Source organism: Mytilus galloprovincialis, chromosome 7, assembly GCF_965363235.1.
Source record: "Mytilus galloprovincialis chromosome 7, xbMytGall1.hap1.1, whole genome shotgun sequence".
Taxonomy (NCBI): Eukaryota; Metazoa; Mollusca; class Bivalvia; order Mytilida; family Mytilidae; genus Mytilus; species Mytilus galloprovincialis.
In genome coordinates this window covers 61386580-61458668 of record NC_134844.1, presented here as the reverse complement: position 1 = coordinate 61458668, position 72089 = coordinate 61386580, and the positions used below count along the sequence as shown (strand labels likewise).

Below are 72089 nucleotides of genomic sequence, written 5' to 3'. Positions count from 1 at the left end.
TATTAATAATTCATTTTAAAGCAGAAAGATCATTTTGTCTATTTGACTCGGAGGTTTCACAATTGTATGACATTATTTTTGATCTTTCAATTTAAATATGACTATATACTAAACTATATCTATTTTCTTGTTAAATTATATACTTTTCTGATGCACAAATCAGTCTTAATTTATGTATAATTGCACTTCAAGTATTCCATTATTCCTATGCATATTTATTATAATGATTTGGCCTTGTATGTATGTTTCTTTTTTTATCTACTAGTAAATCACATTCGAAATGAATGACAGACAAACATATATACAAAACTTCAAGTCAAGAAATCAAGATATTTGCGTTATATCGCAAAGGTTTGCGTTATAACTCAAAGGTTTGCGTTTAACGCAAAGGTACAGGTTTGCGTTATAATGCAAAGGTTTGCGTTTAACGCAAACATAGGAAGAAAAATTAAAAAAAAATGTGTGGCGCTAATACGCTTCCGTAATAAATACAATAAAAGAATATCAAAATGATTTTTTTTCAGAAAACCAAAAATAAACCAAAAATAAAAAGTATATACGTAAAAATAAATAATTAATAAACACGGAGCCACCAAAAGTAGGAATAGGAGGAAAGCTATGCCAAGCAAACAGCAGTGAGCGGCAGCAACGGTTGTACTGGTACACCAGCAGCCAAGTAAAGAGCGGATAATTTTGATATGCCAAATTGTGTATGTGAATTTAGTTGCCAAATATTTGTGTAAACCGAAATATGCCTAAATTTCCAAATGAATGACAGACAAACATATATACAAAACTTCAAGTCAAGAAATCAAGATATTTGCGTTATATCGCAAAGGTTTGCGTTATAACTCAAAGGTTTGCGTTTAACGCAAAGGTACAGCTTTGCATTATAACGCAAACTTGTACCTTTGCGTTAAACGCAAACCTTTGAGTTATAACGCAAACCTTTGCATTATAACGCAAACCTGTACCTTTGCGTTAAACGCAAACCTTTGAGTAATAACGCAAACCTTTGCGATATAACGCAAATATCTTGATTTCTTGACTTGAAGTTTTGTATATATGTTTGTCTGTCATTCATTTCGAAATTTTGGCATATTTCGGTTTACACAAATATTTGGCAACTAAATTCACATACACAATTTGGCATATCAAAATTATCCGCTCTTGACTTGTATGTGGATTTTGCAAAAATAATTAGAAAAATGTTTTGTATGATTAAGAAAAAGAGAAGTAATAAAATAAATAAAAAACTTAAGGGTGTATGTATAATTTTGACTGCTTTGTGCTAGTCTACCGTAGTTGCAGGACTTTATTGTGCTAGTATACTGGAACGCTATCCGCAAGAAGACAACGTTCCACGCTAATTATAGCTGGGCTACATGTAGTACAAACCAGATCTTGCGAAGTACCATTTTTTAAGTCTTAAATTTGACTTGCGGCTTAATGATAGGAAAAATTTATATAAGGACCAAAAATTAAACCATTTTGATAGACACCTTACCCTTTTTTCTTATGATTTCCTTCCTATTAACAACGGATATTTTCTCAATTAGCCTTTAAATTGAAATTGATCGCTTGTTATAGTTAAGTTTTTTGTGTTTTGGTCTGTATTTCATATACTGTATGCAATAGGTCAACTAGATTTGTTGTATAGAAGGATTGTAAGCTGTACATATCTGCCTGGCATGGTTTATCTGACCTTGACCTCATTTTCATGGTTCATTGGCGGATCCAGGGGAGGGGGGTTCCGGGGTTGGAACCCCCCTTTTTTGGCCGACCAATCACGGTATTTGAATGGAGACATAAAGTTTGAACCCCCCTTTTTTCCTGGGTTGGGACCCCCCTTTTAAAATGGCTGGATCCGCCCCTGTGGTTCATTGGTCAATGTTTAGTTTTCTTGGTTAAGTCTGTTTCTTAGAAACAATAAGCAATAGGTCAACTATATTTCAATTTCTCTTCAGTGATTCTCAGGAGGCCCAAATGGAATTGAAAATCCAAAGCTTATTGAAAGGATGAAGAGCTATAAACCAAAAAGAACAAAAAAGTATGCCAAAGCCGGCAAGGAATCAGAGCTTTGCATGAGGGGGATAGATTCCTTAATTTCAAATAAGCAAATTTGAATAAAACAAAATCTGTATTTTCATGCCAGTATCGAAGTATTGGCTGCGGCGACAGTGATACCCTCGGGGACTATCAGTCCACCAGCAGAGGCATCAGACCAATGGTTGTAATAAAATAAACGGTACCAATTTGTCTGCACCAATCAATGTCTGTTCAGTGATGCTCGAGGCCAAAATAATTGAAAATCCAAAGCTTATTAAAAAACCTATAAACCAAAAAGGACAAGAAGAAAGACAAAGTCGGGCAAGGAATCAGAGCTTTGCACGAGGGAGATACGTACATTCCTTAATTTCAAATTATTTCAAACATTACGTATATTCTTTAATTTCAAATTATTTCAAAAATTTTGTAACAGCTTATTTTAAAGAAAAACACAAAATCCGTATTTTCATGCCTGTACCGAAGTATTGGCTATTGGGATAGTGATACCCTCGGGGACTATCAGTCCACCAGCAAAGGCATCACCCAGTGAAAAATCTTTAAGGGAACAACCATTTAACAATTTAATTCATTTCTTCAACGCTATCAATCAAATTATTCAACTATAAGGTATGGGGAAATTAGGATTCAACATAATATATATTTTTGTTCTCTGGTAACTTTTTTTTATCAGCTCGGGAATCAGAATATTATTTTATAAAAAAACAAAATACCCCCCCCCCCCCCCACCCCCCTCATTCGTTCACTTAGTAAAGTAAAATTCTCGAAAAAAAAAGTCAATTTCATTTTCCAGGTGACCTGTTGTCCTATTTGTAATTACTGTGTTAAAATACGTGAGAGAAACTTCGCGCCTTTATTATTAGTGCCTTTACCCTTTATTTGTGATTTACTACACATTTTAGATTAGAAAGTTTAAATGTTATCCATCTGCTGTAAGTATTAACCGAATTTCTTTCTGTATCAGAGGGGGTTGTCAGAATGTTCTGACCTCATAAATTATACATTTCTTGAGACATCGACCTTGTCATTTCTCCATCACTTGCATGATTGTACAGAATTCAAGAATTATATCAATATTACAATAAAGTATTTTCTAATGGATTGAAAAAAAAAAAAAAACAAATTCATGCAAATGCAAATGATCATGGTATATTAATTATATATCATATTATACAATTTAAAATAATTTATAAACGTAGAATATTTGTTTGTCTATGTGCTTAATATACATGTACTATAATATTATGTTGTTTTAGTTTCCTTGAAAATATTTTTTCAAACTAACTTCTCTTGTATAACTAACAATTTACCAATTTATTCTTCTTTCGTCTTTGTAGACTTGCTACAATACCCTTCCTTTTATTTCATTCTTATTAACTTATATATGTTTACTGAGAAAACTGGTAGTATACTGATTGCCCTTGGAGAAAGATGTCAGTATAATGGTAATCTCTTAGTTATAGCATAAAATAGAGGCAAAATTGAAAAAATAAAAAATAAGTAAACAAGACATGTAACATGTCTACTAATATATATGTTAGCAGTGGCGGATCTAGAACTTTTCCTAAAAGGGGGGCCCGCTGACTGACCTAAAATGGGGGGGGGGGGGGCGCTCCAGTCATGCTTGAATGATTCCCTATATAATCAACCAAATTTTTCCCACGAAAGGCCCCCCCCCCCCTCCCCTTGGATCCGTCTATGGTTAGAGTAGAAAATTGAGGTCATTTACGAATCTTTTCTCACAAGCTATCAACGTGACATGTTGATGAGGTTAGATAAACCAGTTCACATGATTATCTCATGAAATATGATGTTTACGTTTGTTGAGGAACAAACTTAGGACAAACCTATGAATTTTGTTGATATTTAAGACATTTTTGTAATAAAATCTTAGGCATTGGTTAACAGGTTTATGAGGTTAAAACCAATTTCATCATTTTGATAAAATAAACACTTGATCTTTATACCCCCGCTTTGAAAAAAAGGGGGGTATACTGTTTTACCTCTGTCTGTCCTTCCGTCAGTCCGTCAGTCCATCAGTCCATCAGTCCGTCAGTCTGTCAGTCAGTCCGTCCGTCCCATGAATATTTTTCGTCACATTTTTCTCAGGAACTACACTACTAGGATTTCTGAAATTTGGTTTCAGGCTTGATATAAGTCAGCTATACTGTGTGATGCGTTTTCAGATTCATCACTTGACAACTTCCTGTTTACCGAACACTTGTATGATTTTACACATGATAGCCAAGTTGAAAATTTTCGTCACATTTTTCTCAGGAACTACAATACAAGGATTTCTGAAATTTGGTTTCAGGGTTTATATAAGTCAGCTATACCGTGTGATGCGTTTTCAGATTCATCACTTGACAACTTCCTGTTTACCGAACACTTGTATGATTTTACACATGATAGCCAAGTTGAAAATTTTCGTCACAATTTTCTCAGGAACTACAATACAAGGATTTCTGAAATTTGGTTTCAGGGTTTATATAAGTCAACTATACCGTGTGATGCGTTTTCAGAGTCATCACTTGACAACTTCCTGTTGTTTACCGAACACTTGTATGATTTTACCCAAGATAGCCAAGTTAAAAATTTTCGTCACAATTTTCTCAGGAACAACAATACAAGGATTTCTGAAATTTGGTTTCAAGGTTTATATAAGTCAGCTATACCGTGTGATGTGTTTTCAGAGTCATCACTCAATAACTTCCTGTTTACCGAACACTTGCATATTTTTACACTATTAATATTATCCACTTGCGGCGGGGTATCATCAGTGAGCAGTAGCTCGCAGTTTCACTTGTTCATTTTAATTTGAGCAATTATGAATTATGTAGGTTAAAACAATAAAAGAATATAAGGACACTATTGATTTTGCCGCGATATACAAATTAGTTCAGTATTTGATTCATAGGAAAGATTTAGCCTTTATTTTCGATTATTATTTTAATTAATAAGGGAACAACCATTGAACTTCAAAAAAAAGGAGGGGGGGTTATAGTCCCCTTCCGACGAAGTCGAAGGTGACTTTATGCTTTTTTTCTAGAAAAATATTCTTCTCCCCAATATGCTAAAAAAAAATAATCAGGCCAAGCAGATGATCAAAAAAATATATATTGAATCCAGATTTACGTCATACCTTATAGTGTTCAATATTAAAAAAAAATAATTTAGTGATAGCGCTGAAAAAGTTAAAAAAAAAAAAAAAAAACAAAGGTTCGCGTTTGGCGAAAAAAAAATCAAACCAAAAAACATACTCCCCCTTTTTTTTAGCTCACTTGACCCGAAGGGTTTTCTTATCCCATGGCGTCCGTCGTTGTGCGTCGTCGTCGTTATTTTTTTTTTTTATTTTGAACTTCTTCTAGAGAACCACTGAATAGAATGAAACCAAACATGACAGGAATGTTCCTAATGAGGTGCTGACTAAGTGTTGTTACGTTGTAGCCGATCCATCTTCCAAAATGACCGCCAGCGGGGGACGTAGTTTAACATAGGACCCTATGTATAATACATACAAATGTCTTCTTTTAGAGCACCACTGAATGGATTGAAAGCAGACATGGCATGAATATTCCTTATGAGGTGTTGACTAAATATTGTTACTTTGTAGCCGATCCATCATCCGAAATGGCCGCCACCGGGGGACTTATTCAACATAGGACCCTACGGGAAAAACATAAAAATGTCTTCTTTTAAAGAAACAATGAATGAAATGAAATCAAACATGACATGAATGTTCCTTATGATGTGCTGACCAAGTGTAGTAACTTTGAAGCCGATTCATCATCCAAGATGGCCGCCAGCGAGGACATCATTTAACATAGGACAATTTGAAAATACATACACATGTCTTCTTTTAAAAAAAAAACACTGAATGGAATGAAACCAAAGTTGTTACTTTGAAGCCGATCAATCATCCAAGATGGTCACATGAGAGAGACATAGTTTAATATGGGACCTTTTGGGAAATACATATGAATATACTCTTTTAGAGAACTACTAAATGGAATAACATAAAACATGATATGAATGTTCCTTATGAGGTGCTGACCCAGTGTTGCAACTGTGTAGGCAAATATGGCGTCGTTTAGTCTATATGACAGTTAAAGTATGACTCTTTGATATTTCAGGAGAGGGATTTTGATTGATTGGTGTTTAACGTTAGTTTTCAAACTGTTGAGATATTCCGTGGTGGTCAGTTTATATTTATAGATGGATGATTGGGAAAGGAAAAGGGCATTATTATTCATAAGATGTAAGCAATTTAGGCAACCGTAAGGCCTTCAACACAAATGACAAAACAAGATGATATAGCGTCGTCTATGAAAAGCTCGACATTAAAAGTGTAAAGCAATTCAAACGAAAAATCTAACGGTCTAATTATACATAACAAAACAAAATATCAAATATGAGTCGAGACATGAACCAACGACAACCACTTAACTAAGGGCTCCAGACTTGGGACAAGCACATTAATAAATAGGGCAGGGTTAATATAAAATCGGAAATGTGGCATCTCTACAAGAGACAGGTGATACAGAAATTAACAGCTATATGTCATTGTATGGCCTTCAACGATAAACACAGTCGAAACCGCATATAGACAGCTTTAAAAGTCCCCGAAATCGGATTTGTAAACCAATTCAAATTATTAAACTAACGGCCTAACTAATGTCGAAAAAATTAACGAACAACAAATGTGAAACGTACATACCAACAAACGACAACCACGACAATTCTGACTTTGGACAGGCAAATAAAACATACAGAATGTGGAGGGTTTATACATGTTATCGTGATCTCAACCCTCCCCAACAATGGACCAGTTGTGTAACAGTACACATGTGAATGAGCGCTAGACCCTCCCCGACGCTGGGACAGTTGTGTAACAGTACACATGTGAATGAGCGCTAAACCCTCCCCGACGCTGGGACAGTTGTGTAACAGTACAACATGTAAATGAGCGCTCAACCCTCCCCGACGCTGGGACAGTTGTGTAACAGAACACCATGTGAATGAGCGCTAAACCCTCCCCGACGCTGGGACAGTTGTGTAACAGTACACATGTGAATGAGCGCTCAACCCTCCCCGACCCAGGGACAGTTGTGTAACAGTACACATGGGAATGAGCGCTAAACCCTCCCCGACGCTGGGACAGTTGGGTAACAGTAAACCATGTTAATGAGCGTTCAACCCTCCCCGACGCTGAGACTGTTGTGTAACAGTACATCATGTGAATGAGCGCTCAACCCTTCCCGACGCTGGGACAGTTGTGTGACAGTACACAATGTGAATGAGCGCTCAACCCTCCCCGATCCTGGGACAGTTATGTAACAGTACACATGTGAATGAGCGCTAAACCCTCCCCAACAATGAGACATTTGGGTAACAGTACACCATGTGAATGAGCGCTCAACCCTCCCCGACGCTGGGACAGTTGTGTGACAGTACACAATGTGAATGAGCGCTCAACCCTCCCCGATCCTGGGACAGTTATGTAACAGTACACATGTGAATGATCGCTAAACCCTCCCCAACAATGAGACATTTGGGTAACAGTAGACCATGTGAATGAGCGTTCAACCCTCCCCGACGCTGAGACAGTTGTGTAACAGTACACCATGTGAATGAGCGCTCAACCCTTCCCGACGCTGGGACAGTTGTGTAACAAAACAAGAACAACCTGTAAAAATCAGTTGCAAGTAGATTAACTCTGTAGATCGGTACGAGACACACAAACAAACAAACTAACATTAGGAACATAGACACAAAGCACCGAAATAATAGTATTTGCAATTACTGGAAATATATTCAAAGCTAATTGCAACTAGTACTGAAATCAATCTTGTTCTCCCGGACTGAAGTATCAATCAGTTAACAACCTACGAATTCATTAAATACAAAATAACATAGTCTGACGTACAAACTTCTGGATAAGTTGTATGACTTGCATATAGATCCATATACAATGAAAGTTTTTGAAATGAGGTTGATCCGAAGATTCTAACCATCGATATTTGCAATAGCAATAATAGTTAGAACCAAAAGATTTCCTTCGAGGACCACAAGAGAAAATAATTCTGATAACTTTCCGTTAACTTTACTTTATTCCAAAGTATTCCAGTTTGGTTACTTAAAAACAAATTTGGTTAGACACGATGTCCTTATTTATCATATTCCAGACAGAAATTGACGAATTCGTGTACAGTTTATTATTCTTAAAAATCAATAATGGGGGGTAGCCTGATTTGTTTATCAAAATTGAGTAACAGGAAAGCATAAAGACAAATGTTACGAACACTGTTTATAGTAATGTCTATCGGACGTATCTTCCTGTTCTAAAAAAATCACCGTATACTTCATTTATGTCACCCAAAATAACAAACACGTTTTATTGATCTTCAGAATATCTCCGGAAGAGGTAATTAATTAAAGATTCTTTTTTTAAACTCTTCACTAGAAGACATTCTAGAGATGTGCAGAAGATACAAATAAAACACGCCCCTACACAATTCTTGGTTCATTGAAGATTATACAATTTGTTTTAGAATAATCATTTTCTGATATCATTGCTTGTAACTATACATGTAGGATGGGAATTTCAAAGGTATACGTGTTTGCAAGGGATAGGGACGATGATTTTTCTAGTATGCACTTCTAGATTTGAACAAAATCAAATAATAAGCCAGTTTGATTTTTTTACTTGATTAATTACGATATCATAGTACTGTCACACCACTTGTGAACCTCGTCCAGAAAATGTATGAAATATTTGTCACTGGACGAAAATCAAACAACATTCAACCAATCTCTGCAAAACCCGTGCAAAGCTGTACAGTCTAGTTGTTTTTATGCCCCCTACGATAGAAGATGGTCATTATGGTAATCGATCTGTGCGTCCGTTCTTCTGTCCGTCCGTTCATATGTCTGTCCTGATTTTCAGGTTAAAATTTTGGTCAAGGTAGTTTTTGGTGAAGTTGAAGTCAAATCAACTTAAAACTAAGTTCACATGTTCCCTATGATATGATTTTTCTAATTTGAATGCCAGATTAGAGTTTTGACCAACATTTCACGGTCCACTGAACATAGAAAATGATATCAATACATAGACAATAACTGTTTAGTGTCTTTGAATATCAGCTGTATTTGTACGAGGCTAGGAAACAAGGTGTATGCGAGCTTTTAGCGAGCTATTACACCTGTTTCGATCTGAGTACAAATACAGCTGATATTTAAAGACACTAAACAGTTATTCTCTTTATCCTGCAATTAATTCTGTATATTATTTGTGTTTTGAAAGACACAAAAGCATATGTTTTGCATTTATTTTCGATTTGAAATCCCTTGGGGCCCGTGTAGTAGTACGATACAGTAATCGCACATTCAGCTGAAGACGGGTTCGCAAAAAAAGAATCTCGAATGGTCAACAATAATACATAGTTCAAGGTGAATAATTATCTATTTTAACATAACAACTAATTTCAACAGTAAAAACAAATAACAAAACATTGTCCAATTTGAAACAGGAGTGTACGAGTTGTACTACGCTTCAGACTCGACATTCACTAAACATGCATGCTGAGATTGACATGGTTGTTTTTGATACACAATCATACACATTCAAGTTTTGAAATCGATAGATGTCATCGTAGAAAAGACTGCTTTTCATGTGTGAATATATGCTATCAGAAAATTTGTGTGATTCTTATTGCTCTGAAGAAATGTTTGAAAACAAACAGAACGTATAAAAGTAATTGTTAATTCGCATTTGAAACGTTATTGCAATGCAACTGCAATACACATTCTGAGGTCACGCAGGTTCACACAATACTCAGTCCGGCAGTGGGCGGAGCTTTTAAGCGATATCTGTATAGTATACAGATTTTTTTTACAGTAACTTTTTACAGAGATTACAGTAACTTTTCTTCATTGGCTAGAGGTATAGGGGACATATAAACATGTTTAACTCCGCCGCATTTTTGCGCCTATCCCAAGTCAGGAGCCTCTGGCCTTTGTTAGTCTTGTATTATTTTAATTTTAGTTTCTTGTGTACAATTTAAAAATTAGTATGGCGTTCATTGTCACTGAACTAGTATATATTTGTTTAGGGGCCGGCTGAAGGACGCCTCCGGGTGCGGGAATTTCTCGCTTCATTGAAGACCTGTTGGTGACCTTCTGCTGTTGTTTTTTCTATGGACGGGTTGTTGTCTCTTTGACAAATTCCCCATTTCCATTCTCAATTTTAGATACAGCATAGCGATATCTGTAGGGCTGTATCTGTATATATTTGTAGTAGAACACCCAATTGCAGGATAAATTGAATTATTCGTCAACCTATACAGATTTAGTTATAAGCAGGAAAAGGAGAGTAGATAATTAGCCTAATAATTGGATAACTTGCAAAATTGATATATAAAATGAGTGTTATTTATATAAATAAACTTATGACTATCATAAGACCATCATAAGACACCTCTCGTGTAGTCCTAACTGTCTGACCAACTTTGGAGATGTCCTAATTGAGGACCACTTTGTGAAACCAACTAAGGTCTTAGATATATCTTAAAGGGAAATCATAATTCATTGAAATTTTGCATGAAGACAGATCATACTTATTACAATATTTTAGGCGAAAAGAAAATTGGGGTCACCGATGTTGTTTTCGATTCCGAGATATGGGTTTTATTCATTAAAAAGGGGTGATTTTCCAGTTTTTGTTCTCTAACTTTATTAAGATGTTTTCACCAATTTTCATACAACTTTGATGAATTGTTTATATCTGTTGATGTAAATTCCGTTTTGATTTTCATTCATTTCTAATACGACATTGAGAAGTAATGAATATCTCTGAAATTGCACCACAAGGTTTCATATCACAAATGAAAGGCTGAAATTGAGTTTGGGGGTACATGTAATTGCTCAAAACGTTCAGGAATTATATAGGGGCCAAAAACAAGCAATTTACTAGTTTTACTATTTTACAATAACTTGTGTTAAAGTGTATGGACCTATCTAAAATTGTACTACAGGGTTCCACACCACAAAGAGAAGGCTGGGGGTAATTACTACAAGAGGAGGGGGTCATAATTATATTCTGCAAATTTTTGAAGTTTTAAAACTTTTCGAAATATATCAAGAAGAAATCTCCAATTGCACAATAGTTTAAACCTTCGACCACATATATTTTGTGTCAGAAATTTATGTTATGTCAAAAAATTAATCAGAATCCACATTCAGACGGTATATATATATCAAGCTTGAATATTGTGGCCAAACGTGCCCAAACTGTTCAACCTCTGCGGGCGTATCAGGCTGCGCTCAGCGTAGCATTTTATTGTTGATGTAGGTCATCAATAGTACCAAAATATATAACTAAGCATATGTGTATTATTTGACGTCTAGCGGCCTTATTTTCAACTTGCTGGTCCTACAGTTCGATAACGAGAGTTTGAAGAAATACTACAAAATATGATTTTTTTTTGTGCCCAAATTATGTTAGCCTGAACAAAACATTAAAGAGAGATTGAGAATCATGTACAATATAATATGGTGCTAAATTTTCTTTGATTTCGACAGCCAGAAACCGATGTAAAATTTTGGATGATTTTCAACTGACGTTATTTTAATTTAATATTTCAATAAATATGATTACTCTACAAATTACTCGTTTTCATGCCCCCCCCCCCCCCCCCCCCCCCCCCAAAAAAAAAGTGAGAGGCATTAGATATCAAAGGAATATTCGGGAAAGATGGACGACATTTGGGTAATTTCTTTCAACACATGTGATTCAAATAGCACTTCACAAATAAATTACGTCCAGTGGCAAGTTTAATGCATACAAGTATTCAGAACTAGAACATATCAATTTTGACCCTGCTTTGTATTAACCCGACAGGCTGCGCCGGATAAATATAAATATGAAATGTGATTTTTGATGAAGTATTTCAACATGTAGTATAGAAAACTATAGTTATAGTGATATGAGAAAACTGTCGAAACTCATTGTTCCTATTTACAACCCTCTGTTGGACAGAAAACTACAAATTCCGGAAGCTGTACACTAACATGCTGCTACTCTTGGTCTATGTGTGTCTCCCCCCCCCCCCCCCCCCCCCCCCCCAAAAAAAAAAAAAAATATACCCTAAATCCTACATACCGCATCGCAACGATACGCTGCCAAAGAAAAGTATTTGTCACCGACTTCGTTTTCTAGAAAATGGTCCGAGAGGGTACTAAATTATATTGAATATGCTATGAGTTTCCAATGTTCTTAGTGTTGATTATGCATGATGATTAGGTGTTTTGTATTGATATGTTCTTTTTATCATAAGGGTCTGGATAGAGGGTCATTAATTTATTAATATTTATTTTGTGTTACCAATATATTTTATTCTTTATATTTAAGCATCATTCTCTAAATTTCGTTTTTTTGCATTTTATTCTGCAGTATTTGCCCATTATTCTGTATTCCGTAAATTTACCCCAATACAATCAGACCCTCTTTTATGGACACGTATTTTTAATTTAATTATAACAGTTGTAAAAAATATGATATGTTCATTATCATTTCTCCTGCTTTAGTGGAACGTTCCTTCGAGCCGCTTGCTTGTTTATAAATTAGCAACCTTACGACTGACACGAAAACGGCGACATCATATAATCCTAAGACATGTCTAAGTCTTAGTAGACAGCTTTGTGAAACTGGCCGCAGATCAGACCAAATTGACATTACTTTTTTCGCAATTATATTAACCTAGTGATGTCTGAGTTAAATGGAAGGAACATGATATGACATTAGTCAACCATTCTCTATGACATTAGTCAACCATTGTCGATCGTTAGCTTATTTGTCATTTTCAACTTTTTTTTTTATACCGGCGTCACTGTTTAGTCTTTTGTAGTCTGGCGTAATTACTAAATTTTAATCCTGTGATCTGGGATGAGTGTTAACAGTCACATTTTTTACCAATCAAACGTACGTGTTGACTGTTTTATAGAAATAATAACATTCCTTCACTTCTTTCATACATCCCAATTATCACATATGTTTGGTGTAACGATTAAATCTTATGCCTTGTATAAAATGAACAGTGAGTGTCCAAAAGTGTGTAAAAGAACACCCACAACATCCTTAGTTTGATAGATTATAAATAAGACAGCTAGTATAACTCTTATCTGTTAAAGTCATTTATTTCATACTTTTTACAATTTATTTTTGTATCGTAGTTCTCAGTAGTGTGTAATGTATCCGATTTCATAGAGGTCACAGCCTTCTTACATGTGTTAGTTTTAAAACTAGAATTGTATTATGTATTAATAGGTTGGTGCATTTTTGGTGCATATTTGTTGGCAATTTAGGTCGGGTAAACGAGTAAAATTTATTAGATCAAATTCTTGGTGCAAAGTTGGTGCATTCTTGTTGACCAATGTTTATACAAGGACTCTGTTTTAGAGATGAAAGAATTCAATACCAGAAGGAATTATACAATATGAAACGTTCGAAAGGATATTGTTATTCTATGCAGATTTTGGCAGATATTGGGAGGACCATTATAGATTCATAGAAATGTTGTGCTACATTATTACTCATTTGTGTTTATTTTTGTGTTATTTGTCCGAACAGTAAAGGACACTGTTGCGTGTTTTCTGCATAGTATTGAACAATTTGCGTGCTTTTATTTTTTGTTTACACCGTATTGGTCATTGTTTTGTATAGGGAATGTAACATGTGTAACGAAATCCGTTTGTGGTAATTTGTGAAAGTAATATACCATGAGTGCCTAACATTTTTCTATGTGAATCTTCGTATCATATGTTTTGTAACTGTATCTTATATAAATATTCGCCTGGAATGAACTTTTAATAAACAATAGATTTGTCGATTTATTAGTATATTTTCATTCACTATTAATGGTGGCAATTTATGTCAGGTTAACAAGTAGAATTTATGTCGGATTCTTTTTGCATAGTTGGTGCATTCTTGGTGACAAATGTGTAACTATGGACTCTGTTTATGAGTTAAAAAGAATTGAAGACGAGAAGGAACAATACAATATAAAACTTTTAAAGGATATTGTTATTCTATGCAGATTTTTGGCAAATCTTATTAAAGAGGATCCTGTCATTGTTTTTATACGGAAATCAATGTAACGATCGATTTCTGTTTGTGGTAACTTGTGAAAGTAATCATGGTAATGTACTACATGTACTATGAGTGCCTAACATTTGTCTAGGTGAATCTTCGATTCATATATTTTTCAAACCGTATATTATGTAAATATGCGCCTGGAATGGAATTATAATGAAAAAAATTAGACTAGTCGATTTACTAGTATATTTTTATTTAACATCTTTGAATTATCTGTCGTCAAAATGTCCTATATTTCAATGTACCCGGTCTGACCTGAAAATTTTATGATACTCAACCGTCGTGGCGAGGTTCTCATGGTTCCTTTTGATGGTATGTCGGACCATAGATGTAATAGCTATTATATATATGGTCGGACGGTGTTTCTTTTTCTCTTTTTTTCTATTATGCTTGATTTTGCCAATTAATGACAAAAGAAAGAAGAAGCAGTTTGTAGAACGAATATTTGCCCTTCCCTCACTAACTTTTGCTTTTTCATGTGCATATACATGAAATATTTGCCACTGAACGTTAAACAAGAAACAATCAATCAATCGTTACCTCAGAAAATTAATCACATGGCTAATTGATATATAAATATATCACTTTTATCTGAATTCAAGAAAAAAAATCTTGATTGGTACTCATATGTATTATTCATTTTATCTTCTTATCCGAATTCGGATAACAACCAAGACAAATTAATATTAGATATAGATATACTTATCCCATTTTGGATAAGGATACTCACTGCATACTAAACTCTGTGAGGTAGGCAATCTATACTTTTTATCCGAATTCGGATAAGAAGTATAGATTGCCTCTTATCCGAATTCGGATAAGAGCAGTTATTTATCCAAGGTAATGGGTTTTATCTATTTTATCCAAATTCGGATAACATAAGTTTCTGTTGATATGTACATTGTCGATCTTATATTCCTTAGCTTAATAGTGAGAATTCGGGAATTCATGTTCTTCGTTTTTATAAATAAAAAGGTCGCCTACCAAAGTTCTTATATCAGAATTCTTGCTTATCCGAAACACCCATTGACTTGAGCATATGGAAATGCTCAAAAGCAATTGGAAGCTGTTATATACGGAATTCGATTTACGTATATACGTAATTATTTCTGTATATACAGAATTCGATTAACGTATATACGGAATTCGATTTACGTATATACATAAATCGAATTCCGTATATACAGAAATAATTATGTTTATACGTAAATAAGTATTTTTGACCCTGATTCCGCGCCATACATAGGGTCCTATGTTAAACCAAGTCCCTGCTTGTGGCCATCTTATATAATGGATCGGTTTCAAAGTAAGAACCAGGCCTCGACAATAACGCTTGTCCGATTGTCCGGTACCAGAGGGAAAAAAGGTCGAACAAGTAAAAGCTGGATCAAGCTTGTCCCTCGGGACAAGTACAATTATTCTGCAGAAAATAAATTTATTCCAACTTTGATAAACAAAGTATTTTATTATCAACAAAAACAAGAAAAAACAAATATTAATTTGACATGTTTCTGTATTCTGTTTATTCAAATGCAAAACCTTTTTCTTCAACATGTTTACTTGCAATCGATAATTTTTAACTGGTTCTTTGTCAGGTACTTTTTAACAGGTAAAAGGAATACTATTCTCAGAAAACAGTCTTACTGATCGGAATCAATGATGCGCTTTGTAGAAAAGGTAACTTTACAGGACAGTTCGTCACCTCGAAAGATTCAGCTCCAATTGTTTAAGAGACAGTTTGGCACCGTAGAAGACATATTTAGTAGACATGATTGATAGACAGTTTGACAAGGCAGGAGACATTTTGGGACCAAGACAAATCTGTACCTCATTTGAACCTCATTTGCTACCTTATTCTGTTCCTTATAATAAATACCATACCGGTAATTTTTTCACAAAAATATTTTTTTTTATTTACCATAAAATTCACAAAATCATATTTGATCATAAGTAGAAAAAAACATTACTTGCAATATGGTGACCTATAGTTGTTAATTTCTGTGTCATTTGGTCTTTTGCAGAGAGTTGTCTCATTGGCAATCAGACCGTATGATGGCTTATCTTCTTTTTATTGATTGCATTTGAATAAACTTTTTTTTTAACTCAAAAAAAAATAAACAGAATACAAATCCAATGAGTGTACAGGCCTATCAGATGGTGCCTCATGATTAAGAATCTGATGAGACTAGCATTGATGGAAGCTAGAACCTAATTCCTGTGATATGACTAGTTTCGCAGTTGTACTTGACTCATATTTTTGAAAAGTATTTTTAAAAAAATACATCAAATTCTGTTATATTGTTTAAATTCGTTTTGTTCCTTTAATCAACTAAAAATGTAAAAAAGGTTATTTTTAATAAATTTTTGGACAAGTAACAATTTCATTCGGACAAGTAAATTTTGGTATGTGCTTGTCCTACAGGACAAGTTGAAAAAAAAGTTATTGTAGAGGCCTGAGTGTTAACACTTGGTCAACACCTCATAAGGAACATTCATGCTATGTTTGGTTTCATTCCATTTAGTGGTTCTCTAAAAGAAGACATTTGTAAGTATTTCCCATAGGGTACTAAGTTTAACTAAGTCCTCTGCTGGCAGCCATCTTGGATAATGGATCAGCTACAAACTAACAACACTTGGTCAACACCTCATAAGGATCATTCATGCTATGTTTGGTTCCATTTCATTCAGTGGTTCTCTAGAAGATGTTCAAAATGTGAAAAGTTACGCCGACAATGACGAACGCCAAGTAATGAGAAAAGCTCACTTGGCCCTTTGAGCCAGGTGAGCTGAAAACAAAATTCCTAAACTTTGAATGAGAAAGTTAGAACATAATATAATATTTTTTTCCCATATTTTCAATGGAGATTTTTTTTTTTATCAAGTCATGTGAGTAATAACAGCTGGTATCAACATAGTGTAAGAAAATGATAAGAACACTGGATTAATTTGGTGTTTACATTAATTGCACTTTTCTGATCATGTCTTTTAAAAGTTACAGATAATTCAAATTTAACTTAACCACTCAGGAACTAAAAAAATCCAATTCAGCCTTTAATTTTGAATGAACTCAGACAGAACTTCAATTTACCTGGCTTTTGATGTTGAACAACAGGAGACTCTACCTCGGCTGCTGGTCCTTTACCAACTTTGTTTTCAGCACTGACACTACATACATAATGTTTGTCCAGCTTCAGATTCTTAATGGTATAGGAGGTGACAAATGATCTGCCTCGTCTAATCTTTTTCCAGTCATCAGAATCAACCATTTTCAGGGAAATATTGTACCCAGTAACCTTTGAATCGCCAATTGCCTTTGGCCTTGTCCATTCCAAAGTCAACTTGTCATTGGTCCTCGTCTTCACCTTCAAATTTTCAGGTGCTTGTGGTACCTCTGTTGTACATGGAGATTAAATATTTAGTTGATTTCTTATCTTAAATTCAAACATATAAGTATGAAGCAGGGAAACTAGAGTCTCTAGCAAGCTGGGCTTGCTCACCTGCATCTTCAACAATAGCAATTTTTGTTTAAAACTAGAGGCTAGCTCTCATGAGCCTGTGTCGCTTAAATGAATCTTCTGTGGTTTTGAAAATCATTTAAAATAAGGTTTAAATCATAATAAATAGTATAAGCATTGTGGCTTAGTTTTATTCTAATTGGCCCCGTAGATTAACTGGAGAAATTTACGAAAAAATTGTTAAAAATTCACTTTAAAAGGCAATATCAATTTAAGGGGTCAATTGAATATCTTTGTCATATCAACTTCTTTTTAGATCTTATATACATTATCTTTGTCTATAATAATACATTAGATAATAACCAAAAAACTGCTCAATTTCCTTAAAATTACAAATTCAGGGACAGTTATCCAACAACCAGTTGTCTGATTAGTCTTAAGTTTTCAGGACTAATTGATCTTAATCTGATGACCATTTCTATCCCATGTCAGATTTGCTCTAAGTGCTTTAGTTTCAGAACTGTTTACAAAAAGTTGCATTTTACTCCTATGTCCTTTTTTTAGCCATGTCTGTCATCTTGATTGGCAGGCGGGATCATCTAACACATTTTTTTTCCAAGATACCTTAATGATGATTGTAACCACGTCAGCTTAATTTTGTCTCAGTAGTTTTAGAGGAAAAGATTTTGATAAAAGTTTATTTATAAGTATATGACAGATGCAAAGTGATGAGAAAAGCTTGATTACAGCCTATTTAGATATTTGACGGACACTGGTGCACTTTTAAAGGGAAGATGTCATGAGCTAAATCTTTAAAGGGAAAAAGCTCCAATATCAGTAGACTAAATATTTCATCCATGATGGTCCATTTGTAGATCTTATTTTGCAGATGCTGATCATAAATATAATGTTTTCAAAATAAAATAGGAAATATGTAAACAGCTGAAAATAAAATAGTCATTTAAGGGCAATCAATTCAATAAGGGGTCAACTGACGATTTTTGCCATAAGACTCATTTGCTTTAGATCTTGACTCTTCGATCTTTTGTCTATTTAAATTTGCTTTCTATCTTTCTTATAATACTTAAAATAATATAGAGTAAAAAAAAAGAAAGATTTGAAAGCCACCATTGGTTGCAATTGACTGTTGAAACAAGGTGACCAGTAGTGCAGGTTTGACTGTATAGCTACATTCATCCCAAGCAGAATTTTCTAATCCTTTAAAAACACATTTTACTCAAATAGTTGTTACCTGCTATTGGTGGACTTGTTAAATTCCTTTTAAATTTATCACAATATAATACTTTATTTCCTCCTTTCTTATTCTTGAATGATGGTTGGCTAGGGCTGGCTTTCCCAATAGATTTCACTGTAAAACAAGAGTTTGTTGACACACAAATGTCTTCACTGATACAACTATTTTCAAAATAATAGGCAAAAATGCAAAAAGCTGATAATAAAAAAGTCATTTAGGACAATAACTTCAATAAAGGGTCAACTGACAATTTTGGGAATGTTCACTTATTTGTTTTAGATCTTGACTTTTTGATCATTTTGCCTATTAACATTTGCTTTCTACATGTATATATTTCTATGATTCTTAAAACAAAAATATAAGACAAAAAGGAATAAAACAGTTGTTGGCTGATGACACGGGTTATGTTTTTCTCATATATTTTATGATAAAATTGAGAATGGAAATGGGGAATGTGTCAAAGAGACAACAACCCGACCAAATAAAAAACAACAGCAGAGGGTCACCAACAGGTCTTCAATGTAGCGAGAAATTCCCGCACCCGGAGGCGTCCTTCAGCTGGCCCCTAAACAAATATATACTAGTCCAGTGATAATGAACGCCATACTTATTTCCAAATTGTACACAAGAAACTAAAATTAAAATAATACAAGACTAACAAAGGCCAGAGGCTCCTGACTGGGGACAGGCACAAAAATGTGGCGGGGTTAAACATGTTTGTGAGATCTCAACCCTCCCCCTATACCTCTAACCAATGTAGAAAAGTAAACGCATAACAATACGCACATTAAAATTCAGTTCAAGAGAAGTCCGAGTCTGATGTCAGAAGATGTAACAAAAAAAAATAAACAAAATGACAATAATACAAAAATAACAACAGACTACTAGCAGTTAACTGACATGCCAGCTCCAGACTTCAATTAAACTGACTGAAAGATTATGATTTCATCATATGAACATCAGGCACAATCCTTCCCGTTAGGGGTTTAGTATCATACCATCATAACATATATGAGAAGAACATAACCCGTGTCATGCCAACAACTGTTTTTAGAATAAATGTGTTTAGTTCCGATGCAAAGACCTTATCAGTGACTCAATATTAACGCCAAAATATGCAATCTTTAATGACTTGACAACAGTATCGTAATTATATCCCTTCTTAATAAGTCTATTCAAAGGTTTTGTAAGTTTCTGAGGTGAATACTGACACCTTTGTGCTTAATAAAGAATATTTCCATAAAAAATTGAATATGAAATACCTGAACGTATTAGAAGTCTGCATGTTGAGCTATATTTACGAATGATGTCTTTATACCGATGATAAAATTTAGTAAATGTTTTGACTAGTTTGTGATATCGAAAACTCTGGTGTAATAATTTTTCAGTAATACATAAATTTCTCTCGTTAAAATCTAAAACATTGTTACACACACGAGCGAATCGTACAAGTTGAGATATATAAACACCGTAAGATGGTGACAAGGGAACGTCACCATCTAAAAACGAATAATTAACGATAGGAAATGAAAAATCATCCCTTTTATCATAAATTTTAGTATTCAGCTTTCCATTAATGATATAGATATCAAGATCGAGAAAAGGGCAGTGGTCATTGTTAGTATTAGCTTTATTTAAAGTAAGTTCAACAGGATAAATTTCATTAATATACATACTGAAGTCGTCATTATTGAGAGCCAAAATATCATCCAAATATCTAAAAGTATTATTAAATTTGTTTATCAGATGTTGTTTCGATGGGTCTTTGCTTATTTTTGTCATAAATTGTAACTCATAACAATACAAAAACAGGTTCCGCAATAAGTGGTGCACAGTTAGATAGTATGATACTGAACCCCTAAGGGGAGGGATTGTGCCTGATATTCATATGATGAAGACATAATCTTTCAATCAGTTTAATTGAGGTCTGGAGCTGGCATGTCAGTTAACTGCTAGTAGTCTGTTGTTATTTATGTATTATTGTCATTTTATTTATCTTATTTTGTTTCATCTTCTGACATCGGACTCAGACTTCTCCTGAACTGAATTTTAATGTGCGTATTAGGGGTGTGGAAATGCTATGCCTGACTCGCCATTTGAACAACCGTAGAAGTAATTATTTTTGTCTTGGTTGCCGGTGGACAAGTAAAAAAATTTACAAGACAAAGTCCAACAAAAACATAAAATTAATTTCAAAACGTATAAAGATGTTTAATTTATGTAAAAGAAACCAATGTTCAGCAAGTAAAAACATCAATGTTCATGACGATAAATATTACATGATACCTGAAATAGATCAATAACCAAAATAAATAAAAATAAGTATGCGAAACCAGAGTCGCGTAACATTGCATTGGCTTTGTCCATTGACCCGGGATTGTCGATTAGGTTTTATCCATCATTTACCGGAAGTGTCATTTCTTTAAATTTTGTATCGAGATTCAGATTGATAAATACAGTGAAACCTGGGTAAACCGAACCCTGATAAAAACGAATTTCAGTTTAAACCGAACAATTTTCAAAGTCCCGAAAAATTTCCCTATCAATTAACGTTAATCTAACCTGACAAAACCGAACCCTGTCAACACCGAATTCCGAACGCTTTTTGAAGGCTAGTAAGTAAATTTGTCTTTAAAAATTACCTGTCAAAATCGATCAATAGCAATCAAAACAAAAAAGCATTTTTAATTATTTGCATGATTTAATTAAACAAACACAGGAAGACAGAGTATCCCAGAGGGTATTTGAGGTTAATTAACTGGTGAGTTGTTATTACAAATTAATTAGCATGTTTGTGTCCATGTCTAAAGTAATTTTTTGTAAAGAAATGTTAAACTGGTCAGCTACCCCCATGGCCGATAATGACAAGGAAGGAACTTTCAGATCAGTTAAATGCACGTTACTCAAATAATTACGACCACAAACTCGCAACTGCCATTTTGTAGCTAAACTGTTTAATTAAATAATAGTTTTAAAGCTTTTCACTGGATTAAGAAGTCATGCAACACAACAAGGTATATGGCTTTCGATTGTCGGATTCTCGTTAGAGGCCCTATATATTTGATACACATGCTCCCAAAGACTTCCGTTAGCTATTCAGCAACGATAAAGTCCGAGAATAAACTGGACCCCTGCTTTTGTTTCACTCTTATCGTGTGTCGAAGTATCAATCAGCAGGTGACCAGGTTAAGTGGAGAACTCATGTGTACAATGACATTCCAGATTCAACTACGGAATCGTCATTTGAAAGCGTCTGCGAACCTGAATTAGTCAGTGAATTATAGATGAGAAAATAATTATCAAAAGCAAAATTTCTCTTTGTCGGACATCTCACAACGACGAGCGTGATTGACGGAGTTGTGTTTGATTTATTAACAAAAATGAAGCAAAACGTTGATCATCTCTACTTTTTTACATTTACATTTAAATCAACACAAAAATAATTTGTCGTCTATTGTGTCACCTATAATCCCGTGTCAGTAAGTGCCAAAATTATTTTGGTGTCAACTTCCGTTTATCTCTATAATCCGAACACCTGTGAAAACCGAACAAAACGCAAAGTCTCGTGGGTGTTCGGTTTGGACAGGTTTCACTGTACTTAATAAAAAGCTGGGCAAGCAAGACAAAAAGAGTCATGAGTCGAGTAGAAAACCTTAAATGCAAATGGAGGACACAGAGTATTTAAAAAAAAAACCAGAAGCGAGAATTTCAGACATCGTGGATATCAGATTGACCCTGGCTATCTATGGAAATTCGGAAAATAAATTAAGTTTTGTCTTATTTATAGATGTAAGGTCAACATTATTTGTTGTCAAGTGGTAAATAGAAGGGACGTTTTAATTGCCCATCAATACAATAATAAATATTAATCAAGAAATAGTTAATCTATTATTCAGTTTACATTTCTTCAATCACTGTCCTCAAATTTAGTATCTGTAGCTACTGGCTACAATTTTTATTAAAAAAACTGCTGCAAAATTGTTCTTTACATGTCATTTCATTGGTTGGTTTGCTGTTAGGTTTTGTCCCATTGATGTTTATCAATTTCCTAATTTTTTACACATATTAACAAATGAATTTCATGTGTTTATAATGAACAACAGTGCTAAGTAAGAATCATATATTAGCTAACAAGAAATACTTCAATATTTATTGAAATCATCAGGGCAAGTAAAAAAAATTCTGGACAAGTAAAATTTTTGTTTTACTTGCCCAGGGACAAGTGCTCACAACAAATATTTCCACACCCCTGCGTATTGTTATGTGTTTACTTTTCTACATTAGCTAGTGGTATAGGGGAGGGTTTAGATCTCATAAACATGTTTAACCCGGCCGCAATTTAGCGCCAGTCCCAAGTCAGGAGCCTCTGTCCTTTGTAAGTCTTGTATGATTTTCAATTTTAGTTTCTTGTGAATAATTCAAAGTTTAGTATGATGTCCATTATAACTGTACTAGTATACATATTATTTAAGGGGCCAGCTGAAGGACACCTACGGTTGCAGGAGATTCTCGCTACATTGAAGACCCTTTGGTGGCCTTCGACTGTTGTCTAATCTATGGTCGGGTTGTTGTCGCTTTGACACATTCCCCATTACCTTTCTCAATTTTATTAACAGCCCAGCTATATACTGATACCATGTTTACATTCACTGCACCAGTGCATTGGTCTAAGATTTCTCTAAAGTCTAACAGCTTTTATTTTTTAATGTTTTGTAAGGGTTCAATGTTGTACATTAAAGCGAGGCTAGTCCCTATAGAAAACATGGAAATTTCTGACCAAAACATTGAATGGCAACTTTTTATCTCTTAATTGATAAAGATCCTATTTCAAACTTTCTAAGCTCCTGCAGCACAAACAATAGTTTTATTTCTATCAACCCACCATTTTTAGTGACATACTTGCATTGATCAAGATTTTGAAATCTTCCCTAATTAAACTGCAAAATTAAAACAAGATCGAACATTGGAAAACTTCATTAACTGTAAATATATTGCTACAACAGTTATGTAAAGGAAATATAAATTTGTGGCAAATTTTGATGCTTTTTCAGATAAGCCTAACATTGTTTTACTTCACTGGATTCCTAAGACAGTCAGAAATGAAATACCTTTTTTTTCAAATTTTTGGCTTTGGTTAAAAGTCCAATCTTTAAAATATATGAGTTAATCAAGTCTTTTTCTATATATTTCACATAACTTTATATATTTCAAACATATCTATATCATGTAACATATGTCCTTTTTTCACTCTTCCCTATGAAAATTTTGATGTCTTTTTGATTGCACAATTTGATGGGTCATTACTGGTCCTTTATCTTGAACTAGCAGAGTGAATATGACTAGGCATATTCAAATATAACTTATTTAAGCCCATTTATTTAAATTTTCTCAATCATTTTTTACCTGTTGTTGGTCTGCTAGTTAAATTCTTTTTGACTACATCACTATATAGCGCTTCATTTTCTTTCTTATCTTTGATAGATTGTTTGCTTGTTCTGGCTTTCTCAATAGCTTTCACTGTAAAACAAAAGGTCTAAATTACCAGTATGGCCTAAATCTTGAACAATAATCATGATAATATGATAGATTAACTATAGTATAATGATAAACACCCTTAAAATAAACAACCTGATGTTTGTTATACTTATGACACATGTGGAATTGTTCATGTTTGTTATACTTATGACATATGTTGAATTGTTCATATTTGTTATACTTATGACATATGTGGAATTGTTCATGTTTGTTATACTTATGTTCATTATCAGGTTGTTATACTTATAAACTTATGCTCATATTTTCAAGGTTACCTATTTAACACTGTAATTAAATCTTTAAACATTGTTATGTTTGGTATAAGTATTGATTTTGTTATCAGCAAATTAGACCAACTTGTAACTACACATAGGTACTTTCACTGTAAAACAACCAGTTGATACATATAGTTTGGCACTGCAAAACTGCCTGAAAACAAGAATGTGTCCAAAGTACACAGATGCCCCACTCACACATTATTTTCCATATTTAATGGACCGGGAAATTGGGTAAAAAGTTTAATTTGGCATTAAAATTAGAAAGATCATACCATATAAAGGTAACATGTGTACCAAGTTTTGAGGTTGATTGAATCATCAAAAACTACCTTGACCAAAAACTTTAACCTGAAACTGGCACTTTCATTTTATATGTTCAGTGGACCCTGAAATTGGAGTCAAAAGTCTAATTTGGCTTAAAAATTAGAAACATAATATCATAAGCAACAAGTGTACTAAGTTTCAAGTTGATTGGACTTCAGCTTCATAAAAAAATACCTTGACCAAAAACTTTAACCTGAAGCGGGACAGAGACGAACGTAGGTGGGGCATCAAAGTTTTCAACACAAAAAGTACACAGAAAAGAGCTATGTTATAGTCGGACAGTAGTAGAAACTCACACAAAAAATAGCTGAAAAATTTAAATTAGCAGTTTCAGTAAGATTGTATTTATACTTACATACGGTTTATTTTCTGGAAACTATAAAAATGCTTATTTTAGCCCTTTTTTGGCCCTTTATACATAAACTGTTCGAACCAAAACCCCCTAAATAAATCCCAGCCTTCCTTTTATGATTTCAAATCTAGTTTTAAAATTTCATATATTTCTATTTTCTTATAAATACTTAAGGATGTACTTAGGTGAGGTTAGGTGAAAATTAATAAATTAAGAAGTTAAAATTGATACTATAAGTTGATAGAGCATCAATTAAGGATAAAAATAAGCTAAAAATATTGATAGGTCATGGACCTCTTTTTCGAGATATTTGAGATTTAAAAAATGGCGGGAAAAGGCTGACTCAGACTTTTACCTTATATTTGCATTGGTATTATTAGGTCTCAAAACAAAAGAAAGAAAATTAAGAATCTTCTACAATTTTGGTAAATGAACTTTCATGAGCTATTAAGTCTTACATGAAAAAATAAATGGGTGTTATGGGGCAAAATATTTTACATTGTATTATATGGAAAAACACCAAGGAGTCCGAACATTTGACACAAATTCCAAAACCTCACCTAAGTACATCCCTAAGTTATTATCAAGAAACCAATGGTCTTATAACTAAATAATAATCTGACACAAATGCTCACAACGACGTGGACATGAGTTTGGACCATAACTTCCAAAATCAATCCAAAAATGTTTTCAACCATATATAAAATAAAATTAACTTAATCACTCAGGAACTAAAAAATCCAATTCAGCCTTTAATTTTGAATGAACTCAGACAGAACTTCAATTCACCTGGCTTTTGATGTTGAACAACAGGAGACTCTACCTCGGCTGCTGGTCCTTTACCAACTTTGTTTTCAGCACTGACACTACATACATAATGTTTGTCCAGCTTCAGATTCTTAATGGTATAGGAGGTGACAAATGATCTGCCTCGTCCAATCTTTTTCCAGTCATCAGAATCAACCATTTTCAGGGAAATATTGTACCCAGTAACCTTTGAATCGCCAATTGCCTTTGGCCTTGTCCATTCCAAAGTCAACTTGTCATTGGTCCTCGTCTTCACCTTCAAATTTTCAGGTGCTTGTGGTACCTCTGTTGTACATGGAGATTAAATATTTAGTTGATTTCTTATCTTAAATTCAAACACATAAGTATGAAGCAGGGGAACTAGTGTCTCTAACAAGGTGGGCTTGCTCACCTGCATCTTCAACAATAGCAATTTTTGTTTAAAATTAGAGGCTAGCTCTTGTCGCTTACATGAATCTTCTGTGGTTTTGTAAATCATGTAAAATGAGTTATGAATCATAATAAATAGTATAAGATACCCTAATAATTAAAATAAAAAAGGTTATCCCACTAGTATCTTGACTTAGACAATACTTACTGAAGACCCCTTATCATTATTTAAATTAGTTTTCAAGTTAAGACCATTTGAAATTGTTGGTTTTTTTTAACAATTTTCCCTTACACTTCAATAGTTAATCCCTATGTACTATATTCAGACATGATTGCCATGTTAGTTGGATGGCATTGTGGCTTAGTTTAATTCTAATTGGCCCGTAGATTAATTAACTGCTGGAAAATAATTTTTTTAAAGAAAAGTTTACGAAAAAAATCGTTAAAAATTTACATTAAAAACTTAGTGCTTTAGTTTCAGAATTATTTACAAAAAGCTGCATTTTACTCCTATGTCCTTTTTTTAGCCATGTCTGTCATCTTGATTGGCAGGCAGGATCATCTAACAAATTTTTTTACCAAGATACCTTAATGATGATTGTAACCATGTCAGCTTAATTTTGTCTCAGTAGTTTTAGAGGAAAAGATTTCTATAAAAGTTTTATTATAAGTATATGACAATGGACTATGAGGAGGGACAATGGCAGATGCCAAGTGATGAGAAAAGCTCACATTGAAAGTGAAACAAAGGCAAACCATTTTAATGACAGATTTGATCCACAAAAATCATTCTTATAGTAAAAACAATGATAAACATTTACTTTTCATATATAATATGAATTAAGGGGGTTCACAGGTCCAAGTCAATTGTTTTTCTTAATATAGGATTTCACTATACATTGTATTTTCCTATAAATGAACTTTATCTTATACCTTTCAATTATGCTCAAAATCTGCCTTTGAAAGAAGCCTACATTTTTGTAAAAGTACCTTTTTTCTGTTGAAGTAATAGGAGAAAAATTTCATGCATTTGTATGACTTAATATTTCCAGCATTGATGATCTTCACTCAAAAACTAACCTGCACATTTAGATTTAAGAAATCTGTCACCAGGTGGAAAATTTTCCTACAAAAAAAATCAATTGTGTTTTTTGTTAAAATTTATATTCATTTCTTAGCAAACAAAAACAATAATACCTCATTTAAGAGGGTTGTACACTAAAAGCTACATAACTTATCTTACCTGAGGCCCCAACATAGATAAGCAGCATTTTAAATAACTATAGAGGCTCTGAGGAGTCTGTGTTAAGATAATTTTTTTTAATTGATGCATGAAATACTGCAACCATTATACTTTTGGCTTTCAATGTTGATTTATGATTTATTTGATGAACATTATTGCAGTTTACAGTTCATCTCAATCTATATTTATATTCAAGATAGTAACCACCAGAGTGCACACGCTGAAATGTCCCTCTTTCTTTACTTATCATTGATATTATGTTGATAGTCCTAAGTATAAAGCTTTACCACAACTGTCACATAAACTATAAAATTAACCAACAAAAATAAACATTGACCAATAAACCATGAAAATGAGGTCAAGGTCAGATGATCCATGCCAGGCAGACATGTACAGCTAACAATACTTCCATACAACAAATAAAAAGTTGACCTTATGCTTATAGTTAAAGAGAAACAGACCAAAACAGAAAAACTAAACACTGAGAAATGAACTGTTAAAATGAGGTCAAGGTCAAAATTAACCTGCGCGACAGACATATAGATCATAACATATTTCCATACACCAAAGATAGTTGACCTATTGCATATAGTATTAGAAAAAAAGACCATAACTCAAAAACTTAACTTTGACCACTGAACCATGAAAATGAGGTCAAGGTCAGATGACACCTGCCAGCAAGACATGTTCACCTTACAATCATTCTATACGCCAAATATAGTAGACCTATTGCTTATAGTATCTGAGATATGGACTTGACCACCAAAACTTTACCTTGTTCACTGATCCGTGAAAAGAGGGTGAGGTCAAGTGAAAACTGTCTGACGGGCACGAGAACCTAGCAAGGTATGCACATACCAAATATAGTTAGCCTATAACTTATAATAATAGAGAATTTAACATTAAAAAAAATTTTAACTTTTTATTCAAGTAGTCACTGAACCATGAAATAAAGTCAAGGACATTGGACATGCGACTGACAGAAACTTCGAAAAATGAGGCATATGTATATTCAAAGTATGAAGCATCCAGGTCTTCCACCTTCTAAAATATAAAGCTTTTAAGAAGTAAGCTAATGCCACAGCCGTCGTAGCGACCGGATCACAACCCCTGAGTCGAGCTAGGCTGGAAAAAAAAAGCAAAATTTCCTTAAAATTACTAATACAGGGCAGCAAACCAACAACTGCTTTTCTGATTCTTCTGAAAATGTCACTTGGTCACTACAACAACAACAACAACAACAACAACATCATATAACAAGGGTTTTTAGTTTTATCCAGGTTCTCCGCAGGGCAGAGTTTTTTAAGACCACAGTGGTCAACCCCTGAACATAGCTTGATACTGTCTGAATTTGGATTGTGATAAAATTTTTGACATAATATAGATTTTTGTCAAAAAATAAATGTGGGTGTTGCTCAATTTGGTCTATGTGCATATCAAACAAAGGACATAGATGGATTCATGACAAAATTTTGTTTTGGTAATGGTGATGTGTTTGTAGATCTTTTTTGACTGAACTTTCTTCCTGCTTACAATTATCTCTATCATTAATCAACTTGGCCTAGTAGTTTTAGTGGAAAATATTTTGAAAAATTTACAGAATTTATGAAAATTGTTAAAAATAGACTATAAAGGGCAATAACTCCTTAAGGGGTCAATTGACCATTTAAGTCATGCTGACTTATTTTAAGGTCTTACTTTGCAAAAACATTATTGCTGTTTACACTGTATCTTTATCTATAAAAATATTCAAGATAATAACATGCAAAATTTTCATAAAATTTGGAATTAAGGGGCAGCAACCCAACAATTGTTTGCCTGAATGGTCTGAAAATTTCAGAGCAAATATATAATGACCTAAAAACATTTTTTTTTCTGACAAATTTGCTCTTAATGCTTTGGTTTCAGATATGAGCCAACCAGATGCTCCACAAGGCCCAGCTTTATATGACCGCAGAGGTTGAACCCTGAACCGTTGGGGCAAGTATGGACACAACATTCAAGCTGGATTCAGCTCTAAATTTGGATTGTGATTAAATAGTTGACACAGCATAGGTTTCTGACACAGAATGATTGTGGTCTAATGAACTTAAAATACTTTTTTTTTCTTTGAGCAATTCACTATGCTGTTGAATATTAATCCTCTCAAAAAAATGTTTGAAGAAATTTTCTTTTTATTTATGAAATCTAAAATGAAAAAAATTTAACCCCCCCCCCCCATTTTTTTTTCACATCCCCCTTTCCCTTTATCCAAAACTGATCTCAATTCAAATTTCTAATGGAGTTTGCAACAATAACTACTCATTTAAATACATCATAAAATATTAAAATGTACCAAAAGGTGCTTGTTATCACTGAATGGTTTTAATTTATCAGTTGGTAGTAAAAGTAAATATACATTGTATATTGTATAAAACAATGATTTAAGTTGATTCAACTACTATTCTGGACAAAGAAAGATAACTCCAATCAATTGAAAACTTGCTATTGCACAATATTGTGCAATTAGATATTTCTTGCCATTGCGCAATACTGTGCAATTGAAAATATTTGCTATTGCACAATACTTTGCAATTGAAGATTTCTTGCTATTGCACAATATTGTCACTGTGCAATTGAAAATTTCTTGCTATTGCACAATACTGTGTCATCTAATTACATCACAGATTGGTTATTATACTAGATATTAATGCTATTTATTTATGAGATTTTGAGTTTCGTTTTTTCATAAAAGAACACATTGTGTTGACATGTATTTGTCAAAATCAGACTTGTAATAACTCTCTTCTGGGATGTATCTTTGAAGCAATTCAGATTCAAAAGCGTAAAAACAATGAATTTATCGTAGAAGCTTTAAAAAGAGATCTATAAAAAAATATGTTTAGAGAATGGGTAATACATGTGTCAATCATGACTTCCCATCAAAAATGTAGTTGTCCTACTGGGTTTTGGTTATTAAAAGGATAGACATTGGATGAAAAATATTAATTGTTGCCAGCTGGGCAATCAGGGGGTTTTATACTGAGTGTAATGAACAGTTATTATGATATGCTGGAATAAATTGACTATCTGATTTGATCTGGAACGATATAACTAGTTGTTTTGTTCCGGCCAGAATTTTTCAACTAGCTACATTGTTCCGGGAATTTTCAACTAGCTACTTTTTTCTGGAACTTTTCAACTGCACTCGGAACAAAACAACTAGTTGAAAAGTTCCAACGGAACGAAATAACTAGTTAGAAAGTTCCGCCGGAACAAAGTAACTGGCGGAACATAGTGGCTGTTACATTTACGCATATTGTCATGACCATAAATATAGGTCATTTTTTTTAATGACGTCATTGTTTGGTATGTAACGTCACGAACGTCAAGTTTTCATATTGTATGTGACGTCACGAACATCAAGTTTGCATATTTTTTGGCACACTAAATGCAACTATAAAAAATACAAAACACTCAAATAAATACAATAATAAACAAAATATTTTTAAAACAGCAGCAGGCAAATGGTAAGGTAACCCAGGTGCTTTGTATAAGCAGTTATTTTAAGGCTTTGAACCAAGACAAAAGCAGAACTGAAGGTAACCCAGTGCTAATCTATCGAGATCAGAAAACAGTTCATATAATATAATACTCTTCTGTTGAAATATATGATAAAGCGTATAATACATGGCAAAATCCGTATCACATGCCGTATCACCCTCGACCAATATCATCCCTCGGGCCTAAAGGCCCTTGGGCTGATATTGATGTCACGGGATGATACGACATATGATACGGATTTTGCCATGTATTATTCTCTATATATCAACAATTCACCAAAGTTTCATGAAAATTCAGCTGAAAGCTTTTTTGAGTTATTGATAGTGTTGACAACAGAAGGATGAATCAACATACAACAGTGGGGCGATAAGAAACAATGAAGGAATCAGAAAGGACAAGATGATTGAAATATAACTCAACTTTTAGAGTCCAATGATCAACTTTAGAGTTAAACTTCACAGAGAGAAGTCAGTAAATAAGATGCAAAATTCAATTGTGTCTGATCCATTTGTCATTTGAAACAATAAAATATGTTTAAACCCACCTCAAAAAGATTTGTGAATTAATCAAGCATGCAATGAATTTTAGATAACACCCAAATATATATTTTCCGCTGAGCTCCTATGAAAACTGATAACTTATTATTTATGTAAGTTTCCTACCTGTTTGATATTATATGCTTGGTCAACTTGATTTCTGAAAAGAAAAAAAAAAGAAACATTAACACAGAGACATGTCTGGTCTACATGTATTTGTAGATCATGTTTATTTGTTATTCAATAATTCATATGTTGCAATTAAAATAGCAATACCTTAACATTTAAAGTATGCAAATATTCAAAGTCTTTTCATAGCAAATTTCATAATAATAGAATAATAGACAAACCTTGCATTTACCCCTACTTTCTATGAGGTGGGATAGGACCTTTGTTGGGTCTCAGGGATCATGTGTTTTTAAGCTTAAGATTTCGAGATTGACCCTTTAAGGATCCAGGAATTCGTTTTTCAAAATTTTGGGATGTTGAATTGGGATTGTATTTTTTTTAAAATATCAAAAATTAGCTCAAAATCTTAACTGTGATTTTCAACAATTTATCAGGGTCCAAAGTCAGAAATTTCTGCAAAAAATTAAACTCAAACTTGATCTGTAACTCATCATGGTTAACTCACATACCAAAAATCAGCCAAATATCTAAAAGTGTTTAGAAAAAAAGACTGTGTAATGGTTTGTTGTGGAATGAGCGAATGACAGAATGACTGAGACAAGGGTAAAACTATATTGCCCTGACAACTTTGTTCTGGGCCATAAAAAAAACTATGAAAATAATACATTGAACTTTATATCTAATTTTGAAAAATATGTATTTTCTATAAGGTTACATATTAAAAAATCTTAGAGGACAGATTAGCAACAAAGTACATTTTTTTTTACTTTTGTTAGCACCTCATACGGAACATACAAATCATTACTGGATTCAATTCTTTTATTGGATCTAAATGGAAGACTTAAATTTGTAAGTATTTCCCAGCATATGCTTAACTATAAAGCCCCCTTACTGAAGCCTACTTAGATAACAGATACTGAGATAGGCAACAAAGCAACAACACAGCTCTTAAGAAACAATTAATCATATAAAATAAGAAGATGTGGCCATGGTATGAGTGCCAATTAGCCAACCTTCCATCCGAGTGGCATTGTATATGAAGTCACCAATTTAGGTCAAATAATAGCCTTATTTCTACATCAAGCCTTGGCTTCCTTTGGATCCATTTGAAGCTTTTCTCTGGAAGACAATTTTATAATAGTATGTTTTTCCAATAGGTTACTATGTTACACTAAGGGCCACTATAGGCAACTTTCTAGGATAAAAAAGTAAGAATGCTAATTCAAGTTTACATCTCATAAGAAACATTCATGTCATATATTATTCCTATCACTATGAGTGATTCATGTAAGAATTTTTTATGTAATTCCTAAAACTAGGTACCCTGATGGTAGCTTTCTGGGATGACAAATCAGTGACAAGGTTACAAAACTTGGTAGGTAACCTGGTAAGCACCTCATCAAGAACATAAATACAATATTTGGTTTCAATGAATTCAAAGGTTCTTATAAAGAAAGAAGATGTTGGTTACATAACTATTGGTAAATAACACAGTTGCAACTATATGTACTATCCTTAATGGTTGCGCCCAAAACATCGATAAGGACAAGTTACAGATATATCCAGCCATTTTCAAAAAAGTAGAGGGGAGGTCCCAACCAAGGAGAAAAGGATGGATGGGGGTCCAACTTTATGTCCCCATTCAAATGCATTGGTCGTCAGAAAAAAAGGGTTTCAACCTCCGGAACTCGCCCCTGTATCTGCCACTGTTTATGTCACATTTTGAAAAAGCCTCATATAAACTATTTTAATCGAATTTAAACAGTTACAGGAAACCAGGTAAAACACAATATTGGATTTACTCATTCCTATGCTTTTGCAAGCAAAGAGTCATGGTAAATTAGACAACATCAAACAGGTCAACCAGGTCGTTAATGCTGTGGTATGGCAAGGAACTGTTCAGGGTAAGGTGTTATTTAGTAAATGACATCAATTGTTTATAATCTGGTGTTTGGCGATCAGATAAGTTATGTAAAATATAGTATCCTTTTCGTCATAGAAAAACCAACAGAGAATGAATTTTCAGTTGTCTTGGCATAGGACCAAAATCTTTAAAAATTACCAATATAAATAAGATTAACTTCCAAATTTCAACATTCCTTAGTAGAATGATATAAATTCATGTCTATGTTAACGGGAGTCACATGTGGAGCTATATCTGCTTACCCTTCCGGAGCAACTGAGATCAACCCCAGTGTTAATGGTGAGGTGTGTGTTGCTCAGACTTTAGTTTTACATGTTGTGTTTTGTAAACTATTGTTAATGTCTGATTGTCTTTTTTTCTTCTTTTTTTGGTGATGGCGTTGTCAGTTAATTATAGACTTCAGTGGCGGATCCAGAAATTTTTATAAGTGGGGGCCCACTGACTGACCTAAGAGGGGGCCCGCTCCAGTCACGCTTCAGTGATTCCCTATATAAGCAACCAAATTTTTTCCCAAAAAGGGGGGGCCCGGGCCCCCTGGGCCCCCCCCCCCCCCTAAATCCGCCTATGGAGTCTGTGAGTATGAATGTCCCTTTGGAATCTTAATTTCGCCTATGTTTTAATGTTTTCAACTATAGAAAAACAGCATACTGAGACTGTTTTCAATTGTAATATTATAAAATAAAATGTATGGCTACTAGGGATTAAATTTTCAGAGAAGAATTAAGCGGCTTGATATTTAAAGCAGTGTGTACATTTGATTTTAAAAATACTAATACAAGACAACGTTAACCATGTAGGCTACTAATTTTCCGCCACTTGTTTCACATCAATTCGTATTATTGATAGTAAATCTAGGAGATGTAACGCTACAATACCTTAATATTTAACATCGTACATCAGTATTGTAATCAGTGAAAAAAGGCTCAGTATAGTGAGTGATTTCATCAATGTTTACATTAAAATAAAGGGTATACAAATTTATATGTCCAGTTCCCGGGTTTCCTTATCGGTTGTCCATATTTCTTTGTCCCATTAGGTTTCTTTTTCGTTTTCTTTTCATTTTACAAGAAACAAGAGGCTGTCACATTTATTTGTGTCCTGGCAATATCACAAGAACCATAACTGATGAACGGTGAAAGTGAAAATCGTCAATATCAAATTTGACCTGCATTTTGTCATCAGTATCAACATATTAAAATTTGAAAGAGCTTAGGTTGAATGGTTCATGAGTAAATGCAACAACATGAATGGAAACGCCATTTTTTTATCTTTCAAGAACCATAACTCCTGAACGGTAAAAGTCAAAATCAACATTATTTAACTTGACCTCCATTTTGTCATCAGTAACAACATATGAAAATTTGAAAAGCTTTGGTTGAACAGTTCATGAGTAATTTAAGCACTGACATGACTGGAAACGACATTTTTCAATCTTTCAAGAACCATAACTCCTGAACAGTAAAAGTCAAAATCGTCATTCTTGAACTTGACCTCCATTTTGTCATCAGTAATAACATATTAAAATTTGGGAAGCTTGGATTGAACAGTTCATGCAAAACTGCACGGACAAGACTGGAAACCCCATTTTTCAATCTTTCAAGAACCATAACTACTGAATGCCCGGTAAAAGTCAAAATCGTCATTCTTGAACTTGACCTCCGTTTTTTCATCAGTAACAACATAGGAAAATTTGGGAAGCTTTGGTTGGACAGTTCATGCATAAATGCACAGACACGACTGGACACGCCATTTTTCAATCTTTCAAGAACCATAACTCCTGAACGGTAAAAGTCAAAATCATTCTTGAACTTGACCTTCATTTTGTTGTCAGTAACAACATGTTAAAATTTTAAAAGCTTTTGATGAATGGTTCATGAGTAAATGCACAGACAACATTTGTTTGCCGCCAGCCCGACCGCCCTACTGCTGACTGCCAGCCGTACATCCCCAAATCAATAACCGAAATTTTTGTCACAAAAATCTGGTTAAAAATACAACGAAAGTTACAAATACACACCAATCATAATGCAAAGCAATTGAAGAAGAATCGCAGAAAAAACAATGAAAAGCATTTCCCCAACCTATCTTAGGATCGAGTTGAAGGACCATCTTTTTAGGCCGTATGTAGATTTGGTTTTGTGTTGCTGGGTTACTATCTTATTGACATTTATCCAACATGTGTTTAAAATAAGAAAAGTCTAACAGACTATAATGAATAGCATGAACAACGTTCACATGACCTTATCTAATATTTAAAAACAAAAACATAGTCTCATCATCTCCTGCTAATTAGTTCAATATGTTATGCTTTTAAATCTTTTATTTTCAATTTATTCCTCTTTTTTTCTTTCTTGTAAACATGTGTTATACTACATAAAACATGCCTATTCACGTATATGTAGATAAAATAACCCTAAATAAAAGATGTTAATTCTTTCTGTTTCCGTTTTCCGTTTCCGTTTCGTTTTCCGTTTCCGCCGTTTAGCAACACCCCCTTTTTTCACCCTCCTTGGCAGCCGTCTGGGATCATAATGAATCAGCTACAAAGTAACAAAACTTTTACAACACTGCATGAAGAATATTCATGCAATGTTTTATTTCGCTCCATTTAGTGGCTCTCTAGAAGAAGTTCATAATATATAAAGTTAATGGACAACAGACAAGGGTCTGCATGTGATGAAAAAAGCTCACTTGACTTGGGTTAAAAAAAAATGTATTTTGACCCTAGGCTTGTGTTCTATTTTAGCCATGTTGCTGGCCATTTTAGTAGGAAGGCTAGGTCGTACGTCACATTTATTATGAACACATGTACAATTTCAACTAGAAACACCAATGATGCAGGATTCTGGTCAAGTCTGTTTATAAGGGTTTATATATATAGACTTAACAAATACAGACCAAAAAAATCTGTATGCAACATACAGTTTCATTAGTTTCGGTACTTATACATCTTCAGATTTTCAATTTGGCTTTGAGTGTTCCTGATGATAAAACTAAATCCAGACAAGCGAGCTTTAAACGCATAGAATTATTAAAGTATTGTTTTCAATTATTTTATACTAGCTGAAGTATCCAGGTTGTCCAGAAAAACAAAACTTTATGCAAAAAGCTCATAATGTTGCCAACTGCACTCACTTCGGCATATGTCCTGCACTCTGCAAGAGGAGACACAAATTTCCTGAATTTGATTCATTACACAAATATTCAGCTGTACAATGTACAGGTATGTAGAACAAATCAAAGTATATATACTTACGTAATGTAATTAATCAGCCCTTAATAGAGTCAAATAATGATTTTGGTTATTACATAAGCCTCATCTCATCTTTTCTGATAAAAATGAACAAAAAACAAATATGTAACACATTAACAAACAATAACTGAATTACAGGCTCCTGACTGGGACAGACACATACAATTATGTAACAGAAATGGCCTATTATTTTCTCAATTGGAAAACTGAAATCATTTCTGTTTTCATATTTGTAGTTTTGTTTTACACCAACTTTCAGCAGATGTAAGTCATTAGATAAGAGGCAGTCTACTTGAGTGTGCCTGTTGCATTATAGTACTATTTTATTGAACAATAGATGACTTAGAGGCTTCCACGAGAGAACGGAAGTTCGTAACTACCAAAGGTCATTACGGTCACGTGACGCCACTGGTCAATTCTTATAAACAAATCTCCAAGTTTTTTTACAAATAATTACCAAATAAACAGTTTCGTATGTGTAGGAAAATAATATATTTAGTGCAGGAACTAACAGTGTTTCTTTTTAAGTGAATTTTACGCGTGGATGTATTTCTAAACGAAAGAATATTAATTGGATTTATTTATGAAAACAGTTACGCTATAATGGCGACGGCCGAACGAGGCCACACGTCCGAGATGGACAATTCTCCTCGAGATGAGGAAATGATAAATGCAATAAAGAGAAGAACTCGTGAGATTTATCGAGTTAAAACTGGGAAAGCCAGCGAAACTCCAAGGCCTGTGCAACGAGATGTTGATGAAACAGGACCAAGTGATATTGACAATATTGGAGAGGGGTCAACCGGAAATGACCTTACAATGCAAGCATTGTGGGACAAAATATCTAACATGGCCGATGTAAACAAACGGCAGATAGAATCCCATACAGAGATTATTGCCAATTTGGCTGCCAATATGCTTACCGTGCAAGACGCGGTTACCAACAAAAATGTCCAGAAAACGAAAACAAACAATAATACGCAAAAGGACAAAAGCTGACAACGAGGTTAACCTCATAAATAATAACAATCAAAGTGATCTGTCAGATAATGGTCTGGAAGACATTTCCGACGATGACGATGATGAGTTAAACATCGATGATATTGTTGACGCAAATGACGATGCGGAGAATAAAGCTTTTCTAGATGAACTAGAGAAAATGTACGAAGAGCCTAAGAAATTTGGTGACAGTATAGATAATCAGATGGCTAAATTGGTAGATCAGGCTATAAATAAGCCAATGAAAACAGAAACACTAACAAAGTTAGAGGAACAGTATTTAGTTCCAGAAAACTGTAAACGCCTTCAGGTCCCCAAAGTTAACAAAGAAATTTGGAGAGGGTTCAAGAGTAAGAAACAAAGGGATCCAGATTTGGCACTACAAAATGTGCAAAAATGCATGACAACTACTCTTCTAATGGTAGTTAAGTCTTTAAATGTTATGAAATCTGGAGGGGACATGAATGAGGTTAAAAACACAACAAAAGACATGTTTAAAATGTTAACCCATGGTATATATACATCAAATAGAAAACGCAAACAGCTAATAACGCCAGGAATTTCTAGTAAATATAGAAGGGTAACAGAGGTGGACACACCAGTTACAGAGTACCTTTTCGGGGACAATTTAGATACAAAATTGGAAGACCTTGAAAAAGAAGACAGGAGGACAAATAAACTCAGCTTTAATGACTCTTTTTTAGAGGAACGCAGAGTGGAGAAACGTCCAGGACCTCCATGGCAAAAACCACCCTATTTTCAGCCAAAGCATGCAAAAACTTCTGGACAAGTACATGGACAGAAGGGCAACAAGAACAAGAAGATGAAGGCCGGATTTCACAACAAAGACAAACGTTAAGTGTAAGTGAAAATATAACAGTGATAAACACAGTAGACAATTTTACAGGAGGGAAATTAAAACTTTTTGTACAAAATTGGGAAAAGTTAACAAGTGATGCTTTTATATTAAATGCAGTGAAGGGATACAAGATTGAACTAGATGAAATCCCAAAACAAAATTTTAGACCATCTCCAATAGTTTTTAATGAACAAGAAAACAATTTGATTACAATGGAAGTTAATAAATTCTTGAAAAAAGGGATTATTAGGGTGGTAATGAAAACAGAAAAAGAGGAATATTTTTCAAATATATTTATTCGCCCTAAGAAAGACAATACAATTCGAATGATTTTGAACTTGAAAAACTTCAATGAAAGTGTGTCAAAAATTCATTTCAAAATGGAAACATTGGTACGAGCTTTAACAAACATACAACAAAATGATCATTTTGCATCGATTGATTTAAAAGACAGTTATTTTAGTGTACCAGTTCATGAACAGGACTGCAAATATTTAAAATTTATGTGGAATGATATCGCTTATCAATTTTGTGTATTACCACAAGGATTATCAACCAGTCCAAGAATTTTTACAAAATTACTTAAACCAGTATACTCTTTTTTGAGAAAAATGGGTCATATAAATGTTCCTTATATAGACGATAGCTTACTTATAGCACGCTCTTATGAAGACTGTCAGAACAATGTAAAACATACTGTGGAATTAGTTGATAGTTTAGGCTTTACAGTACACCCAAAGAAATCTGTCTTTACACCAACTAAAGAAATAACTTTTTTAGGATTTATAATTAATTCTGAAAATATGACAGTTAGATTGACACAAGAAAGGATTTTAAATTTACAAGATTTATGTGTTAATGCATTGCATTCGAAGGAAATAACTATTCGAAGTTTTGCTACAATTATAGGAAAAATGGTTGCCAGTGAACCAGGTGTACTATATGCTCAATTGTATTACAAAGATTTAGAAATATATAAAGAGAAAGTGTTAAAAAAGTTTTATGGGAATTATGATAGAAGTATTTGTTTACCAATTCATGTGAAAACAATATTTAATTGGTGGATAAAAAATCTTCCTTCTAGTTACAAACCAATAATTCAAAATGATCCTGATATTATAATGTTCAGTGATTCAAGTAAAACTGGCTGGGGTGGAATTAATAAAACCACTGGGAAGAAAACAGAAGGTTTTTGGTCAGCAGAAGAAAGAGAAATGCATATTAATGTTTTAGAATTAAAGGCAGCTTTCTTAACTTTACAATCATTGGCTGGGAATATTTCACAAAAGCATATTCGAATGAACTTAGATAATACAGTAGCTATTTCTTATATTGAAAATTTTGGAGGAAAAATTACAAATTTACATATTCTAGCAAAAGAAATATGGTTCTGGTGTTTAGAACGAAAATTATGGATTAGTGTGGCACATATAGCTGGAAAGCTAAATATAGAAGCCGATAAACTATCTAGAAAATTAAATGACGACATGGAATGGACATTAAAAACAGAATTATTTGAAAAATTACAGAGTACTGTAGGGACAATGCATATAGATTTATTCGCTAGTAGGCTTAATAATAGGACAACTCAGTATGTTTCATATAAGCCAGACCCACATGCAATAGCAATTGATGCATTTACTATAAAGTGGACTAATAATAATTTTTATTATATCTTTCCTCCTTTCAGTGTCATAGGACAGGTGCTTCAGAAAATCATCAAGGACAAGTTAGACAAAGTAGTATTGATAGCACCACTTTGGCCAACACAAATATGGTTTCCGCAATTATTACATCAGATCAGTCAACAATCATACATCCTGCCGAAAAACAGTCTCTTTCTACCACAGGATCTGAAACGAATTCATCCAATTTCAAACCTCCTTCTGGGAGCTTTTATCTTGTCCGGGAAAGCTTGGAAAATAAAGGACTTTCAACACTCACTGCCGACATCATTTTACAATCTTGGAGGCAATCCACAGGAAAACAATATGGGACTTATTTCAAAAGATGGATGTGTTTTTCAAATAAAAGACAAACTGATCCACTTGATCCATCTATAAACACTGTGCTGTCCTTCTTATCATCACTTTATGATAGTGGATTAAGTTACAGTGCAATCAACACTGCTAAATCAGCAATATCTTCAATTTGTTCTGTGACAAGTGGGATAGACATTGGGAAACATAAACTAGTAACTCGATATATGAGGGGAATTTTCAATGCTAGACCGTCTCTTCCCAAATATACAGAAACATGGGATGTAAATATAGTTTTAGATTATTTGAAAACATTACCTGCAAATGAGGAATTAACATTATTACAACTATCACAAAAGCTAGCATTATTGCTTATGCTGCTTAGTGCGCAACGCTGTCAAACTGTTCATTTGATAAAACTGAATAATATTACTATTTCTAATGACAACATGAAAGTGTACATAGTAGACTTAGTTAAACAATCCAAACCAGGGAAGCACATTGGACCATTGGAATTTAATAGACATGATGATAATAAACTATGTGTTATTGTAGCAATGGAAGAATATTTGAAAAGAACTTCAAAACTCAGGGGACAGGAAAAATCCCTTTTCATTTCATGTGTTAAACCTTTTAAAACTGTAACAAAAAGTACAATATCACGTTGGATAAAACATTTATTAGGAAAAGCAGGAATTGATATAAAAGTGTATGGGACACATAGCTGTCGATCAGCTTCATCGTCTAGCGCTGCAGCACATGGGATTCCATTAAATAATATACTGAAAACAGCCGGTTGGAGCTCAGCACAAACTTTTTACAAATTTTATTTTAAACCTATTCAAACACAAACATTAAGTGATAGCTTATTGGAAAACAAATAATAACATTTATTACAATGTATGTTTTTGTTATAAATGTATATTCATGTACATATATATAGTTGGAATAATAGAATAGTACATAATTAGAATTTTTATTAGTATCCAGAATTGCCTACACATACATCCTGGTGTGAATGATCTAAAATGTAGAACTCTAAAGTCTCGTGGAAGCCTCTAAGTCATCTATTGTTCAATAAAATTTCCAAATTAATCGAAACTTGTTGAAGATTGATTATAATTTTATTGAGCAATAGATGACTTAGGGCTTACACGCCCACCCAAGCTGTTGGGCCAGCTCCCTCCCTACACTACAATTTAGATCATTCATTCTCTAAAGAATGACCTTTGGTAGTTACGAACTTCCGTTCTCTCGTGTAAGCCCTAAGTCATCTATTGCTCAATAAAATTATAATCAATCTTCAACAAGTTTCGATTAATTTGGAAATTATCCTCTATCTCTAGTGTGATAGGATAGATGGGTTCAACCTATTCAACAAATTCTGAATTATTTAGGGAGAGAATGATGGTACTTGCAAAAAATACTTTGTTATAAATTACAAGTATATGTAACAAAATCCACGGCATTATTAAACAGAACAGTCTTTTGCAATAAAAATAACACTTGAAATCTGTATAAAATGTTACATTTGAAAAAGAAATGAATTACATGTAGGTTAGGATTTCACTCAATGCATCCTCAGCATGAATCCACTCCTTCACTCAATGTTCTAGTACATGTTCATGCCCTTAAATTTGTATGGTTTGATTTTAACAAATCCTGTGCTAAAGTTTGTTTAATTAGTTCATTATTTTGTCTCCAGTTGGTTTTTTTTCTCCTGATGAACAACAACAACAACAACAATTTTTATTTGTCAATCAAGACGCCCCGAGGAGCAGTACAATTACAGTTTAAATTAAAGTGTACAAATAATTGTGTTGATTTTTTTCATTGAGATGTGAACATATACATTGTATACATGTATATTTATATGTAATATTTTTTTACAAATTAATTCGGTGTTATATTGTTTAGCAAATTTTAAGACAAAAAAAACACGTTTTCACTGTGAAATAAGATATTCCCTCAAAATGGCTCTCAACAAAATAAATGTTTAACCAAATAAACAAATAAAAGCTATGTCAATTCTGCTGCTCATTGGGTTCATTACATGTAGTTAAATATATTTTGTCATGTTGCAATATTTTTTTGGGAAAATATATAAGTTCTACATGTATATGAAATATATATACTAAAAGATGATTTAATACATAATAAGGTTGACATATATATATAATCACTTGCTTGATTATATCATAAGTATCTGAAACTAATCAGATGTCAGTATTTTATATGTGGTTAAACGTAACAGTTGTGAATGCATCTGCAGCTATTTGTCAAACCAATTGAACTCTATATTTATCATATTCTAATGTATTCCCACTGATGTTAGTTGTAGATGCAATAAATCCAATCATTTTGACATATGCACCTAGTTAACATTCAAAGGTTTGTACACATGAAACATGATAGCAATTATTAAAAGAAATTCTCTTGGCCTTGTCAGCTTAATTCTTTAACAGGAAGTTGCAACTTTTTATACTAATGTACCAGAAGATGCTAAAAATTAAACTATTTAAACTTTTGTGAACAAAGACCAAAATTGACCAGCAATTAAATTCCCTGTATAATTATCACAAGACCACCAACAGTCAGGGGTACAACTTGTACAAGTTATTTTATTTACTTGAAGATGTAAAAAAATATGCATATATATAAGTAAATAAATAATGTTTGAATAATCTCCCCTTTATTTTCTCAAAAATTTACTTGTATTTATCATGTTTACAGTAAATTTTTCTTACAAGCCCACAAAAGTCATCAAGTTTTGAGATGTAAATTCATGCCTATAATGATTTTTCCCAGGTTTGCTCAACTTTTTTATTAGAGTCTCATTAATTCAACAAAGAAATTGATTGTGCAAAGATCTTAAGTATTTGTGCAAGAGGCCTTCAAAAATTGCTCCTTGGGGGCTTGTAAATGAGCAGTGTTCTGAAGACAACAGACAACTGGGATTTTCGTTGTCCATGGAATTACACTTAAATGATTAGTAATTATAAAGACATCTACAAAGGGCAGATAATTTAAAATTCTATTAGAGCAATAATCATAAATTCAATAAAAGAAGATCGGATGACTTTGTTACTTCTACAAGTAAAAAAAATCTGATTGTCTAAGGGACATAACTCAGCCAATATTTGTTTTACATAATACAAGTAAATAAAATTCACTTGTATAAGTATCCTACAAATTTACTTATATAAGTAAATAATATTACTTTTTCAAGTAATTAAAAATAACTTCTACAAGTAGTACCCCTGACTGACCAATGACCAATAAAATAAGACCTAATCACAAGTAGATTACAAAGAATCACCTACGTCAATAAATTATCTGCAAGAGATATTTAGAATTAGTACATACTGTATAATACAATCAATGCATCCAGTGTAAATGGAAGGCAGAAAATTCACTCTTCCACAAAATATCTAAATATCTAATTGATAAACAAAATATATGAAAAGGGTGGGGTACTTGATGTCTCAGTTGCATGCTCAAGCTCAACCCTACCAAAATAATTTAGGGGTACAACCCCCTCTCCCCTTTCCCCCCACCACCTTCAATCTTCAATCAATTAATGACTGCTTGTAGACTGAAAATAAAATAAATTCAAAATGATCTGTCAAATTACTTAAAAATAAATGTTCTTTTTTAGTAGACTATAGGTTTTTAAACCATATTTTATTTAAAAAAAAAACAAACATGACATATTTAATTCATCTCCCTAAAATCGGATATGTGCCTAATATCAAAATGATAACATTTGCTGATTCAGCATCATTCATTTAAACCACAAATATGTGAATCAGTTAATCTTTCAAATTTTCTGACCTAAATAGCATCCAGAATTTACATTTAAACATACCAGTTTTTATCTTAATTGACATAGGAAGTTAAAAATCTTGTTTTTTCATTTAGGTACTTGATGTATATTTAACCTTTCATAAAATTTCAATCAATGAAGGAAATACATATATATGCATGCATGCATCCATATTGATGCAATCAAAAGTGGCTCAACAAAAATGAGGAAAAAATTATTTAAAAATTTTCCTTCAGATACTTTCTTTTGATTGTAAGAAGCTTTTATCCAAGTTTGGTCAAAATCAAGGAATGAGAAAGGTTTATGAATCTAATAAATGCTTTAAAAACTTTAACTGCAGACTGTATGTAATGTTAACTGGAAGAAAAAATATCAGAGTCCATTTATAAGTAATATATACATGTATGTTTAAACAGGAAATATTTTTTTACAAATAAGTTTAAGAAAGTTATTAAAATTTGAAAAATTCTAACCAGAGTGATCAATGCATTATAAGTGGCAGAAAAATTTAGTCCATTTATGTGTAAAATATGAATAACAGGGACATGTAGTTGGAACCCCCCCCCCCCCCTTTTTAAATGGCTGGATCCACCCCTGTACCTTTATCTTTTTTTACTTTGTGCAATGCTGAATAAAATAAATTGATTGGCGTTTCTCGTATTAGTTTGCCTGACCGATGATATAAAGTATATAATAAACTGTTATCACGGAAATATGCCTCACTTTTTTGTAATTAGGGTAATGCAAATGTTGAAATTAAAATATAAACACTTGTACAGTTTTGAAAATATTCAAAGTCAATGAAACATGACTGAAAGTACATGGCTAAACAATCTCCATCGTAATAATATGTGCTTATGCTAATACAAATGTATACCAAATACAATTGACTTATCATAATTATAGTTCCCTTTAAACAGACGTCCTAAACAAACTAATACATGTAAACTAAGCAAAATTTCAAAGTCAAATGACCAAATCTGAGGGGGCGTGGTCAAATAGTCGTCATGGTTATGAGATATGCCAATGCTTATCCATAAACCAACCTAATCAAAACTATAAACTAAGATAAATACTTAGCAAAAGTTTCAAAGTCCATAGACAGTGACCAGTGATGTTATTGGCTCAAATTACAGGAGAATAAAGGCTTTTTCCCCTGGAGTAGAATCCCAATTTTTAAAAAAATGGCTTAAAATTATTCCCAAAAAGACAACTTTTTTCTCAAACAGTGCAGTCTCAGTAGTAATTGTGCATGAATACAAACTGAAAAACTCATTTAAAAATTTTTCATGCCTAAAATGACTTGTATGCAGATTTGAGGGTCTATTTATGTATTATCACCATGATCACTATTAACTAGAGGCTCTCAAGAGCCCGTATCGCTCACCTGACTCTACTTGGGTTTTTGAAATCATATAAAAAAAAGATAAAATTTGGCTACAAAGTTACAAAACTTGGTCAGCATCTCATAAGAAACATTATTGCTATGTTTGATTTCTTTCCATTCAGTGGTTCTATGTTAAACTAAACCCCTGCTGGCGGCCATCTTGGATGATTGATCGGCTACAAAGTAACAACACTTGGTCATCATCTCATAAGAAACATTATTGCTATGTTTGATTTCATTCCATTCAGTGGTTCTCTAAAAGAAATTTAAATGTATTTCCCATAGGGTCCTATGTTAAACTAAGTCCCCCCACTTGTGGCCATCTTGGATGTTTGATGGATGACAAAGTAACAACACTTGGTCAGCAACGCATTGGGAACATTCATGCTATGTTTTGTTTCATTCCATTCAATGGTTCACTAAAAGAAGTCATTTGTATGTACTTCCCATAGGGTCCTTTGTTAAACTAAGTCCCCTGCTGGCAGCCATCTTGGATGATAGATCAGCTACAAAGTAACAACACTTGGTCAGCAACTCATAAGGAATATTCATGCCATGTTTGGTTTCATTCGATTCAGTGGTTCTCTAAAAGAAGTCATTTGTATGCATTTCCCAAAGGGTCCTATGTTAAACTAAGTCCCTCGCTAACGGCAATCTTGGATGATGGATCAGCTACAAAGTAACAACACTTGGTCAGCGCCTCATAAGGAATATTCATGCCATGTTTGGTTTCATTCCATTCATTGGTTCTCTTATAGAAGTCATTTGTATGCATTTCCTGTTAGGGTCCTATGTTAAACTAAGTCCCCCACTGCAGCCATCTTGGATAATGGATCAGCTACAAAGTAACAAGACTTGGTCAGCACCTCATAAGGAATATTCATCCCATGTTTAGTTTCATTCCATTCATTGGTTCTAAAATAGAAGTCATTTGTATGCATTTCCCACAGGGTCCTATGTTAAACCAAGTCCCCCACTGGCGGCCATCTTGAATGATGGATTGGCTACAAAGTAACAATACTTGGTCAGCACTTCATAAGGAACATTCATGCCATGTTTGGTTTCATTCCATTTAGTGGTTCTCTAAAAGAAGTCATTTGTATGCATTTCCCATAGGGTCCTATGTTAAACTAAGTCCACCTCTGGCGGCCATCTTGGATGATGGATCAGCTACAAAGTAACAACACTTAAGCTTGGTCAGCACCTCATAAGGAACATTCATGCCATGCTTGGTTTCATTTCATTCAACAGTTCTCTAAAAGAAGTCATTTGTATGCATTTCTCATAGGGTCCTATGTTAACTGCAGCCATCTTGGATAATGGATCAGCTACAAAGTAACAAGACTTGCTCAGCACCTCATAAGGAATATTCATCCCATGTTTAGTTTCATTCCATTCATTGGTTCTAAAATAGAAGTCATTTGTATACATTTCCCACAGGGTCCTACAAATGGATGTTAAACTAAGTCCCCCACTGGCGGCCATCTTGAATGATGGATTGGCTACAAAGTAACAACACTTGGTCAGCACCTCATAAGGAATATTCATGCCATGTTTGGTTTCATTCCATTCATTGGTTCTCTTATAGAAGTCATTTGTATGCATTTCCCATTAGGGTCCTATGTTAAACTAAGTCCCCCACTGCAGCCATCTTGGATAATGGATCAGCTACAAAGTAACAAGACTTGGTCAGCACCTCATAAGGAATATTCATCCCATGTTTAGTTTCATTCCATTCATTGGTTCTAAAATAGAAGTCATTTGTATACATTTCCCACAGGGTCCTACAATTGGATGTTAAACTAAGTCCCCCACTGGCGGCCATCTTGAATGATGGATTGGCTACAAAGTAACAATACTTGGTCAGCACCTCATAAGGAACATTCATGCCATGATTGGTTTCATTTCATTCAACAGTTCTCTAAAAGAAGTCATTTGTATGCATATCTCATAGGGTCCTATGTTAAACTAAGTCCCCTGCTGGCGGCCATCTTGGATGATGGATCGGCTACAAAGTAACAACACTTGGTCAGCGCCTCATAAAGAACATTCATGCCATGTTTGGTTTCATTCCATTCAGTGGTTCTCTAGAAGAAGTTCAAAATGTAAAATGTTAACGACGATGACGACGGACGAGGGATGACGGACGCCAAGTGATGAGAAAAGCTCACTTTGCCCTTCGGGCCAGGTGAGCTAATAAAAAGGGGTCTTATTTCAAATGAGGGTTTTTCTCTTGAAAGGGGGTCTGCAAATTGAAGTCCCAGTCGAATTCATGGTTATTATAAACTTCCCAATTTGACAAAATGGCATATTTTCCAAATAAAAAAGGTTAGAGGTAGTTGATTGTGGCCAAGTTTGCTTTAATTGGCACAGTAGTTTCAGAGAAGATTTTTCTAAAAGATTACTAAGATTTACGAAAAATGGTTAAAAATTGATTATAAAGTGCAATTACTCCTAAAGGGGTCAACTGACCATTTTGGTCATGTTGACTTATTTGTAAATCTTACTTTGCTGAACATTATTGCTGTTTACAGTTTATCTCTATCTATAATAATATTCAAGATAATAACCCAAAACAGCAAATTTTCCTTAAAATTACCAATGCAGAGGCAGCAACCTAACAATGGGTTGTCCAATTCATCTGAAAATTTCTTGACAGATAGATGTTGACCTGATAAACAATTTTACCCCATGTCAGATTTGCTCTAAATGCTTTGGTTTTTGAGTTATTAGCCAACAAGAGGCTGTCACAACGACAGCAAACCGGATTTATTAATATTTATTTGTGTCCTGGCAATATCACAAGAACCATTATTGATGAATGGTGAAAGTGAAAATCGTCAATATCAAATTTGACCTCCATTTTGTCATCCGTATCAACATCTTAAAATTTGAAAAGCTTAGATTGAATGGTTCATGAGTAAATGCAACAACGTGAATGGAAACGCCATTTCACAATCTTTCAAGAACCATAACTCCTGAACGGTAAAAGTCAAAATCATCATTATTGAACTTGACCTCTAATTTGCCATCAGTAACAACATATAAAAATTTCAAAAGCTTTGGTTGAATGATTCATGAGAAAATGCACGGACACGACTGGAAACACCATTTTTCAATTTTTCAAGAACCATAACTCCTGAACGGTAAAAGTCAAAATCGTCATTATTGAACTTGACCTCTATTTTGTCATCAGTAACAACATATTAAAATTTGGGAAGCTTTGGTAAAACAGTTCATGTGTAAATGCATGGACACGACTGGAAACACCATTTTTCAATCTTTCAAGAACCTTAACTCCTGAACGGTAAAAGTCAAAATCGTCATTATTGAACTTGACCTCCATTTTGTCATCAGTAACAACATATTAAAATTTGGGAAGCTTAGGTAGAACAGTTCATGCGTAAATGCACAGACACGACTGGAAACTCCATTTTTCAATCTTTCAAGAACCATAACTCCTGAACGGTAAAAGTCAAAATCGCCATTATTGAACTTGACCTTCATTTAGTTGTCAGTAACAACATATTAAAATGTTAAAAGCTTTGGTTGAACGGTTCATGAGTTAATGCACGGACAACATTTGAGTGACGCCCGCCCGCCCGCCCGCCCGCCCGACCGACCGCCCGCCCGCCGTACATCCCCAAATCAATAACCGACATTTTTGTCACAAAAATCCGGTTAAAAACTGCATTTTACCCCTATGTTCTATTTTTAGCCATGGCAGCCATCTTGGTTGGTTCGCCGGGTCACCGGACACATTTTTTAAACAAGATACCCCAATGATGATTGTGGCCAAGTTTGGTTAAAATTGGCCCAGTAGTTTTAGAGGAGAAGATTTTTGTAAAAGTTAACGATGACGGACGCCAAGTGATGAGAAAAGCTCACTTTGGGCCAGGTGAGCAAAAAATATGTGTGTTCTAATTTCCTTACCTACCTAATATTTTAAGTTTGTTTGTTAACTTTTACAAAAATCTTCTCTGAAACTACTGAACGATACTTGGTCACAATCATCAATAGGAGGATCAGGCATCAAACAGTCATTTCAGCAACCGTTAGCGTTAAATTTGTTAAAAAGTTAACATGATTTGTCAAAATATACTTATCATGATTCGTCATAAGTCTCAAATGATTATCGTTATTGTCATTTTTGGAAAAAAAATAACGTGCTTCGCCTAAATCAGTTCTTTCTTCTAAAAGAAAATGTACATTTTATCATCATATTCCAAAAAAATTACCGTTTTCATCGTTTGGCAAGAATTTTTACCATTATTTGTCATGAAGGTACCCCCATTACAACGTTAACCCTACAATAGGTATCTAGTTAAAAAAATGTGTCTGATGACCCTGTCTGCCAACCAACATGGCTGACATAGCTCAAAATAGAACAAAGGGGTAGAATGCAGCTTTTGGCTTATATGTCTGAAACTAAAGCATTAAGAGCAAATCTAACAAGTGGCAAAACATATGGCCTGCAACAAAGTTGTTGGGCCATACAGTTTTACCCTTGTCCCCCAGCTGATTTTTGGTAATATAAGTGAGTTAACCATGATGAGTTACAAATTTAATATGTTTAAGCTTTGTTCTGCTCTCCTAATTTTTGCAGAAATTAATGGCAGATATACAGACTTTTCTTTCCCCACCAAGTAGAGGGGGCATTAAGTACTATTGTCAGTGTGTCTGTACCTTTGTTTATCCTTATAGATTGGTTCCTCTAATATTAGATTGCCTGACCAAATGTTATGAAACTTGTACACAATGCTCAATACCTCAAAACACAGACCAACTTTGAATTTTGGTGGTGTCACATACAAATTTGGGTTGCTTAACTATGCAAATAGACAAGAAGTATTAATTAAATGAAACCACCCCCTCAGTCAGGGTCTATTGATGTTTATCAGGTCAAGATCTATCTGCCTGGAATTTTCAGATGAATCCGATAACCAGTTGTTAGGTTGCTGCCCATGAATTGGTAATTTTAAGGAAATTTTACTGTTTTTTTTTATTATCTTGAATATTATTATAGATAGAGTAGGATATACTGTAAACAGCAATAATGTACAGCAAAGTAAGACCTAAAAATAAGTCAACACAACCAAAATGGTCAATTGACCCCCTAAGGAGTTATTGCCCTTTATAGTAAATTTTAAACAATTTTTCATAAAATTTGTAAATTTTCACTACATTTTCCACTGAAACTACTGGGCCAAGTTCATTATAAATAGAGATAATTGTAAGCAGCAAGAATGTTTTGTAAAGTAAGATCTACAAACACATCACTATCACCAAAACACAATTTTGTCATGAATCAATCTGTGTCCTTTGTTTAATATTCACATAGACCAAGGTGAGCTACAACAACAACAACAACAACAACAACAATACTTTATTTAAAGAGGGTTACACAGTTAGCTATATAACTAATCTTCCCTGAGGCCCTCATCATGAGAAATCAAACAAAATGCAAACATATATATTGCATACATTAGTATAAAAAGTCAAGTATGATAATAATGTTCAATACAACTTGATAAATGTGATGAAAAAAATAAACATGATGACATGATCAGTTTTTTATATTATTGAGACAGCTAGGTTGATTTCAATAAATAATCTGTTATTTTGTATTTGAAAGAATTAACATTTGTAATATTTGTTAACGGTATTGGTAAATTATTCCATAAGAATGGTCCAGAATACATAAAGATTTTTTGAACAATTCTGTTTTTGGTTTAGGGAGTATGAGGTTTCTTTTAACAGCATTTCTCAAGGGGTATGGATTTCTGTCTGAAACATAATGAAACTTGTTAGTAAGATATGATGGGGCATCACATTTACTGCACTTAAATGTCATCACTAACTTATGATATTTTATTCTCTGTTAAACTGTCATCCAGTTTAAGTGTTTGGGTGCAGAAGGAGCGAATGGGTCTGTTTCTAGTATTAATCTAGCAGCCCTCTTTTGTAATTTTAATATCCTTTTTAAACCCTCACTGCTACAACTACTCCACACTATACAACAATAATCAATTAGTGGCAAGATATAACCATTATAGAATAATTTTCTGCAGTCTAGATTTAGAATTTTTTTAATCTTTAATAGTAGATATAGTCTAGATGATATTTTTGAGCAGATCACATCAATTTGGTTTTTCCATGTGAGGGAAGGGTCAATTTTAATGCCTAAAAGACTTTCGCATGTGGAAGATTGTATCACTTGATTGTTAATAGTTAAACAACTCTCATGTAATGTGGCATTGCTCTTTGTTTCGTTCTAATAATCATATATTTTGTTTTATTCTTATTGATGAACATATTGTTATCATTGAACCATTCCTCTACACCATGTAAATCTTCTTGTACCTTTGACTGTAGAGTTTGATAACAATTACCAGAAAGATGTAAAGTTGAATCATCGGTATATAAATCAGTGCAACAATTTTTCATATAAATAGGAAGATCCTTTATGTACAATATAAACAGAAGGGGGCCTAATATGGAGCCTTGGGGGACACCATACTTGATATAAAGTTTTTCAGAATGAGCATTACCAATTTGTACTTGTTGAGATCTTTCATTCAAATATGATTTAAAAAAAGAAACAGCAGTATTATCAAATCCATAAATTTCAAGTTTTTTACAGAGAATATCATGATCTACTACATCAAAAGCTTTCTTAATTAAAATCCAATAGAACTGCTAAGTTGATATCACCATCATTCATATCCTGTATCCATTTATCTATGATATTGACAAGGGCAGTTTGGCAAGAGTGTTCTTGTCGAAACCCAGACTGTGCTGGGTGTAAAAGATCTAATCTTTTTAATTTAGGTAGTCATACAAATGTTTTGAAACATGCTTTTCTAAAAGTTTTGATAAAACGGGAAGTACAGAAATTGGTCAATAATTTGTTGCCATGAATTTTTCTCTTTAGAGCATCTAGTTTGTATTTGCCCTTGGTATGCAAAAAAAACACCAAATTACAAAACTTTAATTTACCCACTGAACAACTACAATGTATGAAAATGAGGTAAAGATTAGACGACTCCTGCCAGTTGGATGTGCACACCCTGCATTATTTCCATACACTAAATTTAGTTGATCTGCTACCTATAGTATCTGCAATAGTGACTTTTTTTTACCTCGAAAAACTTTACATTATTCACTCTTCCATGAGATGAGGTTGACATCTAGTTATAACTGTTTGACAGCCATGAGGACCTTACAAAATATTCAAATACTAAATTTAATTATAGTAATGCTCATAACAAGCATGTGCTGTTCATTTTCAATTTCGCCACTTTTACAGATTTCACAAATTCTTTGATCTCTTGGTACTTTTAAATATCTTCCTCTTTCAATGGCAAGGTTATGAGCACTAACTCTTAATTTACATAATAACAACAACAACAACAACAATACTTTATTTTAAGAGGGTTACACAGTTAGCTATATAACTAATCTTCCCTGAGGCCCTCGTAATGAAAAATCAAACAAAACACAAACATATACTAGTACATTGCATACATACATTAGCATAAAAAGTCAAGTGTGATAATAATGTTCAATACAACTTGATAAAATGTGATGAAAAAATAAACATGATGACATGATCAGTTTTTTATATTATTTATACAGTTGGGTTATTTGCATGTTGTTCCTGAAAACCCTGGTCAATTAGTCTTTGTTTTATAAAACCAAACAGGGGTTTAATAGTAAGGTTATCATTTGACAAATAAGATAAACCTAAGTTTTGAATAAAAATATTTAACCTTTTAACCCATGGGTTGCTTTTTTTTGTAGCATTATATATTTGGTGAACTAAACTTCCTTCTGAAGTGATTAAATGGTCCCAGAATTTAATGCAAGATAACATTATCTTATTTTTAAATAATGGTAGTCTTGCAAGTTCGGAACGACATGCATCATTCCAGGCCTTACAGTGTACTCCCAAGATTTCTTAAATAAATTTTATATGCAACTTTTCATCTATAGGCATCACTGTCTTTAAATGTCGAAATAATCCCCCAGATTTCGCTACAATAAAGGAGAATAGGGGCTACTAAGGAATCAAAAAGTTTTTCCAGAAGTTTACAAGGGTTATCTAATCCTATTGTTTTCTTTATTTTAAAATATGCTTTCCTAGCTTTTTTCATAAGCGAAGTGATGGCGACATTAAAACTGCCATTATATCTAATATTAATACCCATTTTGTAACAATAAGTACTACATTTGTACTAACTGTCTCTAAGGATTTGCCATTATAATAAAATTCGTTTAGAAAAGACTTTCCGTTTGAATTAAAAACCATTACTTTTGATTTCTCTGTATTGACTTGTAATTTCCAAGAAGAACAATAATTACTTGTTATAATGTATTGAGACAATTTTGCAAACCCTCTTTGCTATCCGATAATAATACAATATCATCAGAGGTTACTCCAGTATTAGAGAGACTTTTGTATCAAAAATGTTCAAAATTACAGGAAAAAGTATATCCACATTGTGCGATAAAAATAAAATAAATCTTATACTTAATAATACACCTTATACGGCACTAAAATTATCTTCCTCTTTCGTAACAAATTGTTTAAATGCAAGAAGTAATCTATTGTAATAGATTTTCATTATACCTAATTTAATCGTTTATTCACATATATATATATATATATATGTGAATAAACAAAATATAACAAAGAAATGTGTGTTGTTTTAAGTAATAATCAATTATTGAAATATGGAATGACATGTGAAAAAACACACCCTTGTTTTAGTTATAAAGTCCTGTAACTCAAAAAGTTTAAATCTTATTTTCACCAAAAAGTATACTGATCGTTTGACTTTCATAAGAAACAACTATGTATATACATGATATATGTTTCATGAAAGTTGGATATGTGGTTTTCAAGTTACGGTGTGACATGTGGACGCCATACAGACAGATCCATAGACGCATGATGGACATTTGAATACTAAATTATACTTCCCGTAAAAAAATTTACAAGCCTATAAAAAGATGAAGTCATGATAATAAGACTTTTATAATCACAAATATAAAAAAGATGTGGTATAATTGCCAATGATACAAATCTCCAATAGAGACCAAATAAAAACAGTAATTAACAACTATAAGTCACCATACGACCTTCAACATTGAGCAAAGCCCATACTGCATATAGTTAGCTACATGTATATAGGCCAACTTAATTTAATTAGTAGATTTTCATCCAAATTTTTTTTTTAAATGGGGTGGGGGGGGGGGACTGCCTCACACATAATTCTTAATATCTCTTATTCATTGGCAACCATTGTTCTACATGATGTTATTGTCGCTTTAGAAACCTATTTTCATTAAACGACAAAACCATGTGAAAATGTGTAGAAATGCTCTCTTCAGCTGCACCACTACACCAAATTAATTTTGCTTTCTTGTATGAAGCAAATATGCATTGGTATGCAGCACAAGAATTATGAGTACATAATAAAATGAAACCACAAACAAGTGTTGAAAATAAAAGGGTTTGTGCTTTAAAAAAGATTCTTATGCATGATGCAAACATAGGCTAGCAACAATGTAAAACATGAACTTAACAAAAAGAAGTGTTTAATAACCCTAATTGAAGGTATTGGGACAGAGGGTGTTTGCTGTTTGTCAACAGAAAACAATAGCTGTGGGTAAAAAAATCTACATGTAGGTGTATATAAAAGTTAAACAGAAGATGTGGTTTGATTGCCAATGAGACAACTGTCCACAAGAGACCAAAATGACACAGACATTAATAACTATAGGTCACCTTACAGCCTTCAACAATGAGCAAAGCCCATACCGCATAGTCTGTTTGCCGACTTTTTGAACTCAATATACAGTAAAAAAATCTAATAAGTTCATGCTTGAGTCAATTTTTTTAAGTCAGTCCTTTTTGTACCAATGAGTTCCACGATTCTTGCGCTTTGGATATCATTCTGAAATTCAGTCCAAAATTCCGGACACAAATTAAGTCATTGACATTGTACAGTATCAATAAAAAAATCCCTGTTTTTCTAATCCTAAAAATTTGTGTCATACAGCAATTTGCATTCTTGGAAACAGCATATTAATCGTAAGCCGAATATGTTATGCCCTTCCCGTAATCAATCTCTATTTTCGGTAGATGATGTTGTCATCATAGATCTGTAGAATCATTTTAAATTACTCGAAGAAATACAATAATCTAGTTGAAACAGGAAGTTTTGAATGAAACGAAATTATTGATGGTTACTGGTAATGGAAATGAACAAAATCCGGAAATCATATATTTTCAAATATAAAAACTAGAGGCTCTAAAGAGCCTGTGTCGCTCACCTTGGTCTATGTGAATATTAAACAAAGGACGCAGATGGATTCATGACAAAATTGTGTTTTTGTGATGTTGATGTGTTTGTTTGTACATCTTACTTTTGCTGAACATTCTTACTGCTTACAATTATCTCTATTTATAATGAACTTGGCCCAGTTGTTTCAGAGGAGAAGATTTTTGTAAAAGATAACTAAGATTTACGAAAAATGGTTAAAAATTGACTATAAAGGGCAATAACTCCTAAAGGGGTTAACTGACCATTTCAATCATGTTGACTTATTTGTAAATCTTACTTTGCTCAACATTATTGCTGTTTACAGTTTATCTCTATCTATAATAATATTCAAGATACATGTAATAACCAAAAACAGCAAAATTTCCTTAAAGTTACCAATTCAGGGGCAGCAACCCAACAAAAGGTTGTCCGATTCATCTGAAAATTTCAGGGCAGATAGATCTTGACCTGATAATCAATTTTATTCCAATCAGATTAGCTCTAAATGCTTTGGTTTTTGAGTCATAAGCCAAAAACTGCATTTTACCCCTATGTTCTATTTTTAGCTGTGGCGGCCATCTTGGTTGGTTGGCCGGGTCACGCCACACATTTTTTAAACGATGATTGTGGACAAGTTTGGTTAAATTTGTCTCAGTAGTTTCAGAGGAGAAGATTTTTGTATAAGATAACAAAACTTCACGAAAAATTGACAAAAAAATGACTATAAAGGGCAATAACTCCTTAAGGGGGTCAACTGACCATTTTGGTCATGTTGACTTTTTTGTAGATCTTACTTTGCTGAACATTATTGCTATTTACAGTTTATCTCTATCTATAATTATATTCAAGATAATAACCAACAAACCGGATTTATTAACATTTATTTGTGTCCTGGCAATATCACAAGAACCATTACTGATGAATGGTGAAAGTGAAAATCGTCAATATCAAATTTGACCTCCATTTTGTCATCAGTATCAACATATTAAAATTTGAAAAGCTTAGATTGAATGGTTCATGAGTAAATGCAACAACGTGAATGGAAACACCATTTTACGATCTTTCAAGAACCATAACTCCTGAACGGTAAAAGTCAAAATCGTCATTATTGAACTTGACCTCTATTTTGTCATCAGTAACAACATATTAAAATTTCAAAAGCTTTGGTTGAATGGTTCATGAGAAAATGCACGGACACGACGGGAAACACCATTTTTCAATCTTTCAAGAACCATAACTCCTGAACGGTAAAAGTCAAAATCGTCATTATTGAACTTGACCTCCATTTTGTCATCAGTAACAGCATATTAAAATTTCGGAAGCTTTGGTAGAACAGTTCATGCATAAATGCACGGACATGACTGGAAACTCCATTTTTCAATCTTTCAAGAACCATAACTCCTGAACGGTAAAAGTCAAATTCGTCATTATTGAACTTGACCTCCATTCTGTCATTAGTAACAACATATTAAAATTTGGGAAGCTTTGGTAGAACAGTTCATGCGTAAATGCACGGACAACTCCATTTTTCAATCTTTCAAGAACCATAACTCATGAACGGTAAAAGTAAAAATCGCCATTATTGAACTTGACCTTTGTATAGTTGTCAGTAATAACATATTAAAATTTTAAAAGCTTTGGTTGAACGGTTCATGAGTTAATGCACGGACAACATTTGATTGCCGCCCGCCCGCCCGCCCGCCGTACATCCCCAAATCAATAACCGACATTTTTGTCACAAAAATCCGGTTAAAAACGGTGAAATTTCCTTAAAATGACCAATTTTGGGGCAGCAACCCAACAACGGGTTGTCTGATTTATCTGAAAATTTCAGGGCAGATAGATCTTGACCTGATAAACAATTTTACCCCTGTCAGATTTGCTCTAAATGCTTTGGTTTTTGAGTTATAAGCCAAAAACTGCATTTTACCCCTATGTTCTATTTTTAGCCATGGCGGCCATCTTGGTTGGTTGGCGGGGTCACGCCACACATTTTTTAAACTAGATACCCCAATGATGATTGTGGCCAAGTTTGGTTTAATTTGGCCCAGCAGTTTCAGAGGAGATTTTTGTAAAAGTTAACGACGACGGACGACGGACGACGCCGGACGCAAAGTGATGGGAAAAGCTCACTTGGCCCTTTAGGCCAGGTGAGCTAAAAATTGGGGCGGGATGATTTCAGAGGGGCAGACGGGGATGAAAATCTATCAATTAATTTTAATCGGCCATACATGTCGCCGTATAAGAAGGCCCCAAAATCACAAAGGAGACAGCAGTTCCCTTGAAATACCTGGTCTACACTCGAAAAAAAGTGAATCCAGGTCAGTTTGCAAAAAACATGTTCGTTAGACTATTCATGTTTGTAAATTATAGCACCCTTTCACTTCCCAACCCTATATATATTACAGGCTACACATTTGCACCCAGAGATGGATTTGTGAGAAAATAATTTGGTTGCTTATATAGGGATTCACTGAAGCGTTAAGCAACCGTCCCCCTCTTAGGCAGCCAGTGGGCCCCCACTTATGAAAATTTCTGGATCAGCCACTGGCACCCAAAGTCTGTTTGCACCCTAAATGTTTACACCCTTTTTTGTTTGGTTTGAATTATTTTGTAATCAAGTTTGTTAAGTGTTATATTGCTATAAACATTTTAATTTTGTTCCCACTGTTTCCGCGAACAAACCTGTAGACTGTAGTGATACGGAGTGAACTGGATAAACACCTATATCCGCTGGACACAATGTCTACCTTGAAACTACTTATTGCTAGTAATCATTCACTAACGAGTCCCTTTTGAGCAATGAATCAGACTAGTGACAGCCATTGACAGTCAAACCTCGTCAGGTCCCGTAAAGAAGACAGCCCAGTGGCTGTGCTTGGACTTGGAGAAAGGGGTCCTAATAAAATGCTCCCAGAAAAAAGAAAAGGCGCCCGGGGAAAATATATTTTATTGGCCTGAGACAACTTTGTGTTGATGAAATAAGTTATGCACATTATTTTTTTTAAATTTTAGACAAGTAATTTTCAAATTCAGATAATAGATATTTGTAATAATGATTTTACACTAGTAATTTTGGGGCCCTTTATAGCTTGTTGTTCGGTGTGAGCTAAGTCTCCGTGTTGAAGGCCGTACTTTAACCTATAATGGTTTACTTTTTAAATTGTTATTTGTATGGAGTTGTCTCATTGGCACTCACACCACATCTTCCTATATCTATGAATGTTTCAATTTTAACAATAATATAATTTATGAATAGACTGATTATAATGGATCACAGTTTATGCGGAAGATTAATAAAATGTAAGACATCAAAGGCATGTATCAAAAATGATATCAAAATGAAAAATGTAAAAAAAAACTACTTAAAAGAGGGACGAAAGATACCAAAGGGACAGTCAAACTCATAAATCTAAAACAAACTGACAACGCCATGGCTAAAAATGAAAAAGACAAACAGAAAAACAATGGTACACACGACACAACATAGAGGCCCCTCATGGGGGAGTCCTAGTAATCACATAATCACCATTTTTTTGCCAATATAATCACATAATCATTAAATATTTGCTTATCTTTAGTAATCAAATAATCATAAACTCAAAATACAGTCCTAGGTAATCAAATAATCATGAAATATTTGGCTTAATAATCAAATAATCATTAAAAAAACGGCCAAGTAATCACATAATCAAAAACCCCATGAGGGCCCTCAACATAGAAAACTAAAGAATAAACAACACAAACCCCACCGAAAAACTAGGGGTGATCTCAGGTGCTCCAAAAGGGTAAGCAGATCCTGCTCCACATGTGGCACCCGTCGTGTTGCTTATGTGATTACAAATCCGGTAAATAATCTAATTCAGTAGGTCATATTCATGAAAGGGAAGGGGATTGTAGTTACGACGTAAGGAACATATGCGATATCATTTGTGAAACGGTTATTCCATAACGGTCAACCAACTCGTGATGGCGTCCGTCAGTAAAATTTACGAAGGCATGATTTCAACTTCACCATTTGGAACTCTTAAATTTCACAGACAAAAATTAATTTAATCAAAATTAAAAGAGTTACACATAATACATCAGCAAATAAAGTTAGTTAAAACAAGGGGGTAAAAGGCAGGGTTTTGGTTTAAATTTAAAAATAAGCATTAAAACCCTGATAAGCATAGCCATGGAAACAGTTTTAGATTCATAAAAAAGATATAATAAATGTATATCAGCATCTGCATAAAAAAGTGTTCACCATGACGATGGCATGCAGTTGCAAAAATAGACTTCAGGCATCATATCCACATGCATTTATATTATAAGGACAAAACAAGCAATGATTATTTATTCTTTTTAAGGAAAAATATTAATTTTCCTTCCCAGGGCGCTTTTTCCTTTCCACGGGCGCTTTTTCTATTCCCGGGCGCTTCCGGGCGCTTTTAAGTAGGACCGGGAGAAAGTCCCGGATTGTCCCGCCATGATCTGATATAAGATATAATGCAACAGACGGGAGACTAATTTGGACTTATAATATTCATTTGGGTTTTATTTAACAATTATTATGAACGCTTCATTAAAAAATTAAAGTAAACTTTACCGATAACTGCAAAAATGGTAATTCAGGGAATATATCCACCACCAGAACTTCAGAAAATACTTTAAAAGGGAAATAACTCTCCTGTCGACTAATAAGACGACCAACTTCCGAAGCAAGGTTGACGGATCTCCGATCTTTCCTGAAGTCAGGCCTGTGTTCCTGAGACGGTTGACCCACGGTTCGGTGCTTCCAAAACAATGTTTCTATTTAATTTGTAATTTAGATGCGTCCTTATCATAGGCGGATCCAGTGGGGGGGGGGGGGGGGGGGCGGGCCCCCTTTCCTGGGAAAAATTTGGTTGATTATATAGGGAATCATTGAAGCATGACTGGAGTGCCCCCCCCCTTTTAGGTCAGTCAGCGCCCCCCCTTTAGGAAAAGTTCTGGATCTGCCACTGCTTATAGTATTTACACTGTTGTTCCACCTGTTCAATTCTTAGTCCTTGGTGAACCATAGAAAAATGGATTTGAACCGACCACCTGACCAAAGACTACCAAACGATCCATGAATCTCTAATGAGGAGTACCCAATTGCACGGACGGATCAAATGGGGTGGGGGTGGGGTATATAATATGATATAGGGCCGGAATCACTTGAGCATGATTTGAGCTGGACCCCTCCTATAGCTGTCAGTGAAAATTAATGTCTTGCCATGATGAATCACAACAAATGGAAGTTTTTAACGACCTTCACTGGCTGTACAGCCCTCGCACGGTCGGCTAACTAATAAATCACCGCTGAATTGCTTTTTTTTTTTATATTGAGTCAAATTAAATTAGACCGTTGGTTTTCCCGGTTGAATGGTTTCACACTAGTAATTGTGGGGCCATTTATAGCTTGTTGTTAGGTCACGGTGAGCCAAGGCTCCGTGTTGAAGGCCGTACCTTTGACCTATTATGGTTTACTTTTATAAATTGTTAATTCGGATGGAGAGTTGTCTCATTGGTACTCATACCACATTGATAACTAAGTCTTTAAATATTTATATATAGACGGCAGTTTGACAAAAGTTATACCATGCTTACTGTTAGAATAAATGAATGCTTGAAACATATTTGAATCAGTAATTAAGAGCTCATTTTGAAAGCCTTTAAGGCGACTTATTTGTAGACGTCGCGTGGTACGTTTACTGGTACATAGATTTGAATTCTCCAGAAGAAAACAAATCGTTTATAGTGGAGAAATAAAATACATTGTGTCCTGCAAAACGTAAACCCCTGAAAATACTGAACTCAATTTTGACAATGATCATTCATCACTGGTTACACTGTTTATTCAGTTTGGTTTTCTGTTTCAAAAGAAGATGAAATTATAATAAATGAAATACCTGTAAATTAAACTGTAAAGATTGAAAATAGATTTAACTCACCCTTGCATGTTTGTTTGGTTTTTTTTAGTTATCCAAACGTAGCAGCGATGATATCAATGGCGTTCGTAGAAGTGAAAATCCCTGGGAAAACCAGATACCTGTCAGCTATGATATCATATATTATATATGAGTTCTAAAAGTTCAGCGCAAGTGCCAAAATTAATTGGTTTTTTTTATTCAAGAAAACCTAGAGATATTGAAAATTATTGCAATTTATACTAATAAATGTTTTAAACTGTGAAAGCTAATGCCTATAAATAAAGTACAGATATGTTGTTATTTAACCTGGGATAGAACATTCTGTTTAAAATGTTAATTTTAGATCGGAAAACAGAAAGATAATATTCTTATCAAAAGAATTTAATATATGAAATATGTAATATGCACATTGATCTAAACAGGCGAACCAGTCTAGTATGGGGTTAGTAAGTTTCATATGGGGTTCATGACGCGTTAATGGCGACGTCATCTATTAATGTTGTTGTGTTTCATTGTTTATTTTTCAACAAAACGCCGCAGAAAAAAGTCCAGCGTCCGATAAATTCGTTATACGGTTAACTACTGACCCCCTACGGATCCATAGAGGGTGAATAAAATTCACAGGGGACCTCATAGCAGGGGACTCGGCCTCTGGCCTCACCCCCTATGGATTTTACTAACCCTCTATGGATCCGTATGGGGTCAGTAGCGAACCATATAACTTCAGGCGCGGATCCAGAGGGGGGGGGGGGGTCCGGGGGTTGGAACCCCCCCTTTTTTTTTACGATCAATGTATTTGAATGGGAACATGTGACTGGAACCCCTCCCCCCCTTTCCCTGGGTTAGGACCCCCCCCCCCTTTTAAAATGGCTGGATCCGTCCCTGAACTTATAGTAAAGGAAACATAAAAATTAAATCCAAATAAATTCTTGCATCCTACAAAAAATGTTTATAAACAATAATCATTATATTTCTACGTTAATTATTTCATACCATTTTAGTATTTAGCCGGGTTTTATGAGTAATTATTATTTATTTTTTTGTATTATAATATTTATATCCATAAAACGGAAAGTAAAATAAATTTATTAAATATTTAAATTTTAAACGGTCGTGAACAAAAATACTTGTGTGTTTTTAATTCATAAAGCATGATTTTAAATCCTTGCAGCTCACAACAACCGCAAAAATAATTTACAATAATCACAATAAAATTTAATTACAACCATAATGTTGATTATTTTATACTGTTTTAGTATGGATTTAGAAGTCTTTGCTTATATTTTGTATAGTAATATATTCACATAGTGGAATGTTAGATTTTAAAAGTAGATTCATTCGATAAATAAAATGTCCATCCGTAAATACTTGACGTTCGTGTTTATTGATATTATATATATTCAAAAGAATTTGAAAAAAAAATTACTGACCGGAACGTTAGTTTATTATAAAATTTTAATTCAATTTTTGTTTGTTTGTTTTAATAGTTTAACCTTATAGCATCTACATATTTGTACTATGGTACGGTTTTGAAAATTGTATTCATTGTGTTGACCAACTATCCTACACGTCTTGATTCATTCACATTATAGATCACATTTCAAAAGCACACTATCGGTTTGCGTTCTCACAAATTCCGGATAAAATGTCAATGAATCCTGAGTCGAAACATTTAGTGTAGGCCGTTTGACATTCGAATTCAACTATTAGATTAAGATATGTGATGACGCAAATGTGCAGGCGCGGATCCAGAGGGGGGTTCCGGGGGTTGGAACCCCCCTTTTTTTGGACGATCAATGCATTTGAATGGGGACATGTAATTGGAACCCCCCTTTTGTCCTGGGTTAGGAACCCCCCTTTTTTTTTAAATGGCTGGATCCGCCCCTGATGTGTATTCTTTTCCTGAGCTTTCTATTTACTATTTCGTGCGCTAAAATACTACTTGCATGCAATACTATTAAATTCACTCGTGAAAGCTTATTTTCGTTTTTGTTATCTAAATTCAGGACACGGCAGAAAGAGCTTTACATATGACTTTCAAGCACGATCATTACTAACGGTATTCTAACCTCGAGTTGTTTCTCTTTTGTTTTTTTTTTTGAGTCACTGTCCTATTATAAACTTTGACCTTTTCGAAAAGCTAAGGATGGTCTACCCAAGGAATAGATTCCTTAACTTTGTAATGTATTTAGCCTTTTAACTTTTTTCATTCGAGCGTCACTGATGCTTTTTTTGTAGACTTAACTCGTGTCTGGCGTACATCATTTTAATTCTGGTATCTTTTTATATCTACATACCTTTTTATATACTTTTGCACAGGTTTATAAACTTCTGAATTAAGAAATTCTTCGGCAAAACTAAGTTTCCCTGTAGAATGTTTGAATTGATTTAAGTAAAATCAGGAAATCCTTAAAGTTTGAGATGTTTTATGAGACCAAAATAAGTCTCTTCATAAGAGGTCCCAATCAATTGCATGCCACAGGTTTCACCGCATACAACGTCTAACATGAGTAAAGACAGCCTCAAATACGAGTCGGATATGATAGATAAAATAAATGCATCCTGAATTCCAGATTATAAAGCAAACTGAGTGCATAAAATATTGCGATAGGTTTGTGCAATTTGCATAAGTCATCTGGTTAGTAGGATTGCCAAAGGGTTATAATCGAGAGAAAAAATATGTGCATATATAATAGTCGAGCTTTAAAATAGCTATTCAAATAGAAGCTGTAAATATATACTTTCAACTGGCTTCTTCTTTTCACAGTCAATTATTTCAATTCAAAAGCAAACACAAATTCAGCAACAATCTTTTGGTGACCCGGCAGTCAGCGGTCTTAGGTTCATGTATTGCTTTTCTTTTTTTCAATTATCAAAATCAACGAATAATTACTTAAATTTACTCTTCATGTGCCCTTTAATTCAATATAAAAAAGAATTCTTCCGGTGTTTGCACGAAGAATAAGATATACCTTTTTAATTTAATTTTAGTATTAAAACGACTTTGTTCTAGTTAGTCATGTTGTATAAAGTCGTGGACTCCGAGCAACCATCTAACTTCAAAACCAGCTTGCCCAAAACATTTTTTGTTATCTAATTAGGAAAATTAAATGGTCGTTCCCTTTATGAAGTTTTGTCACAATTTGTTTGATGAATTTAACGTATTATTTAAGTTCAGTCACTCTCCGGCTTCGGATGGTCTTATGACACGTCTTAGCCCCCCCCCCCCCCCCCCCCCCCCCCCCCCCCCGTCTTAGTGCTGAGTTAACGGAAGTTTTATAAGTTACAATTATGTCCTAAAGTTAAGATATATAATTGTGTCTAAGGATATTCCTATATATATCTTTATTCTGTCAAACCATAGATGTAATCATATGGTCAAACCTTTGCAATTACAATGGTATACAGACACTACATGACATCAATAATACAGACATAAATACATGAATACATAGAGCAAAATATGTACACTATTTACAATTATACTGATAGTATTTAGCCAGGAGGGCACACATGGGAATTTATAAATCTAATGAAAGTACACAGCTTTCTCAATTTAGATTTTATATTTAAATTCATAATTTTCTTAAACATAATTATATTTGGACGATTTACATATTTTTTATCAATACATTCGTTTCTTTTTTCTGACATCTCTGTGCACATCATAATATACCCAGTCAGCAGACTAACAGTGGGCCAACGTTGGCAAATGGTCGGCCCGTTGGTCGACCGTTGGTGTTGGCTTCACAACATTGGCCCAACGTTGGCAAATTGTCGGTCCGTTGGTCGCAAGTTTATGTTGGCTGCACAACATTGGCCCAACGATGGCAAATTGTCGGTCCGTTGGTCGTAAGTTTATGTTGGCTGCACAACATTGGCCCAACGTTGGCAAATTGTCGGTACATTGGTCGCACGTTGGTGTCGGCTGCACAACATTGGCCCAACGTTGGTCTGTTGTTGTAAATTCATATTATTATCTCATGTTGGTTATAAATAATCGGGCAAATGTTGGCATTATGTTAGTAGCAACATAGGGCCGATATGAAATTTTGTTAATAGAATTGATTATATAATATTTTACGCTTTATTTCTCTTGGGAGGCGGATAATTTCGATTGCAGCAAGCTTTATGAAAAGTTAATGTTATACCGAAAGTGTTTATCAACTGAAATTACATTTACAACTCTATGTTGGGCCAATACTGGCCCAACGTTGCGTGATCATATATTATACTCTATATATAATTAAGTCAGGTAAAATTTATACTGGAATATCATTACTGTAATAAAAAAAATGTATATCGTAAACATAGATTGCCTGGTTAAAAATTAAAATTTATTGCAATCATTATTTATAATAACTTTATTCATTAAACTTTGTGAAACAAAATAATAGCAATTATATGCAGAGTGATATTTGATACAGCCAGTCTGTTAATCAAGCCCATTCTGATAAGGTTTGACCATATGTTCGACAAATTTCAAAGATAGTTGCTATGGTAATTAAGTTTATAGGAAATCTGAATGTATAATGGGATGGTCACTTTTGTGATTATTTCCTGTTGTGTATTTGTAAGAAAGCAGTGATACGAAGAAAACAAAAAGAGAAAATCATGTCATCTGAGATTCAAAGAGAAAGATAGTAACATGTAAGTTGTATCTTTAAAAAATCTGATATATATATATATACGATTAAGAATGACAAATACAATATGATTTTTTAATCTGAGGGATGTTGTTATAAATCAAAACATATATTAATTTCCATCATTTCATAATGCTGATCTTGAAGATTATACGTTTCGGGCGAAATATTTTCTAGATTTTAAATCATTTCAATCCTATTAATTATCATGAAATATTTGCCACTGAACATTAGTATCTCCAAACAAATGGCAAATTATTTAAATCTATAACCACAACATGTATGATCATTACTGAAGTTAATGGAATAAAATTGTCTTAAGATGTACCTTATTCCGTAATGTTTCAAAAATGTGGTATAATGATTTCTACTTCATTAAAATATAAATGAATTTGTTAGTTTTATTGTATTTCTAAATCGCATGCAAACAGATACGATATATTTGTGAAATCTGATCATATACACACTTGAATGTGTAACTGTGTTTTTATATATCAAATATATAACTGTTCATTAATGCACATCTAAATTATTCTTTATATATCATGTATATTACGAATATATATATAAAGTATGATACCGAATTCTGAAATAATAGTAATAATTAAGGGTTTGTTATACCCACAAATCCGTCTAATACTAATGAATTTCTGACCATTAGACAAATAACCAATATAAAAAAAATGGTTATTTAAGATTTTATTTTGTATTAAATAGTGTTTAAACTATTAAGAATATACATTAATTCATATTACATATCTAGAAGGGAGATTATGCCCGCATGCATTAGACAAATACGCATTCAAGTTTACTTATAACTTTATTACAGAGTTGGTTAGAAAAAAACATAGCTGTAATGAGTCTTCGGATAAGGAGATAGATGATGCAGCTAAAGATTGGCGACGCTTAAGCCTTGACAGAGAAGGTGGCAAGAAACAGAGAAGGGAAAAAAAGAATAACATATATAAATAATAATGACACTGTTGAAGTTCAAATTGAGAAGGACACTACTTGTGGTGACGACCAATGATATCAAATTTAAAATAAATAAAGTTTCATCTTCTGAATTATTTAATTTTCATTCTGGATCTGGAACCAATACAACTAAAATTACATCTCTGAAAAAACTATTTGTATGATCGCCTAACCATAAGCCATACGTCATTTGTTCTGTTAAAGAAATAAATGAAATTGATATGAAAAAAGAAGATGTGGTATGATTGCTAATGAGACAACTCTTTACAAGACACCAAATGACACAGAGTTTATCTGGTCGATCCATCAAACATTGCCAAAGAAATATCTTAGCGTCACACAAAATATAAAATTAAAGAGGCAAAGTTCATGAAAAAAACAAGGACAGTAACAACAATGGGTAATACAAAAATACAGAATTGCTACCTTAAACTTTGGCAGTTTGGAATACAAAAAAAGATCAAATGCGCTCCGGGGTATTTATCATATACAGCTACTCATGCAGCATACATTGTAATTTGGTTGAAACAATAGACCAACGAATTGCCAACATAAAAATGAGAAATACCTACCTTGGACCAACATAGTGCCAACATAAGAAAAGATATTTCTACGTTGGTCCAACGTTGTGCCAACATGGATTTCGTTTTTCATACAATGGGCCAACGTTGGCTCTATGTATTGCATATAACCGTACAACGTTGGGCCAACATGAAGCCATCATGTTGGGCCAACGTAGGCCCACTTTGCACTTATACGTTGGGCCAACGTTAAAATACAACGATGGGCCAATGCAATGATATACGTTGTGCCAATGTTGGGCCAACATACTCATGTTGTCTGGGTAATGATACTCATCTCCAAGATCTTTAGAGTTACATAATTTACAAATTCGTCTATCTCTCTGAATATTTGTCCATCTCCCTATCTCGATGGGTAATTTATGGTTTTTGAAATTAAGTCAACAAAAATATGGCCTTCAGTCAGTATTTGTGTATATTTTATCCACCCTTTAAGTATTTATCAAACTACATTAAACACATTTAATTTCATTCTCTACATATTTTACGAATCTTATAAATGTGTTATGACGGTCCTAGCACCATCGTATATATGTTTGTCCTAAGATAGTTTTGACAGTTTAGAGATGTCTCAGATACACCTTAAGACCATCCTAAATAGTGTCCTAAGACATATCTTATGATATATCTGTTGGGTCCGTGTCAACGAAGCTATCCTAGAACTATAGAACATGTCTTAGGATGGTCTTAGGACACATCTTATTTCTAAGTCAGGTAAACGAAAGTTCTATTATATAAGACCACCCTAAATAAGGTCCTAATTAAGACATAGATGAATGACTGATTTTTGACTTAAACTGACTTTATTATTAAAATTAAACAAAAGAAGATAGGGTATGATTGCCAATAAGACAACACTCCACAAGGGACCAAATGACACAGACATAAATAACTATAGGTCATCCTAGACCCCCCCCCCCACCATATCCTACGGCCTTTCAACAACGAGTCAAGCCCATACCGCATATTTATATATATATATATATGGTCAGCTATAAAAGGCCCCGAAATGACAAATGTAATACATTTCAAACGCGAAAACTAATGGGCCTTTTTATGTACAAAAATTAACGAAAAACAAATATATGACACATCAACAAACGACATGCAACCACTGAATTACATGCTACTTACTTGGGATAGGCACACACATACAGAATGTGGCAGGGTTAAACATGATTCCTACCCTCCCCATTTGAAATTCCATCTTTTATATCATTTATCTGTGTTGCTTTCAATAGTATAGCAGCTAATGCAATTAGGGCTACATATATAGATGTTTGATTACTGAACTTTCAGATAGCCTAGATGCTAAAAAAATAGATAGTATAGCAGCTGGGCTACCAACACATTCAGGAATTAAAAATCTATATATATGTATAGCTGCTACGACAATGGACGCAACCCAATGTTTAACGAAGTACGTCCATTATCAGGGGCGAACCAGACATTTTAAAAGGGGGGGGGGGGGGTCCCAACCCAGGACAAAAGGGGGGTTTCCAACTATATGTCCCCATTCAAATGCATTGATCGGCCAAAAAAAGGGGAGGGGTTCCAACCCCCGGAACCCCCCCCCCCCCTTTTGGATCTAACGAATATTCAAATTATCATAAGAACAAAAAATAAAAACACTCTTTAAATCTTTAATTTAAATTATTTCGGAGTTTCGGAGGATAAACTAGTGGGTTTTCCGAACTATTTTTAACAGAAATTCCTTGCTTAAATGTATACCAAAACATATAATGTATATAAAAATTAAAATACTCTACGTTGTCTTTTTTATTTTCACTGGACCTTTGCTATTCTTCACCCTCGGATTATAGATATAACAAGTTGATTGTGCAGCAATGACCATTGGAGGATTTCGAATGACCTTAATGCCAAAATACGCGTGAAAATATAAGAAACAGCCAATTATGAAAAATGAAATGGATATTTTGAATAATGGAATGGACTGGTGTGACCCTTCAGCCCCTAATTACAGATATACCTTATACCTCATTTGAAAGCTTATTAAGAGAGAAACAAAAGGTATATATATATAGTCAATATGTTCCGCAACGCATATTAGAGGAATACTGTACCGACGAACTTAAATGTCGAAATACGCGTGAACATTTAGAAATAGCTTATTTTGAATAATGGAATGAACTGCTGCTACCGTCAGCCCCTAATCAAGACAATGTGTATTTTCCATTCCAACCACACATTCGATATACCTTGGCATATACCAATGTCAAAGTTTCGAAACCGGACCTAGTTCATTTTAAAGGTATCAAATTAACCCAGGCTATTTACACTTAAATATTTTCCTGGGATCCAGTCAGGCCCGTCTGGCCACCACAGAGGTTCCAATATGCTCCTTAACGTAATTTTCCGTATTTACTTCACATTCGGTACTGCTCGGCATATCCCTACGGCAAAGTTCATCAGGGGAGGATCCAGACATTTTAAAAGGGGGGGTCCCAACCCAGGACAAAAGGGGGGGTTCCAACTATATGTCCCCATTCAAATGCATTGATCGGCCAAAAAAAGGGGGGTTCCAACCCCCGGACCCCCCCCCCCTTTTTGGATCTAACGAATATTCAAATTATCATAAGAACAAAAAATAAAAACACTCTTTAAATCTTTAATTTAAATTATTTCGGAGTTTCGGAGGATAAACTAGTGGGTTTTCCGAACTATTTTTAACAGAAATTCCTTGCTTAAATGTATACCAAAACATATAATGTATATAAAAATTAAAATACTCTATGTTGTCTTTTTTATTTTCACTGGACCTTTGCTATTCTTCACCCTCGGATTATAGATATAACAAGTTGATTGTGCAGCAATGACCATTGGAGGATTTCGAATGACCTTAATGCCAAAATACGCGTGAAAATATAAGAAACAGCCAATTTTGAAAAAATGAAATGGATATTTTGAATAATGGAATGGACTGGTGTGACCCTTCAGCCCCTAAATACAGATATACCTTATACCTCATTTGAAAGCTTATTAAGAGAGGAACAAAAGGTATATATATAGTCAATATGTTCCGCAACGCATATTAGAGGAGTACTGTACCGACGTACTTAAATGTCGAAATACGCGTGAACATTTAGAAATAGCTTATTTTGAATAATGGAATGAACTGCTGCTACCGTCAGCCCCTAATCAAGACAATGTGTATTTTCCATTCCAACCACACATTCGATATACCTTGGCATATACCAATGTCAAAGTTTCGAAACCGGACCTAGTTCATTTTAAAGGTATCAAATTAACCCAGGCTATTTACACTTAAATATTTTCCTGGGATCCAGTCAGGCCCGTCTGGCCACCACAGAGGTTCCAATATGCT

At 33.9% G+C, this 72089-nt stretch overlaps 1 protein-coding gene and 2 long non-coding RNA genes across 3 annotated transcripts; 2 read left to right on the top strand and 1 right to left on the bottom strand.

Moving 5' to 3' along the window:
- Positions 1–26214: 26214 nt before the first annotated feature.
- Positions 26215–61267, bottom strand: LOC143083421 (uncharacterized). The gene is made up of 4 exons (XR_012980699.1): positions 61194–61267; positions 32042–32075; positions 27674–27719; positions 26215–26509 (listed from the first exon to the last, which is right to left on the bottom strand). It is a non-coding gene; the product is annotated as an uncharacterized LOC143083421 (long non-coding RNA).
- On the top strand, positions 36445–63268 carry LOC143083420 (uncharacterized). The gene is made up of 3 exons (XR_012980698.1): positions 36445–36515; positions 37032–37191; positions 62591–63268. It is a non-coding gene; the product is annotated as an uncharacterized LOC143083420 (long non-coding RNA).
- Positions 37547–42384, top strand: LOC143083419 (uncharacterized). The gene is made up of 2 exons (XM_076259667.1): positions 37547–39081; positions 40770–42384. Exon 1 carries the CDS (start codon positions 38171–38173, stop codon positions 39077–39079), a length of 909 nt encoding a protein of 302 aa, XP_076115782.1. The 5' UTR covers positions 37547–38170; the 3' UTR covers positions 39080–39081; positions 40770–42384.
- Positions 63269–72089: the final 8821 nt, after the last annotated feature.

Bases quoted from the DNA above. Each gene is read 5' to 3' on its own strand.
- LOC143083419 (XM_076259667.1), top strand. From the start codon at position 38,171: ATGTCCAGAAAACGAAAACAAACAATAATACGCAAAAGGACAAAAGCT.